At 29.8% G+C, this 72,089-nt stretch overlaps 2 protein-coding genes and 1 non-coding gene across 4 annotated transcripts; 2 read left to right on the top strand and 1 right to left on the bottom strand.

Annotated features, from left to right (window-relative positions):
* The first annotated feature begins 38,889 nt into the window (after nucleotides 1-38,889).
* Nucleotides 38,890-43,562, top strand: LOC109799538 (uncharacterized). Of its 2 annotated transcripts, none has more exons than XM_020360124.3 (5): nucleotides 38,890-39,140; nucleotides 39,582-40,855; nucleotides 42,028-42,441; nucleotides 42,610-42,845; nucleotides 43,223-43,562. In XM_020360124.3, exons 1-5 carry the CDS (start codon nucleotides 39,100-39,102, stop codon nucleotides 43,475-43,477), a joined length of 2,220 nt encoding a protein of 739 aa, XP_020215713.1. In that variant the 5' UTR covers nucleotides 38,890-39,099; the 3' UTR covers nucleotides 43,478-43,562. The 2 variants fall into 2 exon arrangements, with proteins under 2 accessions (XP_020215713.1, XP_020215705.1); XM_020360116.3 differs by having other exon boundaries at nucleotides 38,892-39,487.
* A 3,819-nt stretch (nucleotides 43,563-47,381) lies between these two features.
* On the top strand, nucleotides 47,382-49,379 carry LOC109797188 (large ribosomal subunit protein eL34). Its single transcript, XM_020357145.3, has 4 exons — nucleotides 47,382-47,540; nucleotides 47,696-47,775; nucleotides 48,969-49,078; nucleotides 49,166-49,379. The coding sequence occupies exons 1-4, from the start codon at nucleotides 47,462-47,464 to the stop codon at nucleotides 49,257-49,259; spliced, it is 363 nt and encodes a 120-aa protein (XP_020212734.1). The 5' UTR covers nucleotides 47,382-47,461; the 3' UTR covers nucleotides 49,260-49,379.
* Nucleotides 49,380-52,941: 3,562 nt separating this feature from the next.
* TRNAL-CAG (transfer RNA leucine (anticodon CAG)) lies at nucleotides 52,942-53,022 on the bottom strand. The gene has a single exon. It is a non-coding gene; the product is annotated as a tRNA-Leu (tRNA).
* Nucleotides 53,023-72,089: the final 19,067 nt, after the last annotated feature.

Genomic DNA, 72,089 nt, shown 5'->3' with positions numbered 1-72,089 from the left:
AGTATTACACCGCTCAATAACTTTATATTAAATGTGAATTTTGTAAATTCAACCGTTAGATTGAAAGTTAATATTAAAATTCACTTTTAATATAAAGTTATTGAGTGATGTAATACTTAGTAAAAGTTACACCGGTGTTATTATAGCCCTTATCATTTTAAAATATATAAATTATTATTTAAACTTTTAAATTTATAATAAATAATTTAAATTGTATCATAATATTAATTTTAAATAGAAATAAGTAGAATGTTAATTATACAATGTAAGTATATATATATATATATATATAAAGATTAACTAAATATAATATAATTATTATTATTGGTAATATAATTATTATATATATTTTTATATTTTTATAGAGGTCTAGACATACCAAAATGAGAAAGATCCAAAAATAGTATAAGTATGAGATTGTATAGTTGAGAATAACTTAAATGAATTAATTTGTACTACTTACATTGATAACATGCATTTGCTTTTCGATAGCTTATCTCATCAGAATTCCACAGTTAAGCGTGCTTGACTTGGAGTAATATAAGGATGGGTAACCTTCCGGGAAATTTTCTAGAAAATGTGCAGTAAGGACAAAACACGTTGAAAAGTGAAGTGTCATGAAATGACATCCTTGAGAGGCCAAATATGAGGGTTGTTAATTAATAAATTTATTAAAATTAAAAAAAAATCCAAAGTTTATCTACGGATAAAATTCGTAGATAACAACTTTCGTGGGTTATCTACGAAAAGTTTTTCGTAGATAATGTTATCTACGGAAAAAAATCCGAAGATAACAACTTTCGTGGGTTAGCTACGGAAAATTTTTCGTAGGTAACATTATCTACGACCTTATTACCTATGAATTTTTTCTATAGATAATCCGTAGATAATTGACACTTACCTACGGATATTCATGCTTATCTACGAATTTTTTTCGTAGATAATCCTGATTTTTCTTGTAGTGTTCAAAGCTAAAAATTTTGAGAATGAAGAACTATATAAGAATAATGAAGAGTCTGATATTTTAGTTAAAAATGATGAAAATATGAATACGATTATCATGATGAAATTGAATATTTTAATGATAAAAATGAACATTTATATGCTAGACGATCTAGTCAGTATAGTTCATTAATCAGACATTTACGATCTAATAGCATGAAATAACCTTAGAAATAATTTAAAAGATGAATTACTAACAAAATGGTATTAAATGAGATATGTCTATTGTGAATAATCCTATAGGGATACTTTTGATAATATCCTAATAATTTTGTAATAAAAAAATATAAAGAAAAAAATTAAATAATTGGGGTATCTTGTTTTTGGTTCGTCCAAGGCTTTAAAAAACTCAGGGTCCACCTTAGTTGTCATGTACTGCCACCACTATTGTTTTTATCATTACTATTGACGGTGGCAAAAGGTGATGATCAGAGGTAGACCAACATTATAGTGAGAGTGGATAGATGTACTCTCTTACTTTAATTAAATTATTAGTGTATGTTTAAAATATTATATTTTGCATCCCCTAATTTTCTATATTAAACACATTAATGATTGTTTTCGATATTTATGTGTTGTTCTTTGTATAAATGATGATGATCATTATTAATTATTATTTCTTTTAAAAAAAATTATTTCCACTAACCTAGGGTCTTGGATTTGTCATTGGTGGTGATGGTGGCAGTGGTGGAGTTGACAATAACATTTGATGACTGTTAATTTTTGTTCAAACGGCTAAACTTAACGGTTAATGGATGTCAAACTAACGATAGAATTAAAATTGTATATTTTTAAAATTTGATGATTAAATGTTTTTATTTTAAAATAAAAAAATCAAAATTATAAATTAATAAAAATTGGAGACTAAAAAGGTAATTTAGTATATTAAACAAATTTAATTAATACTATTTTTGTTTCTATATATAAGACTCAATTACTTAATTCACCGACATTAAGAAAAGTAGTTAATTTAATTGATAATAATAAATTTGTCCTATTAACATATCTTTTTTCTAAAATTATTCTTATACATACTACTTCTATTTTTTTAATTAGTACTCATATATTTTTTAACTAATTAAAGTACATGACTTGACAGGCTTGTATTATTTATCTTTTTTAAATAATACTCATTTTTCTTATAACCAATTAAAGCGCATATTTTTTAAGAAGTTTATAATTAGTGTATTTTAACAAATTAAGATAATACACATTAATTAGGGATATTTTAGTTTAATAATATATATATATATATGATAATATAAATTGATCTAATATAAAGAAAAATATATTTTAAAAATATATTTTAAAAATATATTATAAAGTATATTATTATTAATACTATTATTATTACTAAAATATTAAAGGCAACGTGAATGTTTATAATTATGTCAACCTTAAAATTCATGCTATTAAATCAGGTGTGTCTAATTTCAACAATATATAACAGCAATAACTATGGTAAGGACTAAGCAAGTCTGTGGCCTTTACCAAGGTCGTCAACAAAACAAGGGTCAATGTTGGCTGAGCAAAGCTCTCCAATAGGGCAATGTCCATTTACCATATATAGGGCTGTACCTGTACGTAATCCAAAAGTCAAAAAAAGCTACACTACACGATTGCAAATAGGTAGTATTTACAACTAATTTTGTAACATTTTTTAAGTAAGGAAATATTTTTCATTATTTCTTTTTGTTTCAATAGATGTATAATTAAATTTTACCTTTTAGTTTACATATATATATATATATATATATATATATATATATATATATATATATATATATATATATGTATATATATATATATAATTTATTTATTTTAATTCCTAGTATTTTAAATTTTGTTTTAGGTTTTACAGATAAAAGAACATTAACACTAATAATGGATGACGCGGTGCCTAATATGTTGCTTATGTGACGTTCATTTGTGTTGCTTATATAGACATTTTTTTTTATTTGTTTTATTCCCTGTGAACGTGCTCCTCAATCTCTCATTTTTCTTCTTCCTCCTTTTTCTCCCCCTCCCTTTGTTTCCTTTACTTTTTCCTACACATTTATTCTCTTTTATTTTGTAGGTTTTATTTCTTTTAAATCCGCTTATATCAACTAATTTTTATTGATCTTAAATTAAAGATTCTCAATATTACATAGTGTAAATGTCCTTCTAAGATAAGAAGATGTAATTTGTGAATAACTATTTATATTACATTTCTTGCAATAGCAAGAACTTGATGTGTCAAGTTATATGTCACAATCATATAAATAATTAATTTTTTATGTTTAGATTTTGTCTTCATTTGCTATGTAACTCTAATAGCTCTAAACTCTATAACATTGTTGAGTGCTTATTATTCATGTATTTGCTTGAGTATTTGACACTCTTTTTGGATAAATTGTAAATTTATTTATTGTAATTTATCCCTAAATAGGAAAAATCAAGTTTATATTAGAAGATAGAAGAGTAGTAGAAAATTAACGATGATTTTTTCTCTTGTTTGCAGAAAAATTGAGGAAGACAAAATTATGCAGCTATGGTTGTGGTTTTGTAGCCATGGCTGTGAGAATCTAGAGAGAAATTAGGAAGACAAAAAGTTGCAGCCATAGTTGTGGTTCTGCAGCCATGGCCGTGAAAATTTGGAGTGCAAAAATTAAGGTTCCAGAGACTTACAGCCATAGTTGTGGGCCCATAGCCAGAGCCATGGAGCACTAAAGATCAAGAGGAGTTCTAGAGAGTCACAGCCATGACTGTGGATTCCACAGCTACATCGTTGGAACTTGCTTAAACATGAAGGAGTCTTCACAGCCATGGTTGTGGATCCATGGCTGTAGCAGTGGAGCTTACTTCAACATGAAGAACTCTCCACAGCCATGGCTGTGGTTTCACAACTGCGGCGGTGGACTTAAAATTTACAATTTTCCCCTATTTTGAAAGCCAATATAAAAGGGGATTGAGGAGAGAGACAGGGAACATAGAGAGAACATAGTGAAGCTCTTGAAGAGGGAAAAACAGAGTGGAAAGAAGATTGGAGGCTGGATCACTTGGGAACGAGGATCAACCTCTTTTCTTCATCTTTATCTTTGTAATTTCTTCTTCTTTCCCTTTGATCTTGTAATGGCCACGAGTGGCTGAAACCTTTGAGGATTAGTCTTGGTGTAACTACTAATTTTTCTACTTCTTGATTATATATACATTTCATTCTCATTACTTGTGCTTGATTCTTATCTTAATGTTTATTTCGGCTTGATCACTTGTTGTATGAACTCTTGGTTTTTGAATCTTGTTGGGAAACATTTTCAAGAACCCGAACTGAATCTTGCACCTAGTCATCTCTTGATCTAGGAATAGACTAGATTTGATTAGCCACCTTTATTCAAATTATTGTTCTTAATGCAAGGTTTTAATCTCAAAGCATAGAGGAATCATATTTTAGATTAATCACTTTAGGATTCAACTTTGAGAAATCTTGTTGAGTTACTGATAAGTGTCTAACTAATTTGATTAAATATGAATTTGAGACACTTATCTAGCACAATTTTTGTACATATTGATATTATTTTATTCTATATATGCTTAGAATCAAAGAGGGACTTCTGATTTATGTTAGTATAGGGAGCGATGAATCTTTTGTTCAAATTTTGTGTTATTTTGTAGGTTTTGAAATCTGGAGGCAAACGGGTCAGCCATTTAAAACGGCTGAGCGCTTTCAAGCCAGAGAGCTCAACAAATGCAGCAAAGGAGAGGCGCTCAACCACTCTAAGGCGCTGAGCAGGTTTTGGCCCTGGAAGAAGGAGTGGTCTCTGCCTCCTAGGCGCTCAGCGGATATGAAGCGCCCAGCCCCTTGTGCTTGCTTAACAGTGAAGAATCTCTCAGGCGCTCAGCGGATTTGAACGGCTCAGCCCTTTAGATTACTTCATGATGAAGAATTCTTCAAATCGCTCAGTCGTTTCAAGGCGCTGAGCGGATTCTTCTCTTTCCTGCCTACTCTGTTTTAATTCCAACACTTATAAAAGGCTAGTGGAGAGAGAAAAAGAGCATCACTAGCTGCACGAAGAGAAGACGGGAAAAGAAAACAGAGCACCTTGGAGCTCGTGGGAACGCGGTTCTTAGGAGGATCTCTTTCTTCTACCTTTCTTCTTACTCTTTTGTGATTTCTTATTATATGGAGAGCTAAAGCTCTAGGGTTGGGATTAATGTAATCATCGAACTCCTGTGTATTCCCTTTTGATTCAATATATATTATATCCATTATTCAATGTCAGTGATTTTTATTCTGTGCTTAATGCTTTGATAAACTGATCATTTATCTTCGATCTTGGATTTAGAATTTGGTTGGAAAACGTTTTCTGAATCTAGACTTGAAACAAATCACCTATTAGTTTTGAGAGGCAGAGATGGTCTTGAAATTAATAGTTGCAACAAGTTCTGATTCTTAATGCGGGATATTTAACTGAATGAAGTGAGGAATCATTCATTGAGTTAAATATCTCAGAATTTCTTATGTCAAGGGATTGGGTTTGAATGAAAATAGAGAACTCAATGGCAATGAGTAATGAAATCATTTGCTAGAATTATTACGAATACATAGGAGGGAGATTGATGAATTTAATCCCAACTGTTTATCATATCTGTTTTCTTAAATTTGATTTGACTTGGGTTACTTAAGTTTATTTCACTGCTCATATCTAATATTTAACATATGTGAATACTCAAAGTTTGACATCACAAGTAACAATTAGTGTAATAGAAATCAAAATCTACTTCACAAGTCCCTGAGGATCGACAACCTTTTAACTATATTACAGAGACTTAGGTGCGCTTGCTCGGAAAACCAACAAATTTCTTGGCGTCGTTGTCGGGGACTTGTGTCAAGATAGTTTGTGATTTCTATTGTTCTAGTTGTAGCTTGTTGTATATATTGTTCTGTTTTCATTTTTGTTAAATATATTCTTTACCTGGTTGTTCTAACTTTTTTATTTAAGTCAGTCTTTGTATGCGAAGTAAAATTCCTGCTGAGCATTTGCTATTTGATCCAGAGATTGAGAAGACAGCTAGGAAAAATAATAGCAAAAGAAGGCAGCAAAGGAAGCTTGAACAGGAAAGATGGGAACAGGAGGGTACTTCCACCTCAGTTTCAGCTCAACACTCTACCCCTGAACCAATGGCTGAAGAAGGACCGGGTGGTGATAGACCACATCATCAACCTCCAAGGAGACTCCTAGGAGAATATAATCATCAGTTGGGTCCTAGGCATTTCTCCAGTATAGCCAGGCCAACCAAGGGTGTGGAAATGAAACCAGCACTATTATCTCTCATAACTGCCAATCAGATTCCAGGGATGGACCATGAAGATCCCTACACACACCTATCTTCTTTCTATGAGCTCATTGGCACTATGGGCGTTCCTGGAGAAGATGAAGAAGCGGTATATCTACGATTATTTTCTTTTTCTTTGACAGGTAAGGCCAAGACATGGCTACAGGCCCACCCAAATTAGAGTTTGACCAGATGGGAGGATGTAGAGCGAAAGTTCTTGGCTAGATTCTTTCCTCCTTCCAAATATATAAGTGCTAAATCGGCAATTGCAACATTCTCTCAAGGTGCTGATGAACCTTTGTGTGAAGCTTGGGAGAGATATAAATCTTTATTGAGAAAATGCCCAAATCATGGGTTTGATGATGTTGCACTACTCAACATGTTCTGTAATAATGGGTTAAGGCCACAAACAAAGATGTTATTGGATGCTTCTGCAGGAGGTTCTATGATGATGAAGGATTCTGAGGGAGCAATCACTATCATTAATGCCTTGGCAGCCAGTGATTACCAAGCTCACCATGATAGGAGCCAGCCCACAAAAAGGAGAATTCTGGAACTAGATATACTCAAAATGCAATTCTCGCTCAGAATAAGCTTCTTTCTCAGCAGATGGAAGAGTTAAAGAAACAGATGTCCAAGCTTCAAGTAGGATCATCTTCACGCTTGCAGTAGGTAATGAGATGTGATTTTTGTGCAGGTGATCATCCAAATGGACATTGCACCATCTCTCAACCAGATCAGGAGGGGGGAAGTGAATTACATGAATAATCCAGGAAGGCAAGGGAATATCTCTGGCAATTATAATCAGAATCAAGGCTGGAGGAATAATCAAAATCAGTATTCTGGGTGGAAGCAAGAAGCAGGGCCATCACAAAGGCAACCTCCACAGAAGCCATATCAAAATCAATCTTCTTATCAGCCAGACAGGTTGTCAAAAATGGAGGAACCTCTTACACAGTTTATGCAGGTTTCCACAACCAATCAGAAAAATACTGAAGCCTCTATCAGAAATTTGGAAGTACAAATAGGGCAGTTAGCTAAGCAATTGGCAGATCAGCAAAGCAACAATTTCTCAGCCAATACACAGGTCAATCCTAAAGAGTATTGTCAGTCAATCACAACCAGGAGAGGCACTGCGATAGGAAAGGGGATAGGTGATAATCTGAGAGAAAATAAAGATGAATAATATAAAGAAAAGAGTGAAGTTAAGCTTGAAAGTGAGAAAGAGGTGGAATTGAATAAAGAGGCAGGAAAATTAGAAAATGATAATAAAAAAATAGTGACAAAAATGAGAGGAAAGATGGAGATGGGAGGGAGAAGAGCAAGAAGAAAGGGAGAGAAGTTAGTAGGCCTCCTCCTATGAAGAATTTACCTTATCCACATGCTCCATCAAAGAAAGACAAGGAACGCCAGTTTGCAAGGTTCCTTGATATAATCAAAAGGTTGTAGATCAACATACCCTTTGCAAAGGCTTTAGAACAGATGTCATCTTATGCAAGATTTATGAAGGAGCTTCTGGCAAAGAATAGAAAATTGAGTGAGGATGAAACAGTGGAGTTAGAGGCAGGTTGTTGTGCTATAATTCAGAAGTCACTTCCACAAAAATCTAGAGACCCAGGGAGTTCCACTTTGCCAGTCACCATTGGAAATCTCTCTGTGGGCAAGGCATTATTGGATTTAGGGGCCAGCATCAATCTTATGCCCTTATCTATGTTATAGAGGATAGGTGATGTGGAGGTGAAACCTACTAGGATGACTCTGCAGCTGGCTGACAGATCTATTAAGTACCTTCATGGTATTGTTGAAGATCTCTTGGTTAAGGTTGATAAATTTTTCTTTCCAGTTGATTTTGTTGTCATGGACATGGAAGAGGATTCTGAGGTCCCTCTCATTCTGGGTCAGCCATTCTTGAAGACAGCTAAGGTCATTATAGATGTTGATGATGGCAAACTCAAGGTCAGGGTGCATGGTGATGAGGTGAATTTTAATATTTTTGAAGCTATGAAACACCCAAATGACAAGAAAGATTGTTTTAGAGTGGATGTGATGGATGAAATGTGTTTGGAAGCTGAAAGAAAATCTTCATTAGCCACACCAGTAGAGAAGGCATTAAATTTTGATATGAAAGTTATAAATGAAAAGAGGAAACTTCAATTACATGAACTTGAAGAAATGCGTTTGCAGGCTTATGAATCCTCAAAAATTTACAAGAGTAAGGGGAAGTCATACCATGACAGGAAAATTGTGTGGAGAAACTTCCAAACAGGCCAACAAGTATTATTGTTCAATTCCAAGTTGAGATTATTCCATGGAAAGCTCAAGTCCAAATGGTCAGGTCCCTTTGTGATTAAATTAGTTAAACCTTCTAGGGTAGTGGAGTTGGAAGAACCAAATTTTAGAAGGTCTTGGATGATGAATGGTCAGAGAATTATGCCATATCTGGGTGGTGAGGTTGAGAAACTTACCATTATCATTCATCTCAATGATCCATGACTGAGTGAAGTGTCAAGCTAATGACAATAAAGAAGCGCTTACTGGGAGGCAACCCAGCCATTTTGGTTTGAATTCTCATTTTCATTTTAGTTTAATCCTTTACATATGTAGTTATGCTTTTGAAGAGTTGAGTTTGTGATTTGATGCTTTGATGGTGCATTCTATCAAATGTTTTGTTCTTTCAACATTCTCCTCTCTTGTGTTATGCTTTTTATAGTTTATTGAAGGTAACTGGAAGTGGGAGTGTGAAAGGAGAACAAAATATGCTTCTTCTAGGTAAGTTTACAAAACTGACAAAACGGCTCAGCCCTTAAAAATGGCTCAGCTGTTTGGCTGCAGTATCTAATTTTTAGCTAAATTTTCCAACCAGGGGGAAAACGGCTCAGCCCTTTTGAAGGGCTCAGCCCCTCATATCAGAAAAACATTTTGGTTGAGATTTCTGTATCAAACGGCTGAGCGTTTTCAAAGCGCTCAGCGCTTTTCTTTATATTGCTCGCGGTACCTAAACGGCTGTGTAACGCCTAGTTGTATTAATATTAATCCCAGTAATATACATATATATATATATATAATATTTGTAGCTAGAAAACACATGTATAATAATAATATTATACATCATACCATACCATAAATATTTACCACTACGCGCGTAGTTGTTTTCCTTACATATATATAGTACAGATTATTACGTGCCTATTTACATATCATAGTTTTTTTTCTTCTTCTACTTCTATAATAATTACATGGGTGGTTGGAACAAATTTACGATAGGGTTCACATGATTTGCTGGGGGTAAGTAAAAAGTAACAACTATGGGTCCATCTATCACCGTGAGAATTTCTTGATATGGAGAAAAAGTGAATGAAGACACAGCTACTCCATTGAAAGTCACTGATTTGGCTAGAGCATCAACACTCCATGTTGTGCCAGAGAAGACTGCAGAAATTACTGAAGGAAAAGGAGCGGGAATCGCTGGAACATCCATTTATATTTATTTAATGATTTTTATGATTTTATTACACAAGAAACATAAGGAGTGAGAACATTTTTCAAAGAAATATTTATAATCATAAAGCATGCGTAACAATAGTTAATATTAAATAATATATATAAAATTTGAATTACATTTGCAGTGACTAGTCAGGATAAATGAGCATTATAATATCAACCAGCGAAAGAATTTTTGATCATAACTTCTTACTCATTTAAATTCCTAAGGTCAAACCTCCAGCTACAAATAATTCAAATTTTATCTTCTATGGCCATAGGGTAATATTTATCTGTAAAACGAGTCAAAGACATTTTAACAAAATTATATTATAATCAATCATAAAAACAATCACGCTAAATAAATTTGAGAATTTATCATTATTTAAGCTTTAATTAAATAACATATACGTAAATAAAATATATTAAGAGCACCAATTAATTAAATGACAATGATAATTATTATAAAATAATTAAACAATATAAAATATAAACACCTTAACAATTATTATGGATAAAAATAATCATAGATTAGGCAAATAAATGAGGTTAGGGGCACCTCACTAGATAAAAATAACATAAATAAATAAACATAGGAGTATATAAAATTAAAGAGATAAAGTTCTTTATTTTTTTCTCGTTCTCTCTTCCTTTTTCACGTACTATTTCTTTCTCTTTTTACGTTCTCTTTCGTTGCTGCTTCGAACGTTCAAACGGATGCTACTATTTATTAAATTGTTATCTGCAACAAAATTGTTATCCACTTTTACTTATAGTTAAGCTATGCATGGAATTTACTAAGGGAATTGTTTATTTTACTTAGCCAGTAGCCAAAAAGCCAACCCATGAATTACATTGACCCTTGAGCAGACAAATCTGACCCTAAACAGAACTTGTAAGCTTACAAAGAAAAATCATGATTGTCCTTGAGCCTTGATGGTAAGAGACATTTTCATGAAACAAGTGGGTTTGAGCTAAGTTGGGGGTAGATGTATGTAGTATTCATGTGGTTAGAAATGTACAGGCAAAGTGTATATATATTACTCTAAAAAAAAGAAAGAAAGAAAAGAAGAAGTTAAAATCAAGGTTCCTTGTTACCATTTCATCAATTATTGTAATATTCTGAAAGAGAAGGAACCAATAAATTCAATCAAAAGAGGGATGAGACATAAGAGTCAAGGGAATTCAAGCTAGTGCAAGAATTTGGTATAAACCCATATGAGTGAGAATGTCTCTTGTTAAACAGGCCTTTAAATTCCCAAAGAAAAACCAAATCTCTGATAGCCAGGCCACATTACAACCCTCTTAAGTCCTTAGTGATCCATGTTTAGTTTTGACAACAGACTTATGGGACACAGGTAACAAATCAAACTTAGCGTGTTTTGGTGCATGAAAAGAGAGAAACACTCACCCTTCACAGCATACTAAAGAGAGATACACATTGGTGAGGAAATTTTAGTGCTCTTGACTAAAAGCAATGGAAGATGAGTGAATATTTACCTTGAGTATGCTTGATGTTCATAATTTTTGTTATCATGTGGGCACCATTTGTAGTAACATGTACTCACTAGATTTTGCAAACAAGTTTTCATTGGACTCTTTGAAATCATGTAAGTGCATTAACATATTTTTATTGGGTGAAACTTTTAGTGATTCACTGGATATATAAGTTAGTTATATTATACTCTCAATTAAGATCTTTTGTTTGAGGACAAACAAATTTCCAAGTTGGGGGTAGCTTGATAAATGTCTAACTAATTTGATTAAATATGAATTTGAGACACTTATCTAGCACAATTTTTGTACATATTGATAATATTTTGGTCTATATATGCTTAGAATCAAAGAGGGACTTTTGATTTATGTTAGTACATGGAGCGATGAATCTTTTGATCAAATTTTGTGTTATTTTTGTAGGTTTTGAAATCTGGAGGCAAACGGCTCAGCCGTTTAAAACGACTGAGCGCTTTCAAGCCAGAGAGCTCAACAAATGCAGCAAAGGAGAGGCGCTCAGCCACTCTAAGGCGCTGAGCGGTTTTGGCCCTAGAAGAAGGAGTGTTCTCTGCCTCCTAGGCACTCAGCGGATATGAAGCGCCCAACCCCTTGTGTTTGCTTAACAGTGAAGAATCTCTCAGGCGCTCAGCGGATTTAAATGGCTCAGCCCTTCAGATTACTTCATGATGAAGAATTCTTCAAACCGCTCAACCGTTTCAAGACGCTGAGCAGATTCTTCTCTTTCCTGCCTACTCTGTTTTAATTCCAACACTTATAAAAGGTCAGTGGAGGGAGAAAAAGAGCATCACTAGCTGCACGAAGAGAAGAACAGAGATGGGAAAAGAAAACAGAGCACCTTGGAGCTCGTGGGAACGCGGTTCTTAGGAGGATCTCTTTCTTCTACCTTTCTTCTTACTATTTTGTGATTTATTATTATATGGAGAGCTCAAGCTCTAGGGTTGGGATTAATGTAATCATCGAACTCCTGTGTATTCCCTTTTGATTCATATATATATATATATATATATATATATATATATTATATCCATTATTCAGTGTCAGTAATTTGTATTCTATGCTTAATGCTTTGATAAACTGATCATTTATCTTTGATCTTGGATTTAGAATTTGGTTGGAAAACGTTTTCTGAATCTAGACTTGAAACAAATCACCTATTAGTTTTGAGAGCCAGGGATGGTCTTGAAATTAATAGTTGCAACAAGTTCTGATTCTTAATGCGGGATATTTAACTGAATGAAGTGAGGAATCATTCATTGAGTTAAATATCTTAGAATTTCTTATGCCAAGGGATTGGGTTTGAATGAAAATAGATAACTCAATGGCAATGAGCAATGAAATTATTTGCTAGAATCATTAGGAATACATAGGAGGGAGATTGATGAATTTAATCCCAACTGTTTATTACATCTGTTTTCTTAAATTTGATTTGACTTGGGTTACTTAAGTTTATTTCACAGCTCATATCTAATATTTAATACATGTGAATACTCAAACTTCGACATCACAAGTAATAATTAGTGTAATAGAAATCAAAATCTTCTTCACAAGTTCCTGAGGATCGACAACCTTTTAACTATATTACAGAGACTTGGGTGCGCTTGCTCGGAAAACCAATAGTTACTAAATGAATGTGGAAGTAATGAATTAAAATCTTATTTATTTTAAGAAGATTTAAGAGTTAGCAAGTGCTCCTAAGTCCAATCATTGCTTCATATAATTGTTCTTATAAATTTTACATTATCGTTCTATTTTACTTCATATTAGTTCACTTGCAATCATATCAATGTCTCTTTATAAATCATTAGAGTAAGAATTACTAAAATCTCAAGTTCATGATGACGATACTTAAATACTACATCGAATCTTGGTTTGCTTGCCAAGTAAAGTGATCTAAAATCCTTCATCAAACATCATCACAAAATTGAAATTGACCGTGTGTAAAACTGCCAAAAAAAAACTTTTATGGATGTTAAATTGTCAAAATTTTAAATAACAAAAGATGTTTCTGCCATGCATAGTTACAAATGTGATTTTTGTGAATAAAATTTAAATACAATTTTTTATGTATGGTTGATATTGTTTTCTAATTAGAATTAAAATTTTATCTCAATAATGTGTAGTTACATTTGGTGGATATATTATTAATATATATTAAACATATTACTAAGACAACAGGTCAATTTTAATTGAAAAACAACACTAATTACACTTAAAAAAATTGAACTTAATTAAGTTTTATCCATTTTTGATTGAGATGTGTGATAGAAACATTATGTGATTTATAAAACACATTAAATATTAAGTTTCATGTTCCGTGCGTTTTGGGAAATTATATAAAATGATGCAAATTATATAAAATCTTCAATTTTTAATTAAATGGTTAAATCATTGAGTTTTTATGTAAAACATCAGTTATTGAGTAGAGTAAGTTTACCAATATATATAAGGAGGGATCCATTTACTCTATTCAATAACTTCTGTTCTACAATAAATATTAATGATCCAACCATTAAATTAAAAGTTCTTAATGTATAGATCAAGTTTACAAATTTTTTTAAAATTTTAAATTTATTTAATACTTTATTTCATTATTCCAAACTGACGGATGATCATAAAGTTTTTTTAAAATGCTGATTTAAATTTATATAAAGAAGTATCATATTATTTTTTTAAAAAAAATTAAAATTTGTAGATTTGATCTATACATTAAGAACTTAAATTTAATGGTTGGATTGTTAAAATTTGATGTAGAACGTGATTTATTAAATTTAAGTGAGGTAAGTTTATCAAAACTTACTCTTGGAGTAAGTGTGGATCCCTCATCTCTCTCTACTAAATTTACTCCACTCAATAATTCATGTTCTACATCAAATTTTAACATTTCAATCATTGAATTAAAAGTTTTTAATACATAGATCAAGTATACAAATTTTAAAAAATTAAAAACTATTTGATACTTTGTTTTATTAATTCAAATCAAAGAGTAAGTCTAAATAGATTTACTTTTGGGGTAGGTGGATCCCTCCTTATATATACATTAATTTGAATTAATAAAAGAGAGTATCAAATAGTTTTAAAATTTATTAAAAAAAATTGCATACTTAATGTATGCATTAAGAACTTTTAAATCAATAGTTATATCATTAAAATTTTACGTACAACATGAGTTATTGAGTGGAGTAAGTATAGATAGACTCATTCTTAGAATAAGTAAATCCCTCTTTATCTACATTACATTTCAATAATCCAACTGCTAATTAAATTAAAAATTTTAAATGCATTATAAATTTTTTTCAAATTTTGAAAATTATTTAATATTTCATCACATTAATTCAAATTAATGTATATTCATAAAAGTATATTATATGATTATTTGAATTTATATTATGAAGTATCACAGTTTTCAAACTTTGCAAAAGTTATATAATTGATCTATTCATTAAAAAAAATTAATTTAATAGTCACATCATTAAAATTTAATATACATTATAAATTATTAAATTAATAGAATAACTACTATAATTTAATCCTAAAGAAAGTAAAATCCTATTAATAATCTGCATTTTAAATTTAAGATGATCATAGTTATAACTTACTAAATAATATACTCCTATATAATAAATGACGAGCGTACATTAACATATTCCTGGACATCTTTCTCATTTCATGTTTAGCAGATCCTACCTAAACATTTCCTTCAAGTTCAACCTATCTTTTCCTTTGTCTTGCATTTAAATTTATTACATCGCTAACCGATTAATAATGAAACTTATCATTGATCGAGAACATTATAGGCCATAAATCCTTCATTACATATTATTTTCTTACAGTCACGCGTACATTAACCATAATAGTGGTGATCGTCTCATAAGTCATAAGAATTAAGTTCCTTTTTAGAATGTTCTCTCCATTTTATGATCAAATACACATTATTTTTGAACGAAACACTGGAAATATATATATATATATATATATATATATATATATATATATAATATACCTTTTCTTATTATAATTGTGATGTGTGTGGTTAATGACATTAATTTTGATGGAATTACTAACCATTAAAATGTATTAGACTGTGTATGTAAATTAATTTTGGTTAGAACTCTTATTAGCAGTACTGTACCATAACAATTTTTCTTTTATTCTGTATATATGCCAAGTTCTTCGTGTACTCCTAAAATAGAACAAATCTATATAGCATGAGTCATGAGGTGGACATAATGATGCAGAAGCTGTGTTTCCCGGCAACCCATCATCCACCAGACACAACACATACGCATCATCCAAGTCGTGCCTTTTCTCTATCCCCTACGCAGTAGGTTTGATTCATAAAAGTTTAGATATTTCAGGAAGGAAGGATTCAAAATTCTATAAATATTTACAAAGGTTTTCTCTCGTTGAGAACATGGTTATTTTCTTCTTTTATTTTTATTTTTTTTATTATTTTCTTCTTTTTGTTTGGTCAAGATCATTATTTTCTTTTGAAATCCTAATCACATGTTTTGGATCAGAATAGAATTTGCATAGGTGGTCTCAGCTTTTTTTTTTTGTTGCATACTCAGTTTTGTGGTATGTTATTTAGATTTAGGTAGAAAAATTCATTAGGTTAGTTTTGTTTTATTTTTAAAATTTTGTTTTTAATGTAAAATATTTTTAAATTTATTGATGATTAATTTTTATCAAAAATTTAATTGACTATTTTTTGCGAAGCTTTTCTTTACGATTATATTTTATTCGTACCTTATTTATTTCATTCATATTAAAGATTTGTTGGTTAGATTTGTTTTATTTAAGTCTTTAAACTCTAATTTTGTTGAAATTTTAAAGTGTTTAGAAAATAAAAGGTTTATACTTGGTATATTTATAGGACAACCAGATGAATTAAATGAAAAGAGACAAAGAAAAAAGGAAATAAGGAATGACAATTTTTAAACGATAATATTAACAAGTAGATAATTAGAATGAGTTGATATTATAAAAACTGTCTTTTATAGTTATTCGTGACATATATGATAAGTTAGTTGAATTTAAGATAATTATTTTAAAAAATGTATTTAGAATTATCTATATCGGTTAATGTTATTAAAAAAATTATTGGAAGGTATATAAAAATTAAACTCTATTAACAAAATAAAAGGTTGTAAATTTTCGAACAACTATTGTTAAGATGAATTACAATATGAGGAACGAGAAAATTTTGGAAGAATAGTATGGAAGCATTCGTTTCGAGGTATGTTATTATTTTTTCAAAAATCTCATTCTTAGAAATATTATTATTAAAATGTTATTTATGGAAGTATTTAAAATTGTATTTATTGAGATTTGAACATTTCCAAAAATATTTTTAAAAGTTAAATTAATTAAAATAAAAAGTGAGTTAAATAAATTGGTTAATATATAACTTCTCACATTTTCTTGAAATATAACTTTCATATTCCTCGCATTAAGAATAAAAATGAAACGAATCATGTTATGACTTTTTTAAAAAAAGAAATTATACTCAAAAATACTTTTTTAAAACTCTAAACAAACTACTGGGATGCAAGTAAAGTCTCACATCGTTCAAACAAGAGGATGGATATGAGTTTATATACACACAGTTGTCTCCATTAGTTGAGAGGCCTTTTGGATGATGTCCAAAAGCAAATCCGTGAGGGCCCAAAGCGGACAATATCTCACTAATGTGGAGACATGTGTATATGTGTGGTAACCCCCTGGTGCACAACAAGTGGTATCAGAGCTTATGGTCTGATCTGGTGACCGGCTCGAATAATACTCGTAGTTTCACCATTGAATAATACAGTGTGAGTGAGCTCTATGGGACCACCATTGAATAATACTCGTGGTTTTCGCTACATGTATGGTAACCCCCTGGTGCACAACACAAACATAAAAATATGAAAATTTCAATCCAATATTCTCACAAATGAGTTTATATACACACAGTTGTCTCCATTAGTTGAGAGGCCTTTTGGGTGATGTCCAAAAGCAAATCCGTGAGGGCTTGGGCCCAAAGCGGACAATATCTCACTAACATGGAGACATGTGTATATGTGTGGTAACCCCCTGGTGCACAACAAGTGGTATCAGAGCTGATGGTCTGATCTGGTGATAGTTATTACTCATTTATCACTAGTGGAAAAAAGGCTTTTAAAATCGGTTATTTTTAACTTTTAAAATCGGTTCCGTAACCGAAACTTTTAAAATCGGTTAAATAACCTATTTTAAAAGTTAACTTTTAAGATCGGTTGTAAAACAACCGATCTTAAAAGTCCTGGCTGTGAAAAAAATTAAACCGGAACGGGCCGTTCCAAAACTGGAACGGGCCGTCCAGGTTGTTAAAAAGGCCTAAAAAGATAGTGTGGAACGGGCCGTTCTAGCATAAGTTTAACCAATCCAGAACGGACATCAGAACGGCCCGTTCTCCTTGCAGTATGGGTCGTTCTCCCTGAAGAACGAGTCCTTCTCCTTGCAGAACGACCCGTTCTCCTGGTAGAACGACCTGTTCTCCTTTCAGAACGGGTCGTTCCAGATTCGAAATTTTCCCAAAATTGAACCTACAACGAAAATAGTGACAAGAGAAGAGCATGAGAAAACGAAAAGAGACAAAAAGAGCATGAGAAGACGAAAACAAAAATAAAAATGACAACGAAATTTACCTTATTGGAGACTTTAGAAAATGAGAGTGTGAGAGAGTAAAAAAGGAATGGAGGGAAAGATTAAAGAGAACGAGAATAGAGGGAAATATAAAAGGTTTCTGACGATACTTTTAAAATCGGTTATTTAAGAACCGATTTTGTATACTACATACAAAATCGGTTCTGAAATAACCGATTTTAAAAGTAGCACTTTTAAGATCGGTTAAAACTTAACTGATCTTAGAATTACTTTAAAAATCGGTTATTTTATGACCGATCTTAAAAGTTATGTCTGATACAACTTTTAAGATCGATTCTTTTGTAACCGATCTTAAAAGTTGTGTCAAACATACCTTTTAAGATCGGTCATAAAATAACTGATCTTAAAAGTACTTTTAAGATCAGTTAATTTTAACCGATCTTAAAAGTGTTCATATTATTTACAAAATTGTCACCGCATCACTTTTAAGATCGGTTACCTTGTAACCAATCTTAAAACTCCAATTTTAAATATAATTTTTGCACTAGTGTATATACTATTTAATTATCTTATCTCTAATCAATGTGAGACTTAAGTTTTTTCTAATAAATAATTGTTGCTAATAGTAAATTTTAGTGTAATATAAATATATTTTTAGTGGCTATTATATATTAGCCATTAATATTTTTATATATGGCGACAATTAAATTATTACCATTAAATAATTGTCGTTAATAACAAATTTTGTTGTAGTGTCCTCTTTCACAATCTAAGATAAATCCATAACAAATAAAGTTCTGGAAACATTTGTACAAAATACGTGTAAGCGCTCTCATTATTTTTTTTTTTTTTACAACAAAAAACAATATCATTGTTTTTTAATTAGTTAGTTATTATTTTTGTGAATTTTTTTCTTCAAAATTTTCTTTTAAATAATTATGTGAAAGAAAAATCATAAGAAGCTTCAAAGCATTTTCTTCCTTGGTTATTAACTTTGAAAGAGTGCTTGAATTATATATATAGACCCAAAAACAAACATTTCCTGCATATTTATTATATCTGCGGAAATATATATATATATATATATATATATATATATATATATATATATATATATATATATATATATATATAAATTAGCCATTCCTGAATTTTATATCTACACAAGAAATACATATATTTTGTCCAAATTAAATGTAAAAAAAAGTCCCATGAAAAAGTCCAAAAATTTATTCAGAATTTTATTACTGTCTCTTCCTTTCCCTCTTTATGTGACGTGTAGGAAGCATACATCCTTCTTTTTGGACTTTGGTTGGTCTTCTTTTCCCTCACGCGTCAAAATATATGTAATGCACCTTTAGCTATATTTAATTTGTGGCCAATGATATATACACTTCTCAAAAGTATACCTCTCTTTAAAAAAAAAAATCTTTTTATTCTTTAATTTTTTTAATTTTACACTTTCAACTACATTCAATTTAACATTTTTTTTTCTTTTTTTTTTCATGTACCTCTTTTCCTCTCTCTTTCAGTTTTTATATGTATCATCTTTTTTCATTGTTCACCTATTTTAGTAGTTTTAAGTTTTTTGATTTTCACATTACTCTCTTTCTTCTTATTCTCTTTCAATTTTCACATGCATTTAGGTTATAGAATTGGTATGCGATAACGTTGTAAGCACACATGACTTTTTCAATAGTTTCGAAGGTGTCGAGTCAAATGCATATTTTTTCTTCAAACACTTTGTCCTCTTTCACACTTTCAGAAATCTCAACATTAAATTTAATGTTCTAAAAAATACTTTCAGAAACTTTAATTTTAATGTTCAATAAAGTATTTTTCATAATAGTAAAATTAGTGATTTGAGTTTTACATAATTTCAGAAATTTCTTTCGGAAATAATAAATTTAGTATTTCGAAAAGTATTTTCAAAATTTTTTTTTTTACATACTTCTAAAAAATAGGTAAAGATTGAAAAAAGGTAAGAGAGTACATATGAAAACTGAAAAATGAGAGAGAAGGAGATGTGTGAAAAAAGAAAGAGAAAGTGTTAAATCGAAAATTCAAGGTGTAAAATTAAAAAGAAAATAGAGAATAATTTTTAAAAAAATTTTTTTTTAAAAAAAAAGAGATGTACTTATTGAAAAAAGGAAATGTTATATATAAGCCTTAATTTGTTCTTAAAATGATTTTGGGCCTCACGGCCCAAACAATAGAGCCTGTTAGCTGTTTTTCCTCAAAACACCTTTTATTTGAAATTTTAAATGCACTTAAAAAGGCTTAATGGTGGAACTATATTGGGCCTGTTTGTGTTTAATTTTTTTTTCTTTGAAATAGTATTTTTAATAAAATAAGTAGTTTTTTTATACGTTTGTCTAAACTATTTTTTTAGAAAATAAATATTTTTCTGTCTTTTAAGAAATAATTCTTATATGTTTCTTTAAAAAAAAAAACTTTTTCTTAAAATATACATTTTTTTAATATTTTTAGTTTTAAGCAAACTGACTCATTAATTTATTTTCATATACATTATATATTATTATATATTATATTTAAAGAAGGGATAAAACTTACATGTAATTTCAAAAGTATATATTATTAGTATTGTTTTTTAATCATAATTAAAATTTTATCTCAATAACTCATTGACATTTGATAATATATTTTATTAAGTAAACTATCGCAAAAAAAAAAAAAAAGAAGAAGAAGCTTGAATTGTAATTAGACAAAACAATGCTCTTGATAATTTTTTAGTTTTTTTTATTCATAAAAAAATATTGAAATATTGACGATTAATGTATTTGAAATGAGATGGTTAACTTTGATAGAATATTAAGAAGAGAATACCTATATCTTTATACTCACATATTTCAACATAGATTAATCATTGTTTTTATCAAAACATGGTTATTAAAAATATATATTAATAAATTAATAATATTTTTAATTGAAATATTAACTAGCATTTTTTTTGTGTAATATACAAGATAAATATTTATTTTATATAACTAAAATTAATAATAAATAAATATTTTTAAATATATAAGTTATAGTATAATTAGATTTTATAACAAATAAATACTTTTGAATATATATAAATTATGTTTCAGATTTATCATTAAAAAATTATAGTGATACAAAATTATTTTTAACTATTACCAAAAGAAACTGAGCATATTAATATTTAATATAAAAAGTAATTGAAAGAAATAAAATATTAGAAAAAATAAAATATTTTCATCAAAAAATTCTTATAAATAATATCATTAACAAACAATTATTAAAATAATTTTATTTAAAATAATTATTCTAATATAAATAGTGAGAATAATTGAACAAATGCTATGTTGATATAAGCTAGTGGACATCAATGTCTTAGGCTATGGGCCTTCTTAATCATTAATTCATTGACTCCTTAAGTTACGGTGATATGTTAATAGAGATATTAGAGTACTGATTAACTTAAAAAAAAAACTCGGTAGAGTACACTTTCAAAATAATTAGTTCGGTGGAATAAATAGCATTAAGTGGTTTAGATGAGTCAAAACCAAAATAGGGTTTGTGTATAGTTTAGTGGCTTATTCTGAAAGTTAATAAAATTCTGTTGTATCTGATAATTAACGATTAATTTATATTTATAAATTTTTTTATCAAACAAAAATTATTTTAATATAATAAAAAAGGAGGAGTACCAAAATCCGCGATCATGTTTCCTCTGTGGTCAACCTCTTTGCCTTCTTTACTTTTCTTTTTGTTAGTATTTTTCATGTCACGTAAGAGGTTTTCGGCGATGTGGTGTGTACCCGGAGCTAATTAATTATATATGATAGTGAAAAAACGACAATAGTTGTAATAATAATAAGTCCAGTAGGGTGAGAAAAAGCTGACCCATAATCATATATATTAATTTGGATTATAATAGGAAGAAGAAAAGAAAACCAAACCACAAGAAATCTCCGACCATTGTCGAAGATTTTGCGTAGCTAAGTTGTATTATTGGGTTTGAACAGACAAATGTCGTTCTCTCTTTCGGAGCGAAAATCGTATTCGTGAAACCCATGACACACGCAACACGGTTTCACGTTGTAATATTTGGCCTATTTGTTCAAGGTTCAGGAACAAGAACAACGACATAATTGCTTTATTTAGAAAATAAAGACAATAAGATTAGTGATTTTGACTTGATTTCCAAATTCAATTGCAGCACAGTTAGAGCAACTTGTAGTTTAAGATATTGACGGTGGAACTAAGATTACCTATTCGTACATTAACACAACGACAACGCTCCAGCCTCCAAGGTATGTATTTCATTATTCCATCCAAGGGGAAGCTCCAAGTTCAATTTTTACACCCCATATACCAACTAAATTAACTGAATCCAAGAGCAATTCTTGCTATATACTCCATTGAATGAAATAAACTACCAACCATCTAGTCGATTCATGAGAACAAATTTAGTTAATTAATTTGTTAATAATATTAAATTTACTTTGTTATCTTTAATATTAATGAGATATACTTCCATATTTTTATTGCCTTTAATTATTTTAATCTTTAATAATAATAATAATAATAATATATTGTTAACTTTAATTTTTATTAGCTATACATGTGAATAGGAGTGAAAATAAACTAGACAATTTGACGTGTTTATTAAAAATGCAAGATTTAAGTTTTTAAAAAGGTTTTTTTACTAAAAATGTTAGATTTTAGGCTTTTAAAAAAATATGGTAAGTTATGGACTAACCTATTTAAAATAAAATAATATTATATTACCTTTTATCATCTTGTGGCTATATATTGAGAATGAATTAAATTATATGATTTTATTTCTTTTTCTTAATTTTTTTTATCTTGTTTATGTACGAATAAGTCATAAACATAGAGAAAAATCAATCATTCACAACCATTAATCAAAAAGTTAAGGATTAATAATCCTTTAAAAAATTCAAAATGGAATGGATTTAGTCTTATACACATACAAGTAATAAAAAAAAGTAAAACTTACCCTGTTCCTTTTATCACTAAAGAGTCGTACGAGATGGAAGTCTCGTACACGATTTTAATTGAGAGAAAGAAGTGAGGAATCCTCATTAATTTTGACATTGACTCTTCCATTCTAGTTGTTTTTCTTTTCGTTACTTTGAAAACAACTGCTTCAGCTTTAATCACTTGAATTTTTAATATCAATTTTTTTTTATTTCTCATCAAACGAAAGACATTTTCTTTTGAAAATCCTAGTTATTCTTAGTATGATATTGGATAATCTCATTGTTATTACCCAAACAAGCATGAAACAAATGTTTGCATATTCGTCCATAAGTCAGATTAGATATGTAATTATTAGAATAATTGTTGGAGATTCAAATGGTAGATATGCAAACTTGATAACTTATATGTTGTTCTATAATATTATTTTATTAATTTATAATTAACATTTATTTAAAATATACCAATTAGGTGTTATGAGCCTACTTAATTAGACTTATTGTCCTATTTATAAGTTTTATATAAAAACAAGTTGATCACATAAATAAATTTTCAAGTGAAACTAGACTTTTAAGTAGATCAAATCATTCTAAAAAAAACATCTATAATAGATTACAGTTGACAATTTTGTTGTGGATCGAGCTCATACTCAACAAAGTCTATCTTAACTTAAGTTATTTCCATCTTACATGTGAAGAGACAAAAAGTTATCAAAATGTTTTCTATATATAAAGTAGAGTTAGACCTCTAAAGAACCTAAAACATTTATGTGTTCTACCTATAACATATACTAAATAGAGAAAAAATATTCATGAATAAAGATATTTTGTGAAAAAAATATTGAAAAAAAGACCTAATAAAATCTCTAAGTTAGCTTTTATTTAAAAAATGTAAAATTCATAATATTGAAGTAATTGTGTTTAATTATTTAAAAATAACTTCACCTTATTCAAATGAGTTATGATATAAAGATACTCAAAAGTATAAACAACCAAGAAATTTTCTTTAGTGAGGTAAAACAAGTCTTTAATATTAATTTTTATAGAAAATATTATAAAATATACAATTTTTTAAGGAATGTGCTTTTTTAATTGTATTGTATCACCGACTTAGTCTTAATTTATGTATTTAGTAAAGAAAATGAGAAAAATTTACTATGATAAAGTGCTAGAAATTAATACAAACTTTTTATAATTTTCTTTTATTTAAAAAAATGAGTTAATCACCTATACACTGTCAATATAAAGTTTTTTTACACTGACAACCAATCATATCTTTTAATAGTGTCATGTCAGTTGTTTATTTAATGAAATAAAAATATAATAAAATAATTTAAAAAATATGACTGGTTGTCAGTGTAAAAAACTTTATATTGACAATGTATGGATGATTAACTCTTAAAAAATTATGTTATAGGGCTACACTTATATTTTAATGGAAAAATTATTAAACATGATCAAGTAAAAAAAATGTGAAAGTAATTACCTCCATAAAATTCTCTTTGACTTAATGATGTTGAACGCAAGATGAGTGGTGCCAAACATGAGTAACTTAATGGTTCTTTGCCTTGACGACATCGAACATAATTTGTATAGCACCGTGGGTGGGTCAACTAAAGGCTCTCTTCCTGGATGATATCGGGCACATGTTTGGTAGTTTCATACGTGAATGAGCTAGAGATTCTATATATCAATTATACTAGACATTGGGTAAGTGGTGCTAGACGTGGAAATTAATGTGCGAGCTGATCACACAAAACGTTGGTATGCTAAATGAATGTTAATTATAACATGTTGTTTTATTGTTGTGTTGTGAATGTATGAGATTTATGTGGATGTGTAGTATGATGGTGTTATGCTTGGGGCATATTGTAGTCTTGAAATATGTCGATAAGATACATGAGTAGTGTTGTGCTAAGTTATGCAAATGACATATTGTTATATGAAGTTGTGTGGTGAATGCTTAATGCATGTAGTTGTGTTGTGTTAAAGACTTAAAACTAAAGGAAATGTGTTATTTTTAGAAGTTGAAATATCTCATTTGTGAATGTGTTGTGGTGCTCTAAGAAAACTCATTTGTTGAAAAACCCCTTCTTAAATATAATTATATCTTGAAGTGGAGTGTTAATTAAGTTTTCTCTAAATCCTTATTTGATACTGTATGAGGGTTAGGTCGAGTTATACTGATTTAAAAATAGCCAATCATGTAAGGTATAAGATTAAAGACTAAAATCCGTAACTATTCTTGCATATACACTTAGTTATACATAGGTCCTTACTTATTTTTACATATAATTTTAACTATATAAAATACTATTTCATCCTGTTCAACTTTACTAAACAACTATAATTTCACTCTAGGTCTAACTTATTTTTTATTAAATAATTTCTTACCTATTTCTTCATATTCTCATTAATTTTTTCCCACCTCCAAACATAGTAAGAATAACTCCTTAATTTTTTTTATATCTTTTTTATCATATGATTTTTTTTCTCTATTAATATTTCTCTCTAGTCAAGATGTCTACGGCTAAAAAGATATTGATGAATCTTTTCCATTCAAATGGACCAAAATTACGCTAGCTATAGCCATGCAATTTTCATAATTCGTATGACTGAAAGTACCTTTTTTAAGTTTTGTCATGTTTTGGTTCGAATCTTCCTTTTGGGTTGGGTTGTACGCTTGTACTGGCCACGAAAAATTCCAAATTGCTGAAAACCGAGACGTAGCCTAAAGCAACTCTTTTTAGCTCATTCTTTCAAACTCTGGTCAATGCATGTTTTCGTTGAGAATATCGCCTGGCCCAACCACAGTTCAATAATACAACTACAATATTTTATGGATGAAATATTCTTTTACTAATTCAGTTACGTAGTTTCTTTTATGGCCACTATTTAATATGGTTTCTAATTTAATTTTATTTTATATTTTAAATCTTGATATACTATATTAATTAAATATCGTTTTTAAGATCTCACTCTTAGTTTATTAATTGTAAAATTTGTTTTAAAATACCCAAATTGAGTGGTCCCCTTGATATTTTAAATTTTGAATTTCATCCATATTAAAATAATATTTGATTAAATTAATCTTTGATTAACAATTTAAAAACACCTGAGGAACCATATTCACACCAAAAAAAATACCTTTTTTTAAAAATAATTTTAAGATTATTATATTTATTAAGTTTAATAATTAGAATATAAAATTATTCAAATTATTAAACATACAACTTTTCAGTTTCATTGTAATATATTATAATAATAATAATTAAAAGTTATTATTACAAAATTTGATACTTATATTAATACTACTATTAATGTATATTTTAAACATGATAGAAAAAGTTAAATATATAAATATTATAATTATAGCATTAAATATTGTAACGTAGCAAGTTGGTGTTTTAGTAGCCCAGAACGGGCCGTTCTCAATCTGGAACGGGCCGTTCCAAGCTATTAAAATGACCAGTAAATCGTAGCTGAGAACGGACCGTTCTGGAGGGAGAACGGGTCGTTCTGGTTGGAGAACGGGCCGTTCCAGAGGGAGAACAGACCGTTCTGGAAGGGAGAACAAGCCGTTCTGGTTGAAGAACGGGCCGTTCTGGATGAGTTCCAGAACGGGCCGTTATGATTTCAGAACGGGCCGTTCTGCATGTAACTTTTGTACGTGTTGAGGAGGTGCAGAACGGACCGTTCCGGTTTCGGTACAGGCCGTTCTGGACACTCCGGAATGTCTATAAATAGGGGCTGTGGGTAGTTGAGGGAAGAAGGTTTTTTTTTTAGAGAGAAGTTCTAGAGAGAAGGGCTCTGGACTGGAAAGCTGACTTTTGAGGGATTGAAGTTCCGGGCTAAACTTCGGAAAGGGGATTCCGCTTCTTGGCTATCCTGATCCAATCTTCAAGTAAGGGAAGCTAGTTGAAGTTAAGTTGATAAGTTGCTATAGGTGTGGACATGTTTATGTTGTAAAGTGGTTGATTATGCTGATTAATATTATTAATGTTGTATGATGAAAAGTCGAGTTTTGAAGTATGTTGTTTATGTTGTTAATGATGTAACGCTGAGCCGTACTGTATGATGCTAATACCGAATTTCGTTGTTGAGCTGATTAATGATGAGTTGTGTTGTGGCATGTTCATGCTGAATCATGATATTTAAGTCGTCTTGTATAATATTGAGTTGTTTTGATGAAAACGGGTTTTCGGGGTTTCCGATGTTTTGATGAAAATCTTGAGATTTTATTGATTGAGGCTGCATGTGGGTAAAGCTGGGATTTTTGGGATGGTTGATGAAAATGGGAACTCTTGGCTAGGTTGCATGCTGGTTTTCTGGCTATTTTTGCAGGATTTGGTGAAGTTTTTCGAAAATAGAGTGTTGCTGCTGAGCTTCGCGCTGGGCGTTGTTATTCGCGCCGGGCAGCGTGACCACCAGGAGGCTCTATTTAGGCAAGCCCGCCGGGCGCAAAGGTGTGTGCGCCGGGCGAGCTTGAGAATGAGAGTCTCTAGTTGGCCCCCGCCGGACGTGACTTGAGCTGCGCCGGGCGCGATATCAATGGTGATCTGTTTTGGGTGTTCTGGTGCCGCGCTGGGCGCGCGTTTGGACTTGCTGGGCGCGGAGGCTCCTTTGGAGTCTCTGCCAAGAGGGCGCTGGGCGCAATGCGACTTGCGCCAGGTGCGAGACCTTGGTAGGTCTTTGCCTTCCCCACGCTGGGCGCGGGTTAGGCCACGCCGAGCGCGTGAGACTCCTTGGAGTCTCAGCCTGGTATGCGCTGGGTGTAATCTGAATTGCGCCAGGCGCGTGAGAGCCTTGGGCTCTCTGGCTGAGGCACGCCAGGCGCGGGAACTCTTGCACCGGGCGCGTTGGCCCCTGGTGCTCTCTGGTTGAGCCGCGTTGGGCGCGACCATGGGTGCGCCGGGCGCATAGGAGGATGTTGACTTGATGTGCTATTAGCTGTTAAACTTTGCTGAAATTGCTGAGAGAGGTTGTTTTATGCTGAGCTGAGCTGTAGTTGTTAAATATTGCTGTGCTAACTAGTTGATAACGCTGAATTATGCTGTTATGCTGAAACTGACGAATATGTCGTGCTGTTAGATGTTATTGCTGATTAAGGATGTTTAGGCTGTGCTGTAAGTAGTTTAGCTGAGCCGTAAGTTGCTAATTGCTGTATGCTGATATTGCTGTGCTGTAAGTTGTTTAGCTGTGCTGGATGCTGATATTGTTGTGTTGAGCTAGGCTGTTATTGATGATTTTTAAATGCTAAAATTATATTATTGTTGTGCTCTAGAATGATGAGTTGAGTTGTGAGTGGTAAGCTGTGTTGAATACTACTTAGCCGTGCTGTATGCTGATTTGTTGTGTTGTGCTGTGAGCTGTTTGGTTGTGTTGTGTTAGCTGAGTTGTATGCTGTGTATGACCACTATTGTGGTGCTGTTCTAGCCGCTATGTCGGTGCTGTTATAGCCACTATTGTGGTGCTGTTATAGCCGCTATGTCGGTGCTGTTATAGCCACTATTGTGGTGTTGTTATAGCCGCTATGTCGGTGCTGCTATTAGCCACTATTGTGGTGTTGTTATAGCCGCTATGTCGGTGCTGTTATAGCCACTATTGTGGTGCTGTTATAGCCGGTAAGCGGTGCTGATATTGCTGAATTGCTGTGGTGTATTATAAGTCGTGTGGATATGCTGATAGCTGTATATGTTTTCTATTCACATATTTATATATGTATGTTGATTTCTTTACACTAGCTTACCCTTTGTTGTCTCCATGATGTTTGGACTGCGATGATCATACTACGTATGGGAGCAGAGCAGGGATAGGTAGGTGGCTGATGGTGAGTCTGCAGCTGGCAGATGGAGTGGATCTCCTAGGATCTTTTGATGTTTAGCTACTTAGTGTAGTAGCTTTTGATGTATTCTGTACACTTTAACTCTATCCAGATTGGGATCATGTATATGTATATATTCTAGACCCTATATGTATACACCTGTTCCTTTCTGTGTGGTGTTTCTAGTGTGCTGTGCAGTGTGTAGTAACCAGCCGGGTCATTACAAATATTAGAAGATATTATATTATATTGATACTTATGTTCAACTTTATTTTTTAAATTTGTTACTCTAAATTTGGTTTTAAGAATAGTTCATGTTATCTATGCCGTAAAGTAAAACATAATATTTATATTATTATATTTTGATTATTTTTTATTATTATATTAGACTTCATTAACAATAGACATTACAACAAGTATTATTCTTGACCTGAATTAGCTGAGCGAAACATAAATTTTGTGATAATCAAACTTAATAGACCTAATTATATTTAACAAAGCATTAAATTGCTTTCTTTAATGATATTTATTACATTGATATTAAATGTAAAATTTAATATTATTAATGTAATATGCTTATAAATATATAAATAAGTTTTTTTTATTATTTGAGTAGTAGTAAATATTGCATTTATTAAATTTAATATTTTATTAAGTTTACTTATAAAAATATAAATTTATTAAATAAATGAATTTCACTAAAAATTCATATATAAATTATATTGTTAAATAAAAGAAAATTATTGTAGTATTCTAGAATTTTTTATTGACTTATATGAATCGAAATGGATATCAATAAAATAAATTTATGACAGTTCACACACATTTGCTCAACCACAATGTAGTACTAAAGAATTTGATACTTATAAACATATATGAATGTTAATAATATATATGTGAAAATAAAGATGGTAGAAAATTTTAAATATATAAATTCTATAGTAATAACATTAACTATTATTTAATACTTACTTTCACATGTATTAAAAAATATTTTAAATTTATTAAGTTAGACTGTATTAGCAGCAAATATTACAACAGCATTAAATATTCTAATATTTTGAAAGGTTATACATATTTCAAATCCAAAATGATTCATAATAATATTTTACTTAATTAATAATTTAAGTTATACTTTAAGAAATAAATTATTATGTATATACATAAATCTGTTTTATTCTTTAATTTGGTTACTTTAAGATATATTTTGAATAATAAAAATTAAAAAAAATCATTTTATAGATATTTACTTCAATTTCAAATGTTTTTAATATATTAATAACGATATAAATAAATTGTGATATATATATATATATTTCATTTATTTATAATTTCTATTTTAAATTATGTCTATAAATTTTAACACGTAATTAAATAAATAAATATATAATTATGTAATAAAATATACTCATATATAATAATTTATTTTTAATTTTATCCATAAAGTTATTATTTAAAGCAAATTATTTTAAATTTATGTTATATTAGTATTTGCCAAAAATCAATTACCCTCTTCCTTGCCAAGCTCCGATGTCTTTCCGAGCGGAATGGGGTACATGCAATTGCAAGCATTGATACTCTCATGCCCAACTCAAATAAATAGTTATTGTTGTATTTACATTATGATAAGGCCCCCTCTTTTATATACAATAAATATATTACTCTTCATTTAAAAACATAATTAAGGCGTTTATTTATTGTTAATGATGATAATGAATTATATAAACGGTTACTTTTTGTTCTCATTTACCATTAGCCGAATGTATTTTTGATAAATAAAATATCATTTTTTTTCGTGACATAATTTACGCTGTATTTTAAAATTAACAATTCAGATTAATTTGTACTTATGGACTTGACATATGCTAAACCCTAAAATTTTAACTCTAAACTAACTATTATTTTAACATAAACAAGAGATAAGAATGTATTGTAGTTTATCGTGTAAAATATTCGTCCTTGGAAACAGGTGTTACTAACTTACTATGAGTATTTAACCTTGTGGACATTTGATAGGAGTATTCTACGTGACGTCTAGTCCTGTTCGATGAAGATATTTAGCCTCAAGAAAGACATTTAACCCTATTTGATATAATATTTAATATTGATTGAAGAAACTTAAATATTAATAAATAAAAATATAAAAAAAACTTTTTATTTAAATTATAAATTTAAAATAAACTATTGTTTTAATTTGATATAAAAATTCATAATTCATGCACTAACATGAGAAAGATATATATCATTTTTCGTAAGAAAAGAGTCTCATCAATATTATGATGAGTTTCATTTTCATAAGAAAAGAGTCTGATCAGTGACGGATCCAGAAATTTTAGATAGTGGGGGCAATACTTATTTATATATTTGTAATATTAAAATTTTTACATATATAACTTTTAAAAGCATAAATATATTATCATAGTTATTTTTTACAATTTTTTATATTTACGATTGCAAATAAATATGAAAATAAATTATAGGTTAGACTAAATTTTATTATAACTTAATAGGTTTGAACCTAACTTTTTAAAAATATATATATATCCTAAATATGACTTATTTATCTATCATAGACATTTTTTAAATTTTTTGTTAGAACTACAACTCTAAAGACTTACTTTATAATAATTCAACACTATTAAAAATATAAAATAAATATGTTAAATTTTATAAAAATCAAGTTTAATTTATTTATAATATAACATGTTTTTAATATCTAATACGTATTTTTAGATGATAATTTATTTTATATTTTATAATAACAATTCTAAATGGAACATAAATCTTTCAATTTTTTTATTTTGATTTTTTTAATCAATATATACAATAAATAGAAAACACAAAAAGTAAACATGCAAACTGTAAATTTTATTTTATTAAAAATTGATTTTTTTAATATATTACATTATATATGTGAGTATTAATATATATATATATATATATATATATATATTATAATTAAATCCTTTAAGAAAATTGATTCATTATTAAGGAGTATTTTTTATCACATAAGAGAATTAATTTCTTTCAAAAATTTGACAGACATCAAATAAATAAATCTCTTCTACAAATCTATTTTTTATTCATATAATAATTTAAGTATATATTTATTTTATTAAAATATTATTATTTTTTAAAATATTATTTTTTAAAATAAAAAATATGTATGTGTGAAATATTAGTGGAGGCAAGTGCCCCCACTACTCTCAACCTGGATCCGTCCTTGAGTCTGATCAACATTATGATGAGATTCAATAGTGAGATCTTAAATTTAATATGCAGTGAAATTTTAATATTATAGTTCTAACACCCTAAAATTTTTAAAATTATTATAAACGCTTACATACAAGGATTCAAACCAACAAGTCGTAGTTTGAGTAATTCTGAACCTGTCCTCCTAAATAAAGCATCAGGTAACCAATTAGGTTTTGCAATATATATTAGTCATTAGAGAAACTAATGAATATCATACCAATAACATAGATATCAAAAAATATACAAAGGTTCATATTTATCATTTCGCCTAAGCACATAAAATGTCAAGACTAACCCTAGGCAAAGGGAGAACGAGTAGTCTCACTGAAGGTGAGAAATATGTTGGGTAATAAAACCGGTCTACAATCTCTTTCTCTATTTGTATCTGTTGTATGAGGGAACAATCCCAATTTTTGAATATAACTTGTAATTCTATGCTTTATGTCTAGTATTCTAATTAATGTTGTTGATTGTTATGTAATTTAGTTGTATGTAATTACTAATTTTGTGGATCTTGAATTTCTCCTCAATTTCTTGTGAGAATCCCAAGGAATGAATGTATTGGGTTAATAAGAGATAATTGAGATAATCACGTGGAAATGTGAAATTGATGTCGGATTTTAGTAATTGATAGTACAATAAAGTAGTATTAACTTTTAATCATAATTTTTATCGATTAGTTTGGAGTTTTAAGATTTTGGTTTTGTAATATGCGATTTTTGTACATTGTACAAGTTTCTCATGAACATGTATCGCATCAATAGTCAATTGGGTTGTGTTGGGTGCCATTTGACACTATTCATACATAGTTTCGTGCTCGATGTGACCTCAGCCACCCCAAGTATAGGTGTTGTAGAGGGAGTTTTGTCCTCTCGCCAAGCATGAAAAATGTTGCATCAATTGTTAGAATTTGACTTTGTGATTTTTATAGGAACTATAGCCCTATATGTTAGCTTTATAATGTCATTAGAATCACTTTAAAAGGAGGTCTAGAATTCAAATTGTGATCAAATTAGTGGATGAATGTCAAACTTTCATATTTAGGTTGAAACACTATAATTTTGTGGTAATTTTTAAAAATGGTAGATGGTTGAATTAACACTTGAGATCAACATAGAAGTTATAAATAATCATCTTATTTTTCTAAAAAATTTAAGATCAACTTGATAGCATGCATATTACTTTAAATATTGTGTTTGGACCACACGATAACTTAGAAAATTAAGTTATTAAAATACAATTGTGAGTGATGATGGTGAATGATTTTACCCTTTAAGTTCATGATCTTATGAATGGGTTGAGAAACTTATATCAATCTTTAGGGGAAAAAAGTTATAGAAGAGAACAATTGTGAATAAGTGATGATTGTTAACAACTTGAGATGTTTTGGCAATAACGACGCTTAGGATATTAATGAGATATCAATAACATTGGGCAATGCATCACGATGTAATTTTACTGATGCCATATACATATGTATATTGAAGTTTGTGTCTATTGCATTATGTGTGTTAATATGCAATTGTGTAATAAACTATATTATCACTCCGTGACTGAATATGTTATGCTATCTTGTTATTATTATATCCTGTTATTGCTATATCTTGTTGTTACTTTATTTTGATGTTGTGTGTTTGACTATTTAACTATATTCTATATTATATGATTTAAAATGAGATGTTTCTCACTCCCATTTTCTTTTATTGGTGTTTTTGTGCATATGTGTAGGTGAGGATCATTATGTAAAAGATGAGGTTTGAGATGAGACTTATTTCTTATATTAGGTGTTATGTTCTAATAGGATGTGACATCGATGTTTAATTATGATTTTTATTTTGTTGGTTTCTTTATGGTTAGGACTTTGTTATATTTCACTTTGTAATTAATTGTTATATATATTGAACATTTGTTTTAATTCTTTTTGGTGACATGTTACTATATGATACTTCTATTTAAGAAGATTTGTGAATCTTTATTTAATCAATAAAATTTATTTTCAAACACTTTTCCATTTTTATTATTTTATACGTCTATATTAACAAGTAAGACATATAGTATACACTAATTTTTTTTAATACTATGTTTCTAATTTAAACAACATTATCTACATCAATATTAACAAAATATCCCTTTTAGTCATGCTAAATATTCGAGAATATCACTCCAGATTTTATTATTATTTTATTTTTTTTAACCGTTTAAAAAGCGGAGAATATCCTTTTTACTGTAATTGAATTGAGTTTCTGAAAGAGCGCAATCAAATCAATTTCTAAAATTTTCTCCTCTACCTTCATTATTTGTCTTCCCATATATGGAAGTTAAAAAAATATCGAAAAAAAAGAAAGGTATAATAACTTCACTATTATATCACACTTTCCTTTTCACCAATTTACATGTTAATTTTATTTTACCCCTTCATCGTTATTTGATTTATATGCTCGTGGGGTTCAACCCAACTACATTCATTTATGTGCCTCCCGTTTTCAATGAGCGTCTTTATAGTTTATTATCAGAATTTCATCTATCATTTTCATGCTTCAATATGAAATGTACGGACTGTATGTATATGGTTAAAATTAATTTAACCACACAATATTTCAAGAGGGATTATAATTACACCGGTGTAATTTTTTCTAAGTATTATACCACTCAATAATTTTATATTAAATGTGAATTTTGTAAATCCAACCGTTAGATTGAAAGTTCATATCACTTTATATGTGTATATCAATTTTTGTTAAAATTGAACAACAACTTGAAAGTAATCAAAGTGTTCATATTTTAGTGTATTTTGTAATGAATATATTACGTCAATTTTGTTTTATAAAAATGAAGTATCAAATCATCTTGGATTAATATAAAATTTTGTATATATGATCTAAGATATATGAATTTTCAATCTAACGGTTAGATTTACAAAATTCACAATTAATATAACGTTATTGAGCGGTATAATACTTAGTAAAAGTTATACTAGTATTGTAACGACCTGCCAGGTCTCACACTGTCTATAGCGTCTAAATACAAGTATAAAAATAAAATCTCACTACTAAACAATTATATATATAATGAGAATACACAACTAAAAAGTCTCATAATATATATAACTGAAAGTTGGGAAATAATACCCTATACAACAATTAGGTAATCAAAAGCTACCAATCAACTAATTACAACGTTAGCCCTCCTCCTGAGTCTCGAAGCTCACCCAGTCCAGTAGAGCACCTATCCTGATCTGCTCGCATACCAAGGTATGTTCATCGCAGTCCCAACCACATAGGGAAAACACGCTAGGGTAAGCTCACAACAATAAACATAAAAAAAATAGCATCAACATATAATAAACAACAATAGAATTCTACTTTCAACTTGCAACTTAAAGCAACACAACATCTACAACAATAGATATACAATATCATCTACTAGCAACAACATTTTCAACACATCGCACTTTATTCAAATTGGCCGCTTGTAATCGGTATAGCTCGGCCTGACCCCTATACCGTGGTCGCTTCATACACGTGTGCCTCGACCTTACCCACACACGGGACCGACCAAGTCCTAGAGGAGAACAAAACATCATCCACTCCAAGGAATAACTTTCCAATGAGGGTTTTTAAACAAATTGGGCTCTCAGAGCACCACAACTATCTCAATCCGCACAATGGGATGAGCAACTTCGGAAACTTCTCCTCTAGTCCTAGTGATCAACACCTCATCACAACACAATCACATAGTATTTATCACAATAGCTCAACTATCAACTCATTCATACAACATTATATACAACTTGAATACAACAACCCATGCAACATCAAGTAATGCGTCGTCACACATATACAACTAGGAGATCTCCAACAACTAAGGTTGAGCAGTCTAGGTGGCATAAACCTTACCAAATCCAGCATTTGACCTATCTCAACCAGGTTAGGTATAAGACATCGTTAGGAACTCCGAAGAGAATCAGGTATAGACAACAATAGGTAATTGCTCAGGTGTACCCTTAGACTCGGAGGTCCAGTACTACTGTCAGGACAGAAGGGTTTGGGTATGAGCCTACCATGGCCTTGGCTAGCATCACCAATCCACATACACCCACTATCCTCCAAGTACCACGCACCCTCTAGTACCTAGTCAAAGACTACATCTCTAACTAGATACCTTACTCAAATTGGTCATTCAACCATGACATGGATCGACTACTTCCATGTCGCCCACACAGTACTAAGGGATTCAACTTTAAAACAACTTTCAACTTATCTCCTTAGTACTATGTATCTCAACATAGGACATATATCTTCACCATATGTCCCCAACTTTTTAACTTTACCACAATAGGCAGCTTTACAACTTTACAGCAATAAACAACTTTACAACTATAGGCATCATAACAACTTTACAACAATAGGCATCTTTACAACAATAAGCAACTTACAACAATACAACAATAGACATCTTACAACAATAGGAAACTTACAACAATACAACTATAGACATCTTACAATAATAGGCAATTTACAACATTACAACATTAGGCATCTTACAACGATAGACAATTTACAACATTACAACATTAGGCATCTTACAACGATAAACAACTTTCAACTTTACAACATTAGGCATCTTACAATGATAGACAATTTTATACTACTTAATTAAACAACTACAGTCAACACAATATCAACTTTACAACAATGAACTACTTCAACTTATACATCTCAACTTATTAATAATTCAACAATAAACAACATAAAAACCACTTAGTTTAACCAAATACATAACATATAAACAACGTAAGTCAACAACTACTCAACTCATCTTCATCAAGCAACTTAGCAACTTAACCACGTTATAAATAACTTCTGAAACACAAGAACAACTACATGCAACCACTAATTTAAATCAATTATCTCTTTTCTTTCAAACAACAAAACCCAACTTTTTAACTCAATCCGCACCCAATAACTCAACCATTTTCAAGGAAAATAGTGCATGAAACTTCCCTAACCTAAAGATTGACTCAGCATTGCCAAGAGTTGAGAAGAAGTGAAATTTCCTTCTGAAGCTCAACCCGGGAACCTCCATCTTCCAAAAGCAAGCTTCCGGACCCAGAGTCTTTCTCTCTAAAACTTCTCTCTAAGTTTCCCTTTTCTCCCCCTCCTCAACGCCTATTTATAGAGGTCAGGAGTGACCAAAACGGCCCGTTTCGAATCCAGAATGACTCGTTCTAGGCTCCTTCGTCATATGTAAAATTCACATGCAGAACGACCCGTTCTGAAACCAGAACGGCCTATTCTGGCACGTCTAGAACGAGCCATTCTTAAACCAGAACAGTTCGTTCTAGAGTTGAATTTAACTCACAACAACTATATTTGGAACAACCTATTCTCAACTAGGATTTACAGGACTATTTAGTAGTATGGAACGACCCGTTCTAATTTGGGAATGACCCGTTCTGAGCTACTAAATCACCCTTGTTTTAGTCTTTTGGAACGGCCCGTTCCAATTTTTGGAATGCCCCGTTCCAGTCTACCAACTGCGTTACAGGTATGATTATAGAGTTAATCACCTATACATTGCCAGTGTAAAGATTTTTTACACTGACAACCAATTATATCTTTTAATTGTGTCATGTCACTGTTAAAAGTAAATGTATTTACAGTGACATGACACAAATAAAAGATATAATTGGTTGTGAATATAAAAAAACTTTACATTAACAATGTATAGATGATTAACTCATAATTATAACCCCTCATATTTCAATTATGTTCAATAGTTTAAAGTTAATTTATCACAATTCAAAATAATGAAATACTTAAATTAAAAACACGGTGTAAAAGAAATAAATAAATTATACTAAGTGATTCTGTTTATAAATTCTGTAATAAATAATAATACTCAAATATTAAATATTTTAACAAAATAATAAAAGAACACAAAATAATTATACTAGATTAGTGACACATAAGATCCTCATATAATTTTTCCCTAAAAAAAAAAAAGATCCTCATATAATTTATGATACATAAAAGACTAAGATTCCATTTTATATACTGCATCTTTTTGTGCTGACAAGATTAAGTTTTTATACTTAATTTCAGGCAAACTATTTTTTTTTCTAATAATAATAATAATAATTTACAAATTTTGCATAATTTGCAGGGTAAATAAAGAAAAGTGTGAATTGGGCAATTCTAAACCCATGTCGATTATGTGGTGGTTTTCCCCAGCCACGCTTAGTTGACTTTTTTTATTAACAATTCAATTTCACACGGACAAAAAAAGTGGTTAGAATTATGAATAGTTGAATAGTACCTTATAAATGTTGAAAACCATTTTGTATTTGTAAACGTAGCATTTAAGATATTCAAAGTACAGTAAGAACAATTTTAATGACATTTAATAATAATTAATTTTAATTAAAATCACTAATATTATTATTGAATAACATATAATTATATTAAATGTCGTTTAAAGAATAATTTCTAACCGCTATTCAACGGTGTAAAATTTTCGTACTAATAGTAATAATGCGTGATAATTAAACTCGTATATTTTTTTAGAGGACATAATATTTTTTCTTATTAATACATTATATTAATAAATAAAATAATGTAATAAAGTGATTAAATCTTATTAAATATCTTTATAAAAACATCTTACTTTAACTATGTGTATAAGTTAAACTACAAATAACTATGTGTATAAATTAAATAAATGTATTTTTTAAAAGGCTAAAACTGAAAAAAGTTACAAAAAATAAAATAAAAAGTCACAGTGAAAGTGACAGCCTAAAAGTTGAAAGTTGAAACACACATAAACATAGGAAACTTCAAAATGTAAATGTGTTTGGGTTTTCAACTTAGGAAGCTGCAATGGAATGAGACGTAAACTTTCAATTTAACCCAACCCAATCCACCTTAGTATATTATCTCTGCCAAACCGAACAAAATCATATAAAAGAGAAGATTTGTTCTAAGCACCTGATACAATAGAAACACCTTGAATTCGATTCTATCTCTCTCATAACGGTACATAAGAATCCCATGGTTCTAAGCAACCGAAAGATTAGCTCAAACACAAGTCGCTGACATGTTCTTTTCTCTCCGCATCTTCTCAATCTCACCAATTAGGTAACACTTCACCCTCTCACTCGCATGTGAAAAACCTTTCCAAGTGTTTGCACCTACATCTCTCTCCCTTCGGGTGCAAAGTCCCATTCCTTTTTCGTCAAACCCCAAATCAGATTTTGCATGACCCTCCCCTGTTTTCCCTTCCTCTGTTTTGCTTCAAATGGAATGAACTCCCTCGTCGAATGGAATCCCTCCCCCACGAGATTTGCGTGAAAAACCCACTTCCTTTTCGGTGAGGATGAAAGCCTTTCTTCACCAAAAATGGATTTTTTTTCGGGGTATTTTTGGATCTTGCTCTCCAAGCTTTTGAATACTCTGTTTTGGGTATTCGCCAAAGTCTCCATGCGGTATTCAATTTTCCATTTTACATGGTTTAATAATCAATACCCATTAGCCATTGATTTAATCTAACTCTTTTTTCCTTTCTATTTTTGGTTCCAGATTCTATAGTTCTGTTTCTTCCGTAGCAATGAAACCGCTTTGTTCTTCTCGGTTTTCTTGTGAGAATGAGCAAGCTGAGGCAATTCGTTCCGACTCTGAAAATTTTGGGAAACTAATTGATACTATCTCACATGAAAGTGATCAAATTGATTCTAATGGTGTCCAGCAAGAAGCAGAGTCCGTGGAAAAATATTGTTCTCAGACCGTTCTTGATGATGGCGGGGATTTTGGGCTTGAAGAAGAGGAAACGACAAAGTTGGTTTTCAAGTTTGAATATCAAAATTGGAATTGCAATTATAATGAAGAGTTCAATGGAGGGTACGGTGAAAGTAGTGATTTTGCGAAGGGGGGTGATGCTGTGTCTGCTAGCACCAATAAGTATGAGTTTATCTCAGGGAAGAGTTTCAGCCACTTCTTGGATGAACTTGAGGCTGAAAGTTTCACTGTCAAAGAATGTTTTGTTCATTCAGATGATGCTATTCAATTGGAAAACCATGTTAGCAATGATTTTGGGTTCTTGTCAAGGAAGAAATTCATGCCAGAAAATTGTGAAGGAAGGGTGAGTGCGGGAAATCTTGAAAATTTCACAGAGAAGAATCTCAAAGCTGAGGAATCAATAGACCAGCGTGTGGGGCGGCCAGTTGTTCGCAATTTTCTTTCTGAAGATGATTTTATTTGTTCAAGTTCTGACTCTGATTCTATTAGCACTTCGGGGGAGGGTTTTTTGTCAGACACGGACTTCGGAACCACTATAGAGCTTGATACATTGGGAAGCAATGCGGAAGATTTGGACTTTGTTGGTGAGAATTTGGATGTTGGATATGAGCCTGATGATTTTGCTGAAGAAGATGAAGATATAAGGGATGAGCTTGGAAAACTGGAAGAAGAATGTAGGCAAGAGAAGTCTTCAGGTAACAGTTTTGAAGATAGCAATAGCATCGATTCCAAACTTGAACAATCTGTGAAGCCTAATTCACAGAGTTTAACAACTTTTGATCTTGAGGATTCCAACCGGTTTGACACACTATGGGAACATCAAGATTTGATAGAACAGCTAAAGATGGAACTGAAGAAGGTCAGAGCCACTGGTCTACCTACCATCCTTGAGGATTCTGAGTCTCCAAGGATAATGGAAGACTTGAAGCCCTGGAAAATTGATGAAAAATTACAGCATGGTAGTAGCACCACAAATGAGCTTCCAAAATTCTACAGGAGTTATCGAGAAAGGATGCGAAAATTCGATATCCTGAATTACCAAAAGATGTATGCCATAGGTCAGTATTTTTTCTATCCATTGCCTTAATTTTATTTTTGCTTTCTGCAGCTACTTTTTCTTAATTTGCTTTATTGTTCAAAGCGTGTGTGCTTAGTTGATGAGCAATTTCATTTAATTTACATGATCATCAAGACCTACCTCATCTAAATCATTAACATTAGAGGCAAGGACCCACTAAATCCGGTTAGTTGGGCACTGGAAAAGCATGAATTACCCACACACATAGCAGTTGAGTGAATAATTTCACTGAACCTTTTGTTTTTTTTGTTCTCTTTTTTCTGGTTGATTTTATTTATGGTACTGGATACTCGCGCTTAAATATAGTTTTCACATATTTTTGCACTTCATTTATCTTTATTTTGTTATTACAAGGAAGAAATGTTGGATTGGGGGTAGGTGTTAAGGAATTGAGCAATTTTTTTATGCCACATGCTTTTGTCTGCACTCTGCACTTTGCATGTATTAATGCTATAGCAGAATTTCGACCAGCCATGACTCCTAGTAGTTTTCACTTTCCCCAAAAGAGGGCCATATGAGTATTTAACAATTTTATATTCGCATAAAGCTACCCTCCTCCTTTACATTTTACAAAATAATCATATCTAATGGTTTCGTAAACCTAAAAAATATAGTGCACTTCTAGTTTTTCTGCCCAACATTAGGACATTTTCTTATTGTGGCTAACTTCTGCCTAGTTTCCAAAAGAAACCAGTCCCTACAATGATCTTGCACTGATTGTAATGCTCCACCCAATGTTTCTGTGACCTTTTGTTTCGTATTCTTCTGTAAACAAGTAAACAACTCTTGCTATGCAAGACAAGTTAGGAAAGGTATTCATAAGGAAAGTTATGTTATACTTATAATTTTATAATCTGCATGACCCTTTGCATTATGCTAGTTGTGATTCAGGAATTGTGTGTATTGTTGTACGCACACCAATCTTATTTATAGAGTGAATACAATAAATGATAGAGATACTAATCTCTTATATTATGGAAATTAATCTAATCATATCCCTAATTGATAGTGAGGATAATAACAATAATATATGTATCCACAATATCTGTAATATATTCACAATATCTGTAATAATGCTTATTAGTGAAGGTTCTAATCATAGTCACAACACCATTACTTAAATATTATTTATTTTTTTGTTGGAAATTATAGGTTATTTGCAGTCAAAGGACCCACTCCAATCATTTTCAACACGTAAGAATCCTTCACCAGCATTCACATACATTCTTCCACGCGGCTTTCGCCTTTCTAGACGAAAACACACCGAAGCTGACCCAACGAAGAAGTTCGTAAGAGAATTATACAGTGATTTAGAGATGGTTTATGTGGGGCAATTGTGCCTTTCTTGGGAATTTCTTCATTGGGAATACGATAAGGCCTTAAAACTATGGGAATCTGACCAATACGGGTTACTAAGGTTCAATGAAGTAGCAGGGGAGTTTCAACAATTCCAAGTGCTTCTCCAAAGGTTCATAGAGAATGAACCTTTCCAAGGTCCACGGGTTGAAAACTATGCCAGGAATCGTTGTGCAATGCGCAATCTTCTTCAAGTTCCGGTAATAAGAGGTGAGAACTTTTAGTACAATGTGAGTTTGTTTGTCTTTATTCAAAATGGAACATGTCTAGTGGTTGCTTTTTTTTCATGACCACTTTTTCATACGTTGGGGACCATATAAAGTTTCATACATGAGACAAAAAAGCTTCTCATGGCTATAAAACCTTATTTGGATGCAGAAGACAACGCCAAGGATAAAAGGAAATTCAGAAAAAGAGAGGCAGATAAAGATGGCATCACAAGTGATATGCTAGTGGATATTTTGGAAGAATCCATCAGAACAATTTGGCGTTTTATAAGAGCTGATAAAGATGCATCCAGCTTGGCACTTAAAGGCCTAAGGGAAAATCATGTAGAGCTCCAAGACCCTTCTGATTCAGAGCTGTTGGCAGAGATTCGAACGGATCTTCAAAAGGTAATTATTAATTAAAGCTTTTAATGTCACATTTTTTAATGGACTAATGAGTAATTTTGGTTCCAAAAACTAGTGAATGTCACATTAATTTCTGAAGCTTAGAAAATGTCAAATAAGTCTCTATATTGTACTACTTATTCTCATTGATTCTTAAATATATATCAATATTATCACTTTAATCATATATTTTTTTAATGAATTTTGGGCTAATGAGATTATCACTTTCAAAGATTCATTTGACATTTTCTTAATTTCATGGATTAATATGACATCGTCTTTGGAATTCGGGGACCAAAACAATCATCTACTCTTTTTTAGTGTCAAGTGTAAATCAACTATATTCTTTAAAAAGGTGTGGTGTTGTTTGAATTTGGCAGAAGGAAAAGAGGCTGAGAGAGGTTTTGAGGAGTGGAAGCTGCATACTGAAGAAGTTCCAAAAGCATAATGAAGATGCGACGGATCAAGTGCTTTATTTTTTCTCTCAAGTGGATATGAAATTGGTTTGGAGAGTGTTGAACATGTCAAGGATAACGACGGATCAACTAGCATGGTGTCGTAGTAAACTAAACAAAATCAATTTTGTAAACCGAAGGATACATGTAGAACCATCATTCTTACTTTTTCCTAGTTAATAGTTAGTTGCAAAAATGATTTGTACATATGCCCCTTCATATTTAGAAGGTCATTATTAAAGTAGTAAAGAATTTTTGCATATAACTTTTAACAAGTTGTCTGTCTAAACTATCTATACTTTAGACAGATATTTTTAAAAATAATTCAACATATATCAAATTGAACACTTTCTAATAATTAGCATATCATGTTAGAATTATGAAAGTCTCATTCATTTTTTTTTATTGAATTGAGACAAAATGGCGTTTTATCACAATGAGAAGAGAATAAAACTATTTTTCATTCCTTTGTCATTTATACATTTTATTTATTTTGTCTCTTAAAATTCTTTTATTTAATCGATTATCTTGTTATCTTTATAAAAATAATTTTTTGGTACGACATCTTATGAACTTTATTCTTAGGATGAGATAATTGGTGAGTATGACATGTGATAGAAGTTATATCTCAATCCAACTTTGTATTTCCCATGCACGTTATTGGGACCGCATCAAAATTTTCCTTTGCCAAAAACTGTTCGGCTGTTTTATTTTATTTAATTTTTCTATTGCCTTGTAGCAATATAAATCAAATACAAATAATCAATAAGTTCCACTCCCACTTTCTTCTATTACATTTTACAAGAATTCATTGTAACATTCTTCATGGAAAATATTGATTTTAAAGGTAAAAGGCGCATATTTTGAGTTGAAACGAGTTTTGGCATCCCTAATCCTATTCCTAGGAACATTATAGGTTAACGAAATAATTGTAGAAGTAGTGTCAAGGGAAATAAGTTACGTGTCCATTTTTTGCCCTCGAATTAAAAAGTGATACATGAACAGAAAAATTAACTATTAGTGTCTTTTACTTTTTAATCTCATGTCTAAGTTTAATTGAAAGATAAAAAGGGGACATACTTGGGATTCTTTTTCTATGCATCACTTTTCTAGTGAAATAGAGGAAAAATATTTTCACGTGCAAAGTAATAATAGGATTAATAAGGTATTGTCATATTAGGGATAAAAAAATCCCATTAATACAATATCTTCAGATGTTTACATAAACATGAAAAGTAAGTAGTTTATAGGCAAGTAGATATGTGGTCTCTAACAAAAAGGAGGTCTCTCCAACTATAATTACTATCTACTCCATTTGAAAAAGTTTGTGTTTCTTTTGAAATTTAGTTTGTTTAGAAGTATTTGTTATTTAAAAAAAAATAATAATAATATATTCTTAATTTTTGATAAATCAGCTACATGCTTTAATTAATTTAAGGAAATGATTACTCAATCCATTGGATTTACCTATTTGCAAAATAATCATCTTGACTTTTAGTTTCATTTTAGTTTATTCTTAAATTTGCTTATTTTACAAATAGGCACTTTGAAATTTAATTTCTTCTCGATTATACTTTAAATTTTATCTCTTTTATAAATAGACACTTTAAACTTTTTTTTTTTGAAATTCATCTTTAAACTTTTTTTTATTTATAAATAGTTCATTCTATTAAGTTTGAGGTAATTAAACTATGGAAGGGGTAGAAATCCTAACAAACTTGTTTTACCTTAAATTCCAGCCATTCATTAGTTTTTTTGGTTATAATTCACATTTTCAAATATTAAAATATAATAAAAATTCAAAATTTAAAAATCAAATAAAGACTTGCTAACTGTTTTAATGTTTAGAAAAAAAAAAGTGATTTATAAAAAAAACTAATGAATAATTGATGTTTAAAATAAATAGTTAAAATCTCTTTTAAGTTAGTAATCTAGCTCCACCTTAATATAATAAGACACCTGTAGAATGAAAATTATTTAAGAATGAATTGAGGTGAAATGAAAGTGATAATATTTTTTTAATTAAATTCACAATATTTATTTGTTAAAAGGGTAACTTGTGCCTGCATTTTTTATTATGACAATAAAACCGTGCTCCACATTATTGAGAATATAATCCTGTCTTTTATGAGCATATAAAGCATTTAGATGTCTAATATTACAAACGACCTAGCCCTATATAAATAACTTATGTATTGAGTATGTTTCAATTGATTGAACAAATTGCACGACTTAATATAAATTTTCTGATATTAAGTTCGATTTCAATATATGAAAATATAATATATGGTCAAGATGTTGCTAGTAATCAATAGTTAGATTGTTGATGATTTTAAGGACATGTACTATAAGCTTAAAATTAAAGATTGTAATTTTATGTCTGAACTATGTAACCAGAAATCGATTAAAAAATTTATCTTCGAACGATAAAAAGTAAATCTCTTAAAAAAAACTTTGCAAGAATGTGTTTAATTAGAATTATGATCCAAACCCATACATGATGGTTTGAAAACTGAAAACTACAATGTGTGGCTTACATTGAATGTGTGTTAATTACTCTTCCAGTCAACGTGATTCTAATGATGCAGTTAACGTTATAACGTATCTTCTTTTAACAAAAAAATTAACGTTTGGAATGTTAATTTTAGAGCTCAAGAAAGAAATAAATCACCAAAAATAATAATAATCATTGTATAAAATACAAATGTAAATATTAATGCGACCAAGAGTTTGATTCAACAGGTAAAGATTACGCAGCACTTGTAAATCAATTCGCGCAGCGAGTGTTTGGAATCATATCGTAAACCATGATTATAATTAATCAGACGTATCAACGCAAATGCAATTTTGCTATAATTCAAAAGACTATCCTAATTTTCCCTATTTATAATTGGGAAATTTAACTGAAGAACCATATATAGGACGTGTAAATCCTCAAGAACCATGCAACAAATGATGTTATATTTTTCTTATTGATTAAATATCATATACGATAAGCTAGATAAAATCTACTTGGCCCTCGAGAATAAGACTTCCATGAAATGCATACCTATGAAATTCGGAGAATAAAAAACAGTGATATATAATATAAGTCATCTCGTGTGGCAACTATTGCACTAATATATGCAGCAATAAAAATGAATATACTGGATAATAAGATTTTTTTTTTATAACAACGAAAATGAAATTTAAACTTAAAAATGAATACAACATCCAAAAAGAAAAACACGTACAAACTACTTAAACACTCTACCATAAGATCAACAAATGATTAAAAAAAATTTGACATTATTATGAATAGGTTACATTATTATGAATAGGTTATATTGTTACATAAAAGTTCTGATAAATTTTTGAGACCAACTCACATAAACTTTTTAAAAGACAAAGATGTTACACAAATCTCTAGATTATAATAAAACCGGTTAAATTGATCATCGTATTAACATTTTAAGTTCATAATTGAATTTATTTTATTTTTTAAAATCTCTATATATATTAAAGAATATATTTTGAAGGAGTGATAGTTTTTTTTAAGAATTTTTTTCTTATAACAACAATATTTTTAGAAAATTTCCTTAATCGTTTATTTCTTTTTTATTTATTATTTTTAATTTAATTTTTATTTCTAAATAAAAAATTTTAGTATATATTTTAAAAAAATTTATCAACTGCTTAAATTATTTTATATCACAAAATAATTTTTTTATTATGAATTCAAAATATAATTTATATATTGAAATATTTATTCATTACAAATTTTAATAATAATATAATTTATATATTCAAAATTATATATTTATTATAAAATTTATTTATATACATTGAACAGGTTAAAATACTAATTTGATTCGAATTTGAATAAATTTTGTAAAATTTAATTATTTTTTTTGGAAATAATCTAAACTAAATAAATATTAATTGGCGAAGTAATCGAACCTGTCTACAAGTTACCTGGGCCAAATACGAATTTGGACTGGGCCTAGTTTGAAAGAAGCGAAAGGTGAAACCCAACGACCCAACCCAACAATAGATAAGGGTAACGAGATCCATGAGAAGTAGGGTTTTGAGAGAAGCCTCTATTTATAAAACTCACACACGCACATACTATTTCCTGTTTCCGCATTTCGTGATTCTAGGGTTTCACTCCCATCAGCAACAACGATGGTTCAGAGGCTCACTTACCGGAAGCGCCATAGCTATGCTACCAAATCGAACCAACACCGGGTTGTTAAGACCCCTGGTATGCTTCCTCTTTCAATTTTTTTATGTTTTGTTTTTCCCCAACTGTGTGTTTTTCTTCTGATCTCAATTATGCTCCTTGGGTTGTTGTCAAAATCCGATTTTGTTAATGCTGTTTGGTGGCTTAACTGACCTTTGCAAATGGGTATGTCGCAGGTGGGAAGTTGGTGTACCAGACCACTAAGAAGAGGGCAAGCGGACCCAAATGCCCTGTCACTGGAAAGAGGATCCAAGGGGTATGTATATTTTGTATTTATTTTGTCTTCTTTTTCATATGCCCTTTGAATACTAAGGATCAGTGATTTGTTGTGAAGAATCTAATTTGTATACATGAAAATTGGTATACTTAGAGATCTGGGTATTTATAAAATTACTGAATGTATCTGATAGGCATGCTTTGTACTCTGTGGGGAAATTTTTCTATCTTGTGTCTTGTGAAATTGTTGAGATGGAAAATTTCTGGATGATTCTTATTTTTTTTCCCTTCAATTTTGGTTCAGTGCCTAATTGATTCTGTTTTTTGTGACGGGTATGTATCTATTGAGGACAGGTTGTGGGAATGAGATTGAGCTGCTTTTCTTAATGATTTTTCTCAGTTATCTGATTGGAATGGGTGTTGGTATGGTCATTTTAAGGAGGTGTTTTGGACGCTATAATTTTCAAGTCCTTTGGGTGTTTGTTGGTAGCCTTAATTCTTAGATAACTGAATTCAGATTTTGAATGTTAATGAGTTATGTGTAATGCGGTGAACGCTTTTTTGAAATGATTTATATCAGTTATCTGATTGGAACGAGTTTTGATTATGGCTTATTGTTGTAAGCTCCCGGCCAAGCTTATGAGTAAGCTTTCACTTAATATGAACATATTGAATAATGATGTTTGGGAGAACTTATTTACATTTTGTTTAGGCTTGGGACAGTTAATAATAATAGCTTATGATGTATACAAATTTTGTTTCAACTTATTCCAATCTTTTGAATAACATGAAAACCGCTTACAATGTATATGAAAGTAGTTTTGCTATAATTCCTCTTCCATTATAGTAACTATTTATTCAAATGTGTACATGGTAAACACTTACGTGTAAACAACTTAATTAAGCACTTATTGAAAAAGTGCTTATGTGTGTAATTTGTACCTTTAATCAATGAGGGAAGAAAGTTATACTGTTTTTGTAAGCTATTTTGGAGAGCTAAGTAAAACAAACTAAAAGAAGCTTTTGAACTTTTACAGTGCTTGCGTTGCAAGATAAACTCAATGAAACTGTAAATAAGTTTTTCCAAATGCATGTTTTAATAAGTGTTTAATGAAGCTGTTTACCTAAATTTGCCTTTGGTATTTAATTAAGCTGTTTATCGGAACATGTCCTAAGTAGTGTGAGCAGTATTCTTCTCCTATCATGATTTTCTAATCCTTACATAATCTGCAGATCCCACACTTGAGACCTGCTGAATACAAGAGGTCCAGATTGCCTAGGAACCGCAGGACAGTAAACCGGGCCTATGGAGGTGTATTATCTGGTGGAGCTGTTAGAGAAAGGTTTGTTGCACAAAAGATCATTTGATAATTATACTTGAAAATTTAATTAGTTGAAGTAAATTTATTGGTTATTTAATCTTGGTATAGGATTATCCGTGCTTTCCTTGTTGAAGAGCAAAAAATTGTGAAGAAGGTATTGAAGATCCAGAAGGCAAAGGACAAGCAAGCATCGAAGAGTTAAGCTGATTGATTCATGGATGATAAAAAAAATCTTATCTTTAAAATTTGTGCTCAAGAATTTTGACTTTCAATGGTGTTAAGTATGAATGTGGAACTTAATTTGAAATTTATTTTATGATTCTGTGCTTTTTGGTCTTTTATATTTAGAATATGAAATGATTTTTAATGTTCTTGTCGATAATCGAAATAAAATTTGATTAAATGTAAAGTGGATATAATATATAAATAGGATATCAAGAAGTGAAAATTTGGTATTTTTTGTTTATTTTGATGAAAATGGATGTTTAAGATGAAGAATATTGAATAGAAAATTTAGATGGATTTCTTCAAATTAACTTGTGAATATTTTTAGAGAACGAAATTTGATGATTTTAAATGTGAAAATAAAATTGACAAGACTTAATTTTGCATGCCTATGTTTAATATTAAAAGTTGGGAATAAAGTTTAAAATATGTGGTCTTGATATTTATTTAAAATATAATCTGGTCTTGATTTTTATCCAGCTATTACCGCTGGGTGTTGTATCAAAAGGTTTGGTTAAATTATATTTTGAATAATAAGCCTATAGCTTCAATTTATTAAATTTGTAAATGGATAGCTGTCTGCAAGATATGGACTTCTTCTAAGTACGTTATGCATCGGATTTCAAAACAGATTAAGAAATGATGTGATGGTTTGCAAAGGAAAGTGCTTCTACGTTAATTTTATTTTAAAATTCATGATGCATCTTAAATTAAATAAAAGGTAATTATGTCTATTTGTTTGATTTGTCTTTACCAAGGTTGATGTATAACTGCTACACTTTTTAAAGGATATCTACGTGCAACTACGTCTACAAGTAATATATACTGCTGAGGGTGACAGACCGTATAATTTAACAAACATATTCTAAACGTTGTTTGAGAATATGTTTTCATTATTTAATTACTCCTGAAAGCAAAGTTATCTTAAATTAGTAAATAAAAAAAATGAAGCAAAGGTGTGACAATTTTGTATGGTTTGGTAGGCGATTTGCCAAGCTAAATTTAAGAGTTATGGAGTTCTTCTGTAATAATTTTTTAACATAACTGTGACAACGATATTTGACTTTATGATTTCATGCAAATAGGAGCGGAACCGAGATTTTCATTTAAGGGCCCCCTATGAAAAATTATACCGTTTTTTTTATAAAAAAAATTCACATATTCGACATGCACAAGAATTTTGACAGATGATTAATATGTTTTATAAAAAAAACATTAATTAAATTAAGCATAGGGCAGAACTTAACAAACAAGTATAGTTAACATATAATTGTTTAATGATTAATAACAAAAACAAGAGGGTAAAAAGAATTATGAATACTAATAATACTTTTTTTCTAATATTTTTTCTATCACAGGTGAAAATTTATTAATAATATTTTGGTGAGATTGTTTTTTATTTAACAACTTATTCTTTAAATTTAATTTAAAAATGAGACTTATTAAAATTGGTGATCTTTAATAAATTTCAATCAATTGTAATGATAGAAAGAGTATTATTAATATTCTTAAAAAAAATAAAAACATTCATTTCAAAAAATAACAAAAATATCATACTTGGATAAAAAAATGATCAAATAAAAAATATATCAATGATAAATAAAAGTATTAATTGATATTTTTTAATTAAATTTTATTTTTGTTAAATTTAGGATTCTTGAACTGTCTCAGCTCATTCACCCTAAAAATATAAAATTGACTGAGGTGTATACCAAAGTCAACTCAATAAAATTTTAATTATAATTATTGCTATAGATATTATTATCTTAAAAGATTTTTTTGTTGGACATTTTTGTTTTTTGAGAAAAAATTTAAAGATATCAAGTTGTCACAACTTGTATTTTAAATTCAAAAATTAAAAAGATGTCACATCTAATTAACCATTCCTCCAATAAAATTTTTGATACAATAACTTCAAATATTTATATTGAATGTCGTGACACTATATTTTGATATTTAATCATATTTTGAATTTAAATAAGGACTTTAAGATGATAAATTATCACAACTTGCACCTTTGAGCTCTAGGATCAAGAGGATATTACATTTAAATAATCTTTTTTAAAATTACAGATATTACTAATATAAAAAGAAAATAAAAAGAAGTGAGTTCAATATACTCACTATTCTTCGCTCAAGAAGTGGTAACTTGCTGGTCTCTTCCTCTGGGTTCCCTCTAGTCTTGAGTGTAGAAGAAGAAGAAGAAGTTCAAAGTGGAGATGTGTGAAGCCCTTTGAAAAGGCCAAGGTGCTGCTATTTATAGACTTTCAGGAGTGACCAGAACAACCCGTTCTGAATTCGGAACGGATCGTTCTGGGGTTGCATCTTTACTCACAACGACCATATTTGGAATGTTCCATTCCAGTTTGGGAACGACCCGTTCTGGACTAGAATTTATAGGTCTTTTTAGTAGCTTGGAACGATCCGTTCCAGTTTGAGAACGGCCCGTTCTGGGCTAGAATTTATAGGTCTTTTTAGTAGCTTAGAATGACCCGTTCCAATTTGGAAACGACTCGTTCTGAACTACTAAAATCACATGAAAATTACTAAATTACCTTCCATAAAAGTATGAAAATTGAGGTGTTACATTTGGCTTCCTTATTTTTGCCTTTTTTATTCTTTCTTGTATATATTGTTAAAATTTAAATCTGGTTTGTAAAATATTTTTATTATTGAATCATTGACTTGAAAACTTTGAGAGAGAAGATAGTGGGAAGATTAATGGAACAAAATTGGTGTTTACAGAGTCAAAATCACATTTGTAGATAGTGTTGTAATAAAATTATAAAACTTGGGATGGTCATTGTTGTACATTGTTATTCATCTTTACCATTAATTATAATAAGATATAACATGTATTTCTCAACAATAATTAAACTAACAAAATTAACAAATTTTTAAGGGATAATAACTCATAAAACTTATAAAGTGATATGTGTGAGAGACAATCTCAAAATCTTCTATATGTTAAATTGATAATAAAGAAAATTTGATTCTCAAAATCATCTTTGATCAAATCATAAGATAACGTCTAATCAATTCTTGAAATACAAGTTAAAATATAAGATATTGAGATAAGACTTGGTCTAAAAAAAAAACTAAATGAACAAGATAAAATCCAAGAAAATATTTGTTTAATAAAATAAAATAAAATAAAAATAATTTTCTAAACTATAATTAAATAAAATATTAATATTTTTAAAATATCATTGAAAATATAGCAGAAGCATATGGCCACTGGCCCGCACTGCCTCTGCCCAACTCAGCCTAAATCAAAATAAAAACGCTAAATACTACGGAAATGGAAGAAGATACGAAGGAGAGGTGATATTCTAGAGTTATATTATAAGCACAGCAACATTTGTACGTGTTTTGCGGTTAAATTGAAGAATTTTATGGACCACTTTATTGTTAGTGACATTTGGTATGTAAAAGGTTTGGTGTGAAATAAGAAGAGTGAGTCAAAATAGGGGGATCGTAGAGTTGTAGGCCAAAGCCAGAAAATTCACTACTCACTATAGAGGCTAATAAATTTCAGCCATGAAAACATTACCTCGCATTACTTTTGACTATTGATTGTCTCACGTCAACTTCCTACACCAAATAGCTAAATCAAAGGCCCAAAGCCCGCTAAATCCCCACACGCAAAAATAAAATTTTGTCAAGAATGGGATTCGAACCCATGCCCTTTCGGACCAGTACCTGAAACTGGCGCCTTAGACCAACTCGGCCATCTTGACTTCTTGTTTACTGGGTTATAAACATATAAACATAAAACTTGATATACAAATAAACATTATTTCTTTTAGTTCTAACTAATCAAAGGAACTTAATACCCTATGTATTTTATCTGTTTCGTATACGATCAAAAATTAACTTGATAAAAAAGCTTAGTGCAAATTTAAAATATTTATTTATAATAGATCTGAACAAACTTAATTTCTATTAATTAATTTATGCTATAACCCATACTCCAAAGTTTTTCTTCAAATATTTACTAAATTTCTCGCTAAAGGAACCTAGTATAAATAAGAATGTGTTTTTATCTGTTTTGCATGCTGTGAGTAATGAGGTTGAGAAAATTTATAATTGGTAATTATTTATTAGAGAGATTAAATTCATATGAATAAAAATTTTTTGATAAAAAAAACTAAACTGAACTGAACTGATGATGAACTGAACTAAATTGTACTACACAAAACTGAATTGTTTGTAAAAAAACTGAACTGGACTGTTAGAAAGTTGAAATGTACTGAACTATAAAAACTGAATTGAATCATAAAAATTAAACTATTTTTATAAAAGGATAAAAATTAAATGTGTCTAACATGTTCTGTCTTAATGGATTAACTCGATAGTCTAATGATCAAAACTTTGGAAAAAAAAGTGATCCGAAAAAAATTGTATCAATTTTGTCGGACCTAACGAATCAATTGAGCTATGTTAGACAACTTATTATTAGGCTTAAAATTCACCGAGTTTGTTTGACTCAATTATATATATTTTTCCTTTAAAATTTTTAAATAAAATGGAAAATAAAGTAAAGTTGACAAATGTGTCCTATCTTGACAGACCAACGAGTCAAAATTATTCAATTCAAAATATCATAACAATTTAGTATAATTTGAAATGCAGTTCAGTTCAAGTTTTTTTAGTGTAGTTCAGTTTAGTTTAATGACACAAAAGAACAGTTCAGTTCAATTCGTATAAATTAATATTCAGTTTAGTTCAGTTTATGAGAATTACTTTTAAGTTCAGTATAATTTTTATAAGTTCAGTTCATTTTGCTCAACTTGGTGTGAGTAATTCCTTAATTAATATGCTGGCAGTGGTTAGCAATATGCAATACCGTATGTTTAAAGTTGCTGTTAACATTTGTGATTAATATATAAGGAAAAAAGTAAACTGCAAGGTCCTTAAAATTGCATGCAACTTGCAGTTATGATCCGGGAAGTGTGTTGAGGATCTCAATTATAACAACTTTAGAGTGAGTGGTGAACATAGGGAAAGCAGGGTCAACGAAGACAATGATTTGTTATCCGTTTGCACCCTAAGACACACCAACCGAAAGTTTGAAGCTGCTAGAGTAGGTGAGAAAACCATACTCAACTCAGATTACATGCATTAATTTGGCTTCAACGCATGCACAAGTTTAGACAAAATTCAAGTAATTGTCGGAAATCCAAATTAAAGCACTTCGCAACTCTTTTCTTAAAGAGGAGAAAAGGACTTATAATTACGACGCTAAATCATCAAAACTACTCTTTCGCGTGACAATAATACCCATTAATTGCAATTTCTCGTGGCTTTGAATTTGGATTAAGGGAGAGACTTCCTTCGAACTAAAGTAACGATATAAAGTGCTTTAAAAATTTCCCATGTTTGGTGTTCCATTGTTGATCAAAGATTTCAATTGGATTCTAACTTCCAACTTCTTGTCGGATTCAAACAGGCTACTAATTTGCCCTTTTTAACCGTAAATGATGAGATTACTTGGACAGTTAAAGTGGGATATGCTAATTATATCATATAGCTAGGTATGGAAAGCTTCACTAAAGGTGTGTTAAAGGATACATTTTGCTAAATAAAACAATAGATTTGGTGAATAGTGCAATTTATCCTATAATAATCGTTAATAAAAAATTAATGATTAAATTTTAAAAAATGTTTTATATATATAGAGAGACATCTTACTCTATTTAATAATTAATATTTTATATCAAATTTTACAATTCTCAATATGTCACAATTCTCTATCATTAATTTTTTAATTGATAATTATAAATTCTATTCTTTAAGATATATTTTCTTTTATCTTAAATGGTTAAATCTTAAAACAATATCTCATTAATTGAAAAGAATACAAATGAAAGGAAATAAAATAAAATGAATAGAATAAGTTAGGTCAAGTGAAAACAGGCTAGATATCTTACTCTGCTAGTAGGTTGGTGGGTTAGTCAATTTTTTTTTTTAAATTGTACACTTATTTTAAATATTTCTTTCAATAAATTTTTTTCTCAATATATAAAAGAGCCAGATAAATTAGTACACCTAAATAATAAAATAAATTTTAAATTACAATAAATTTGATTTAATTTGATGCACAATAAATTTCAATTTTTTTACATAATGAAATATATGTAGTTATAATAATATTAGTTATTTCAACAATTTTTTTACACAAAAAATTCCGAATCACATATAATAAAATAAATCAAATGTACAACATAATAAATATAATGTGACTTATTTAAACTTAATATTAAAAAATAAAAAATAAAAACAAATAGGTAAATCAACTTGTCCCAACTCTCCATTTGATCCAATTGATTGGTAAGTTAAGTAGAACTGACTAAGTGAATCAAAATATCTAACATGATTCACCAATATTTTACCAATGTAAAGAAATTTTCTCATTCTAAATTTAAATGATACTAAATTTGATCTTTTCCCATAAAAACCTTGTACCAATACGAGGTTAAAAAAACATTAGTAGCAAGCGATTTGATAATAGGCAGAATTGATAAATTCCAAAAACATCCCATTTTGTTGAGAACAAGGTAGGGGTATTCATGGGTCATTTTTTTGAAAAATTTAAATTGAACCGAATGGATCCATTTTTTATAAAGTAGATCGGTTTGATTTTTTTAAAATATGAATCGGTTTTTTTGAAATTGGATTGGTTTAGTGCGGTGCAGTTATTCATTTTTTACTCATATATGGATAGGTATTTTAAAAAAACTAAACTGAACCGAGCCGATTCACTTTGTAAAAATGGATCGGATAATTGAACCGATTTTATAAAGTAGATCGATTCGGATTTTTTTTTCAAAAATGGATTGGATTTTTCAATATAGATCGAATCAGTTATAGACCGGTTTGGATTAATTTGGATTTTTTGCACACCCCTAAAATAAGGTGTACAACGAGATTAAGAGGGTGTTGGATATTTGATAATTTTAAAGTTTATTTGATTAAAATAGAATTAACTAACAACTAAAATTTATCTTATATATATTTTTGTGGATTTTAATTTACTTTAAACGGTGTTGTAAAGAAAAGGTTACTTTAAATAGAATTCGAAGTTTTAACTTCTAATTTATTACTATTTTTTATTTTATTCTCAATAATTTAATAATTTTTTTTCCCCTAATATTATAGTATTTTCTTGTATTGCTATAGTATTTACATTATTAGTTTTTTACTTTTAATATAATATTTGAGTTTTAAATCAAAACATTAAATTATTTTTAACACAAAAATAAATAAACAATTTTATAAATTGTTATATGATTAAAAATACTTAATTTTCATAATATTTATTTTTAAAATTAAATCTAAAATAAATCTAATTAATTATCAAAACAATAATATTTATCATAGGTAAATTCGTCGAATGATATGTGATGTATCCATTTTCTTTTTGGATAAGCAGAAGGAAGGAGCTTCAAGATGAAAGTTAAATTCATAATTAACTATAGATGGAAGTTAATGCCTCCACTGTTTATGTGATCTAAATTTTAATAAACTAAAAGGAAATCATTGCGGACCGATAATTGTCCAATCATTATACAACTCGTTTATTTTTTAATTTTAATTTTTTATATGTATTTTTTATTTATAATTAAAGTTACACTAAATATTTTTATAAATGAAAAATATTTAAAGTTTAATTTATTAAATATAATGTTCACATAGCAATCATATTATTAATTTTGTTGTCAACAAAATATTATACAAAATTAAGGTTCGTTTAAGATGTGAAATTTGAGTATAATATGTGCACAAAGTATTAATTTCTAAGATTAATATTATTGTCATTGTATAGAAAATAAAAATAGGAAACATATTATTAATTTCATCATCAACAAAATTATGTTACCATAATCATATTTTTATTTTGGTATAAATAAAAAATTGCACTTGTTTTTCTTTAGTTATTATTTTGATTATAATTTTCTTTTCAAAATTACATGCAATTGGGATATTATATTAACTTAAATGGTTTTAACTTTATTGAAGACAAAAAAAAATTAAATAAAGAAATTTTTTTTAGAAACGCAATAAAAGTAATTAAGTAAGAAAAGTGAAGAAAGAGGCTATCCAAATTTAATTTATTTTTAAGTAGGTTAAATGTATTTAATCTCAATTTTTTAATTTAAATTTTAATTCTTAAATAAAATTTTGACTAATTTTACTTATTAAAATTTTCTTCATTAACAATTTTTGTCATTATTATCAAGTATTTTATTAAGTAATAATATAATAATCTCATCACCTACATCATCAATGTAGTGACACCATGTATTATCTTTTTCAAAACAATGATGAGATTTAATAAACCAAAAAACAACTTACAATGCACAAATCAAACTTATTTGAAAATTCTCACGACGTTGAAATTTGGTTTTGTTGTCTCACGCTCTTCCCATCATCGTCATTTTGTGTTCATCTTTTATGTAAAGTTTAATGTTAATTTTTTTTAAAAGTTGAGCCAAGGATTGGAGTATAGAAAGATTCAAATTATTTAATTTTGATGCTTAAAGTTTTGATTATGGGTTAAGTAGTTTGTGATTTTTAGTATCCTTTTTAAAATTTTGCTCACTATAGTTGATTTTATATTTTAGATTATGGTTTAGTGATAATTATTAAATATGTCAATATATTTATTCAATTTAAGCAATTATCTAGCATATCTTATGTTTTAGAGTCTCATTTTATTAAAAATTAGTATTCTAATTTTGTTCGATTAATTAGTAGAGTTCTTTTAGTTTTAGGTGTTTATTTTTTATTAAGTTTTGTGAGAAAGAGCTAATGATGAAGGAGCTAACATTGAGAGCATCCACTCAAAGCGAGAGGAAAACGTGCTCTAAACAACTTTATGCCCACTTAAAGCAAGCCATTTGGACGCTCCAAGTGATCCAACTCAGAAGACCCCCTAAGGCACCATGAAAAGCTTGCTCAAGCGAGTCATTTGAGCATTTTGAGCGAGCTAGCATAGCAATGCAACCGTGGATACATCATCAAACTTGCTCAACCGAGCCAAGTTGTCGCTTAAGTGGGTTTACATAGAAAAAACCTACTTAAGACATTATAAAATTAGAGCTTGAGAGATGTAGTGACTTACATCATTTTTTAGTATTACTCATAGAGATTAAAGAGTGACAATGGTAGCCTTATATCTGTGAGCGAATTCTTTAGTCATAAGCAACTAAGTTCTCTATTGTTAGGAATTGACGTAGCTATCTTATTACATGTAAGTCTTTCTTGTGCTTATCCAATAAAAGTTTTTATTTAGTTAATTGTTATTCTTCTATTCTTAATGCTTGTTTTGGCATAACTACCCTCAACATGATCCCATAGAATTAATTGAAGTTGGAAAAGTCTTTTTGAAACTACGATTTGAAGAATAACACTAACAATGCTTATAACTAGGAATAAGATAAGTCTTATTAGTCAATTTTTATGTCTCCAACCTTAATATGAGTTTCTTTGCAAACTTTGCCAAGGAATTGATGTAACGATCTGTCATGGTCTTTACATTTAATGAAATCAAGCAATAAGCAGCAGAAAGCTACTACAACTACCTAGGATTCATATATTCGCATCACTTAGATATATGTACATACATACATACATAAATACACACACATACACACACACACACACACACACACACACATATATATATATATATATATATATATATATATATATATATATATGTGTGTGTGTGTGTGTGTGTGTGTGTATGTGTGTAGGAATTCATCAACTGTGAAATAAAAAATCCCAATTATCAATCAAGCAATAACTACACAAACTGGTTACATTAGACAAAACCGCACACTAGCATGACCTCACCAAAGTCACCATCTGCCTCCAATTGCCTTACTCCCATGAAAAACCTTATCATCATAGTCTAACCACCAAGAAACTTGTAAGGGTAAACTAGATTTCAAAAAAATCAATATATAATAACTATAAAAGTAAAACAATTATACTAAGCACCAACACCAACATATAAACCAACAACAAAGCATCTCATGGTTTACAACATATCAACACAACAAATCACCTCAACATGGTATATCAACAAGTTTGAAAGACAACAACTCAAGCATATCAAATTTCCACCACAATCATGCCATTCAACAATATGATTAACAAAGCATATGAACAACACCAAAATCACACCACATCATATGCATACACCTCAACTAATGCTTTTTACGCATTCACCTACGATGATCTCTAGTAACACTTGAACAGTCTAAGTAGTTTGGCTCTACCAAATCAACCTTGATCGTTTTCAATCCCAATGCACTTGTTAGATCGACAACTAAAATAGAATATCAATCTCTTCTCTGATTTATCAAGTGTTGTTACTTATACTAGGAAAGTCTGCTTCCACAATCAAGACTAGTATAGCTAGGCATAGGCATACCATGACCATGACATACATTACCAAAACACTTGTGGAATTAGCTCGCTAGTTACGTACCCTCAAAGAACCACGTAAACTTTCCAATAATCAATTAAGGGTGATAGTCGTCGTCTTCATATTTTACTCCATATTGACTAAGGATCTAGAGGAGACTCGACAAAATCCACTCTAGGAGTTTAGCACTTACTTAAGGAGGGTTTTCAACAATTGGCTTCCTAGAGTGCTATAAAAAGATTCCCTATATAGAATCATCAACTTTTAAAACAATACTCTCTCCTCTAATCCTAATTCAATCAATATACTATAATGCCTACAATATTCTCAGCATCAACACCTCAACACACATCATTTATATACATTATCCCAAGTTAATGCATATAAAGATCAAATCACACCAACGATGCATATCATACAAATGTTAAACAACTCATCCAAGAATAGCATACCAATGCTCAACACCTCAATCAAGTACAACATACCAATGGTTATTCAACACTCCAACCAAGTAACTATAACATATCAATCATACATATCATATCAATGCCAATTATCATTTTTCAACCATACAAACATCTACATATATCATCTCAGATCAATATATATGGAACCAATATCATTCTACAACATTCAATTATCAATAGTTAAATCATCAAATATACATTATCTCATATCAATATATAAAGAACTAACAATATAAATCAACACATAGTCAAAAGTATAGAACAAATACAATTATACTATAAACTTCAACTACAATATGGATATACCAAACCTCCATATTGTTCCATATTAATCCTAGAGAAGACACAAAAAAAAACATTCTCGTTTAAGAGTTAACTCACTCGGTAAAGGGTTTTCAACTTTGACCTTCAAAGCGCCGCAACTGATATTCATATAATGAGATATGAAAACTTTCAAAAATAACTTTGATCATCATTATACATCATCATAATTCAATATATAAAACTACCTACAATCATCATCATACACCATGTAAAACAAACAACACTACAAGATATATAAAGAAGATTACAAGTATAAAAGGAAACAAGGGTTTCAAGCACCCCTAGGCTACCAATAATTAGCTCGAAGCCACCAACAACTAGCTCGAAGCTACCAACACCTAGCTCAGAGCTATCAACACCTAGCTCAGAGCTACCAAACACCTAACTTTGAACTACCAACAACTGGCTCAAAGTTACCAAACACCTTGGTCGGGGCTACCAACACTCAACTCAAAGCTACCAAACACCTAGTTCAAAGCTACCAATAGTTAGCTTCAAGCTATTAGACAACTTGTTCAAAGCGACCAACAACTCACTCTAAGCGACCATAGTTCATTTAGATTGCTCGACAACTTGCTTGAAGCAACAAAAATTCACTTAAATTGACCCAAGCTAGAAAGTATCTCTGAATAACGATCCAAGATTTCTTTGAGTGACCCCAAGGGCTACTATAAGCGACCAAACCCAACAAACATGCATGACTTCAAGAATATCAATAACTTAATAACAACCTCAAATTCTCTCAACCTATACAAAAATACATGCATGCAAACTCAAAGTTTTTCAATTATAACAACATGCAACTCATAATTTGAAGAAAATGAGACGTGTAACAACAACACATCAATTTGCCACCATTAAACCTCCCCTTCTCCACCAAGAACACCAAAACACTAAGGATCCACAAAATACAACACCCACCCCCAAAATCAAACATGTTAGTAAACATTCAACAAGAATCAAGGTACATGAAACACCACAATCTACTAAGATCAAGTTCTAATTTCTCTTAGCTCAACGTCAAGCTAATCAAGAATGGAGAAGAGAAAGAAGAGAATGGTTTTGAGCTTTTGAGCTCTACACCTACACCACTAATTCTGAGCTTCGAATGCTTGAAGTAACAACTAGTCACTAACAACATGACTCTAAAACTCCCAGAGAAACTAAGAGAAAAGAAGAAAAAGGGGTTAAGCACTAAAACTCTCCGACCCACCACAAATCACTATAACAACATAAAACCAAGTAAAGAGAATTGTTGACCCAACAAGTACAATGTTACAATCGAGATTTCTCTTAAACGATCTAGAATTTCTCGTTTAAGGGATTATGGTTAAAATATATTTGTTGACTATTTGATTAACTTAATAATTACTGAAAGCGGATAATAATTGAGAAAGATACATATAAGGAAAGTTAGTAAAACAACCCATGATATTTTTCATTCATTAATTTTTAATTCTTATTTTAATTTGCCTTTTTATTTTTGAAACCCTAAAAATACATTCTTTATTTTTTATGCATTCTTAAAACAAATATTTCTTTTTATTTTCCTTAATTAGCATTAAATTAAATTAATCAATTGTAACACAAGTCTCTATAGATTTTATTTAGACTTCTATCTATTTTATTACTTACAACAATTGGTATGCTTGCAAAGAGTCTAATATTTAGTGTGTTGTTGATTTATGTATGGAGGAGGACAAATAATTTTGTTTACTATACTACCTTCTTTTTTTATTCTCCCAAATTTTCAATCTAATTTTTAATAATAGTTGTCACATCATCAAATGACAATGATATTAAAAGGATAGGGTAAAAAATAATAATGAATAGTAATTAATTATTAAAATTGGTCAAAATTTATCGAAAAAGTAAAAGTAAGGTTCATGAAAAGTTAAGGGATTAAAACTAGTAAAAAAATTAAGAATATAAAAGTGAATTTTGTTGAAAGATTTAGGACTAAAAACATAATTTGAAAAATAGAAATTCACACATAATTATCGCGTGAAACTAGTTGATGATATGACTATCAACGTAACTATATCACACCATCATTTAACAATTATTGTACTTGAAGACAAGCATTAAAAATGAGAGAAAATAGAATTAAAAATAAAATCCTAAAAAATAATAAGTGTTAAAAATATATTTACAGTTTATTTGATTGTGGTGAAAGTAAACAAGTAATGAAAAACAACATAATTGATGAGCATGTGTATTTGTCTATTTGGTATGCATGAAGGTAGCTACAAAACGTAATGTAATTGAAGTAGGGCTTGCAATTTCATTTTGATCTTATATATGCATCAAAAAGGTCAAAATGCACGATAAAAACAAGTTCATAATGCATAATTTTTCATTTTATCTTTGTCTCCCTCTCATTTTTACTTTTTATACATCCACACTACTATCATAAACGATAATGACTTGTAAAATTAAAGAATTTCTACTATATTATAATCAACTATGAGATTCACATAATTGATTATGACTTAACTTAGATTCATGACAAAAAATCATAATCGATTAAGATGAAAGACATAATTGGTTATAATTAGTTGATTTTCATATAATTAATTAAAAAATTAAATAAATACATTTTTTTAAAAAAAATTAACATAATTATACCATTTCCTTAATTATATTAAAAAAAATGAATGTACCACAAGTTAAGATGATTATAAGAACCTGTTTATTCAAGTGGGACTTAACCGGTTAACCAGTGACCTAACTCAGGGACTGTTATCGTATATGTTCCCCAATTTTCTTCTACTAGCAAAAGTACCACTGTCCCATCCTTCTTAATTCTTCCGACATCTGCCACTATCACCAATGTACACTCTCAAGTTTGTGTGACCTGCGTTGTTGTTGTTGTTGTTCAATTACCAACTTAACTGATCAAGAAGAATCCCAGTTCGTAAAGCCAGATTGGGCCTAGATACTGCTTGATTGAATCAAAGATTAGACATCTTCCCAATTTAATATTTTAAACAATATTATTTTACAAATAATAACTGGTTTTTTTTTTTTTTTGGTAAAGAATAACTGGTTGATTTAAGTGGCACATGCTTTATATATTGTTTTAAATAATTTTGGAATTCGAGTCTTTATGTCGAAAAATATCTCTGCTCTACGTTAAGATTACCTTCAAAGAAAGCCTGTCATTCCGGGGGAAAATCTGTACTGTTATTACTGTTATACTTGTTTTGTGTTTTGAAAACTGCATCTCACCATACTTATAACAGCTTATTCTAATAGTGATATGGTTAGGAAATTTTCATTATATATAAAATAAAATAATCCTTAAATAAGGATGTTTTCAGAAATAATTCTTTAATATTTTTTTATATAAAATAAATATTTATCTGTTTTTATATACAACTCAAATATCTAATTTATCAATATTAAGAAAAGTAATTTATTAGTTGATAATAATAAATTTATCATATTTTTATATATTCTTTTCAAAATAAATATTACTTTTTATTTTAATTAATATGCATATAATGTATGTCATATATTATTTTTCTTTTATAATATTGTTTATTTTTTTAATTAGAATGTATGTCTTTTAAATTATCAATAATTTATTTCATCAAATTAAGAAAATATATTTTAATTAAGAATATTTTAGTCAAAAAATTAATTAATATATCAAACATTATGAAACGAGTCTTATATAAATGAACAAATAATTGTTCTAAGTTGAATTTCATATATAAAAATGAAAATATTATTAAAATATTGGTCAAATAACAACAAATCATTGATCCGAAGAGTTTTTCAATCTCTTTAATAATAATTTCATATTCATGTATTATATATGGAAAAAAAATATTTTAAAAAAGAGAATATATTAAAAAGTAATAAAAAAAATTGTACCTATGTGAATGGCACACTAGTATCTTCTCGTACTCTGAAAGTCGAACGAGAGCTCCGTGCAAATATTCCAGTGAGGGAAGTACCTGCAAAAGGCACTCCGACGCTCAAGTCAAGACAAGTACGAATATCGATAGTGATTAATGAACAGTGACGTTACCTCGAGATACAAACTATTTATAGTGACATTAATGACTTTGCCCTCTATGGGACCTGTACTAGGATACCTAATTAGGTAATACGTCCTGAATTGGCTTATACACATGATTAACCTTTAATCACTGTCTAGAGATGACTACTGACTCCATGAATTACTCCGCCAAAGGTCTTTCGACCATCATAGGTGTCGATCGAGTGTCGGCAACCAGGAACGACAAGCCGATTTGGCAGCGTGATTCCTTTCGACCCTCAACTAGGCTGATCTAATGTAAATGACCGATACGCTTTTGCAAAGACAGTTCGAGCATAGTCTATTTGGCCACATACTGTGTTGAGCGACGTGCTGAAGGGTATGACTGAATGACCTTACCTGAACAAAAATATTATTGAAAAAAAGAATATATTAAAAATAATGGACTAAATTCCTGATAGAAATTAGTCACATGCGAAACAAGAAAATATTTATAAAAAAAAATGCAGTGTTTGAGTTAGATAAGGTGTATAGAAGGAGGATGGAAGTATCGTTGAGGATAGTTGTAACCGAATGAAAATGACTTACAAATACAATAGCTGGACAAACAACCCAACATCCTACTACCGTTAGAGAGTACTCTAGCCATATGCAAGCTGTGATCGGATATCTCTTTATATTATGTTGCAAGTCTAAATAACACCACATATATATAATTATTTTTTCTGCATAATATATATATATATATATATATATATAATTATTTTACACCTAATAAAAATTTATTATTAATAAATGTTATTAAATATATAAATTATGAATTAATGTTCATGCATTGTTGGTATAGAAGATTTTACACCTAATAAAAATTTATTATTAATAAATGTTATTGAATATATAAATTATGAATTAATGTTCATGCATTGTTGGTATAGAAGATTTTACACCCTCAGTTAATTAAAAAAAAAATAGTTAACTTTTAAAATAATTATTATAAAATTTAAATATATATATATATATATATATATATATATATATATTTATGATCAGATGATACAGTAAAACTGTTTTATATTGTTAATTAGTGTATAAATTTTTTTCTCATAAATTATATTATAATTAAAATTTATAATATATAAATTATATTTTAGATTTATAATAAATAACTTAAATTACCATACAAGACTATATTTTAATTTTGAAAATTTTAAAATGTTATTAAAATTTGCTTTTGTTATTTCTACTAAAAATTAATTTATATTCAAATATTAGGTTATTAAATATAAATGATAATTTATATTCTATGATTTTTCGCGAGCGTGTGCGTTCTTCCAATCCAACTTTTATGTTAAGCATGAACCTATAATAATTTTTTTTGGTAAAGATAGGAAATATTATAAAAATAGTCGCAATGAGAATTGAACATAGATCCTCGTGCTTCTAATTACCCCAATCCCACCCCACCCAACTATTAGGCTAATCCTAGTGATTAAACCAACAATAATTTTATATTACGATTCAAGTTAATGATAATTAGGATAATGGAAAAATAGTAGTCTTTAACCTCTAATAACTACTTATTTAGGAAGTCTTTTTTGATTAATTAAAAAAGGTTTGAACTTTCATAGATGTTGTTCCTTCTATTATAAGGATGAAAATAGGTCATTTGTCGAGCACTTATAACTTAAGCTTGTTTAGACTTTTTTACCCAACGTAGCGAGGAGATTAGTCACTGCTGTCGGTGGTGGATACTCCAGAGATGAAAAAAAAAAGACTTTTTTACGAAGTTAATTAGGTTAAGTTTTTCTTAAAAAAAAGTTGTTAAAAAATTAGTTTTAATAATTGACTTATTTAAATAAATAATAATGTGCTATTGTTATACTAAATTCATTGTAATATTTTGATTAAAAATCATTATAATATCATATTCATTACTGTTTAATGCAATTATTATTCAAAAGATCTTACTTGAACTGTGACAACTGAACATTATTTTAAAAAAAAATATATTTTCAACTTAGGTTATACTTTTGAAAAAAGTCCATGTCTAGTAAATATGAAAGGTTCAGACCTTAAATTTAAGAAATAGATGAAACTCAAATCCTATCAAATGTAGCCTAGCCAATTTAACTCATTTCCACTCCTGTATGAATAATTCTTAATTATTTTATCCACAATATTAATACTATATCATTATTGCAAGCTCCCCGTGCATATGGTAGTAATAAACGAGCACCATGGCATCTAGTACTCGTGTCGTGGGGAATCAATTCTCTCCGCTGAAATTTTTATTTTCATTTTATCTGGTGAAAAATTTTATAATTAAAATTTTATCATTTTATTATTTTAAAAAACAATTATCATGTAAGAACATACATTCCATAAATACATAATATTTATTATTAAAATATTTTTATCCACTATAAATACAATACATATTAATATATTATATTAGTGTATTATTATTAAAAAGTGTAAATATTGATTATAATGTAATTATTGAATCTCATTTAAAATTAATATTAAAATTGAGTATAATTATATATTAATTAAATTTATATATATATATATGATATTTATAATAACATTTTTTATATGCTAGTATATTTAATATTTTTTTTTTAGTTTGTTAAGAATTGAGATTTTGCTAAATAAAACGTGAGATACGATCTAAGCTTTTTTTTTAAGATTTCAGCGATTGCTTTTTACAGTACAGTTTATGTTTTGGGACAGGGGGAAAAGTATCCCAGTTTAAGATATACAAGAAAACCATCAAATTTAAAAAATACATAAAAAAGTATATTTAATTACCTCACTTCAAAGTGAGTCGGGTTAAATATTTTTTTATTCATTAGTAGGGCTTAAATGCGCAGCAACACACGAATATCTAAAATTATTATAAAAAAAAACACTTATAGGAAGTATATATGCAGAATTAATTAATATCAAACGTATATGGTCAGTTTAGTGGTAAGGATTTTGTATAATTAGCATAAAATTTTAAGTTTAAATTTTATTGTTATTACTGTATATGAAAAATAACAGAAAAATTATTATACAGCCTCCAATCTATATATAAATTCAAGAAAAAGAGTAATCGATCACTTTAATTTATAAATAAATATTATAAATTTTTATTTTATCCTAATTAATCCTTAAATTTTATCTAATTTATAAATAGATATAATGAGCTTTAATTTTATTTTAATTAATTTTTAAACTTTATTTTTCTTACAAATAAACACTGTTAACTTTAATTTCATTTTAGTTGATATTAACATTTGATAATTTATTATTTTTTACAAAGTTTTGATGTTATTAATTTAGAGTTAAATTATTTATCTTAAATATCAATATTTACTAATTTTTTATGTTATAATTATTTTTTTCAAAATGTAATAAAAGTACAAGTATAACGACTCGTCATGATCCCTACACTTAGTGGAATCGCACTAAAAACAATGAACTAAGATAAATAATAAAATTAGATAACTTATAAATACAAAAACATGGAAAATATATAAGAATAATTAAGTTTTTTTAATATTAGGTATTTATACAGTTATCCAAAACTACTATCTCCTAGTGTCGGTCAAGCACAAAACTGTTACCCAAGGTGGTAACTCTGACAATAGGAACTAAAAAAATTCCACTTCTAGCAGCGGACTCAGTCAACAGCTCTAACCTAGCCCTGATCTACTCCCATACACAGTATGATCATAGCAGTCCATCCACATGGAAATAGAAGGGCAAGCTAGAGTTCAATAATCAACCATACAAGTATAGGGAAAATACTATACCACTCATTCATTCAATCATCATCACAAACGACCATATAGTTTAACATAAAAACACAACTCATTCATACAACTTAGAAGCAACTTTAATACAATAACAACAATAATATACAACTTAATATTTAATGTGTCGTCACGCATATACAACTGGGAGATCTCCAACAACTGAGGTTGAGCAGTCTAGGTGGCATAAATCCTACCAAATCCAACGTTTGACCTATCTCAATCAGGTCAGGTATAGAACAACATTAGGAACTCTGAAGAGAACCAGGTATAGACAACAATAGGCGATTGCTCAGGTGCGCCACTTAAACTCGGAAGTCTAGTACTACTGACAGGATAGAAGGGTTTGAGTATGAGCCTACCACGACCTTGGCTAGCATCACCAATCCACATATGGAGTTAGCCCACCCATTGTCCTCCAAGTACCACGCACCCTCCAGTACCTAGTCAAAGACTACATCTCTAACTAGATACCTTACTCAAATTGGTCATTCAACCATATGACATGGATCGACTACTTCCATGTCAGCCATACAGTACTAAGGGATTCAACTTTAAAATAACTTTCAACTTATCTCCTTAGAACTATGTATCTCAACATAGGACATATATCTTCACCATATGTCCCCAACTTTTCAACTTTACAACAATAGACACCATAACTGTGACACCCTCTACCCCATTATTAATATACAACAAATGTAACAATAAAATATTTCTTTTCTTCTTTTTGGGTAAATAAAATCTTTCATAGTTGACAAATATTTCAAATATCACAAGGTAGAAGATTCACATTCATAACTCATAAATCATAACTCCAGTGTAGAAATTATAAAAGAAAAGAAGTTAAGATTTTCAATACAATTTAGTGAAAAATAAGAAATCATATATATACAAATAATAATAAAGGAAATATAAATTAACTCCAGTAAAGGTGGCAGTGCCTCCTAGTTAGAGATTAATTTATACTCCCAAATCATATAATAAATAAATATAACAAAGATGTACATTTTGGTCTTTTCTCAAGAACGTTCAAAATTACATAAGAAGAGAAAATTAAAGCTTTTAAAACAATAATATCCCTAAAAAAAAACAAGCCTGGCTATGCCCGATGTCACATCCTATCAGAGCATGCCCCACTAAAGCCTTAAGCCTCATCACCAACATCCCCATGATGCTGACCATCTGCAACACAATTTAAAACATATACAAAAACAACAAGGGAGTGAGAAACATCTCACTCAGTTTTAGGTGCAGAAATAACTGCTAGATAGCACACACACACACACAACATATATAAGCCACATGTAAACAATACACATAAATAGTCAATATCACATATATATACTCATTTATCATGCTTATGATGTCATGGACTCAACTCATAAATGCATGCATGTGGCGCCATACGGAAGATTCACAATTCATCGTTGGTGACCCTAAGGTACACCTGGTTACATCACTGGTGACCCTAAGGTACACCTTGTTAGTCGTGGGTGACCATAAGGTACACCTTGTTAGCATGTTACATCGTGGGTGACCATAAAGTACACCTTGTTAGTCGTGGGTATGCGGCCTCAGCGGCACACCTGGAGTAATATATATATGCATATGATGCATGTCATACATTTATAATCTCATTAACTCAACATTTAACTTATTACATAATTTCATTTAGTACATCATGTCATTATTTGTCATAGTATCATAATCATAGTTTGTCTCAATAGTCCATTCTTAGGTCTCATGTCATTTGTCCATATTTCACATGGTCATGTCATAAATACTCCTCATAAGGTCCGCACAGGAATTCACAGAGATCCAGAGAGCATTCTTGTTCATATTAAACCTCATTTATTATTAACATTAATTTCATATTCATTTATTACTTTCAACAAAGAACAAAGTAGAATAAATAGAAAATCGGACAGAACAACGACACCTTTAACAAAAACAAAGTAGAGTAAATAGAAAATTAAACAGAACAACGACACCTTCAACAAAGAACAAAGTAAAGTAAATAGAAAATCAAACAGAACAACGGCACCTTCAACAAAGAACAAAGTAAAGTAAATAGAAAATCAAACAGAACAACGACATCTTCAACAAAGAACAAAATAGAGTAAATAGAAAATCAGACAGAACAACGGCAAGGGATTGGGGGCCAATCCGACAAACAACTATCTAACAATTATCCCCACACCCCTGAACGAGGTTCTCACTCCCCCCCCTTACCTGGATAAGCAGGAGCTGGAACTTGGGCAGGGCCTCCTCCTCTGGATTCTCTCTTTCTTCCCTCTCTTTCTTTCTTTCTTTCTTTCTCTTTCTCTCTCTCTCTCTCTCCTCTTTCTCTCTCTAAGATTTCACCTTCTCACTTAGTATATAATTTTTCACCCCTCAGCCTCCTATTTATAGGCAAACTGGTGTACCCGGAACGACCCGTATTGAATTCAGAACGGCCCGTTCCGGATCGTTCGAATTTGTGCAAATTTCTCAACTGGAACGGCCCGTTCCAAAATCGGAACGGCCCGTTCCCAAAAAGCAGAACGGCCCGTTCCAAAACCAGAACGGCTCGTTCTCAAACTCAGCAAAATGGCCCGTTCTCCCTACGGAACGGCCCGTTCTCCTTGTTGGAACGGCCCGTTCTGGGCCCGTTCCCAACCTAAAATTTTAGCTTATTTTTAATGCTTAGAATGGCCCGTTCCACTTTCGGAACAGCCCGTTCCGAGTTACTCAAATGCCCCTAATACCTTTATAAAATTATGAAAATGTCCTCAGTAATTACAGAAATGTCATTACTAATAAAAATATCCTTTTAAAGAAATTGGGGTGTTACAATAACAACTTTACAACAATAAATATCTGGCCGCTTGTAATCGGTATAGCTCGGCCTAGCCCCTATGCCGTGGTCACTTTGTACACATGTGCCTCGACCTTGCCCACACACGGGATCAACTAAGTCCTAGAGGAGAACAACACAACGTCCACTCCAAGGGACAACTTTCCAAGGAGGGTTTTTCAACAAATTGGGCTCTCAGAGCACCACAATTATCTCAATCCACACAATGAGATGAGCAACTTCGAAAACATCCCCCCTAGTCTTAGTGATCAATAACTCATCATCACAGCTTTACAGTAATAAGTATCTTAACAATAATAGACATTATATATCAACTTGACAACTTCTTATTTAATTATACAACTATGCAACTTTAATAATTTTAACAACATACAAACAACTTAATTAAACAACTATAGTCATCATTACAACATCAACTTAATGCAACTTAACAACTTTATAAACAACTTCAGCAATATACAACATATTAAAAATTCATCTATCATGTCAACTTACACAATATAAACAACATAAATCAACTTAAGCACCCAACAACTCAATTATTTCAACAAAAGAACACCATGCATAAAGCTTCCATAACTCTCCTGAAATTAAACAATCTACATTCTAGCTTCCCTCACCTAAAGATTGGCTCTAAAAAGCCAAGAATCTGAGAAGAAGAAAAAGAAGAAGAAATATCCTCCAAGCTTGACTCTTGAACTTCGATCCTCCAGAAATAAGTTTTCTAGTATGAAACTCAAGAGAAAAGAGAAGACATTAGTGGTCTAGAGAAGAAGAAGAATCATACAGAGAAATTAAAGAGAGAAAATAACTCACAGACCCAGAGTCTTTCTCTCTAAAACTTCTTTCTAAAACCTCTCATTCTCCTCAACTGCCCACAACCCCTATTTATAGAAGTTCAGGAGTGAT

This window comes from Cajanus cajan, chromosome 4 (assembly GCF_000230855.2).
Source record: "Cajanus cajan strain Asha chromosome 4, NIPB_CcT2T_4, whole genome shotgun sequence".
Lineage (NCBI taxonomy): Eukaryota > Viridiplantae > Streptophyta > Magnoliopsida > Fabales > Fabaceae > Cajanus > Cajanus cajan.
This window is presented reverse-complemented; position numbering and strand designations above follow the sequence as displayed.

Bases quoted from the DNA above. Each gene is read 5' to 3' on its own strand.
- LOC109799538 (XM_020360116.3), top strand. From the start codon at position 39,402: ATGGATTTTTTTTCGGGGTATTTTTGGATCTTGCTCTCCAAGCTTTTG. The intron at 39,488-39,581 runs GTATTCAATTTT...TTTTGGTTCCAG, and splicing joins TTCGCCAAAGTCTCCATGCG to ATTCTATAGTTCTGTTTCTT. The intron at 42,442-42,609 runs GTGAGAACTTTT...ATTTGGATGCAG, and splicing joins TCAAGTTCCGGTAATAAGAG to AAGACAACGCCAAGGATAAA.
- LOC109797188 (XM_020357145.3), top strand. From the start codon at position 47,462: ATGGTTCAGAGGCTCACTTACCGGAAGCGCCATAGCTATGCTACCAAA. The intron at 47,776-48,968 runs GTATGTATATTT...CATAATCTGCAG, and splicing joins CTGGAAAGAGGATCCAAGGG to ATCCCACACTTGAGACCTGC. The intron at 49,079-49,165 runs GTTTGTTGCACA...ATCTTGGTATAG, and splicing joins GGTGGAGCTGTTAGAGAAAG to GATTATCCGTGCTTTCCTTG.